At 42.8% G+C, this 72,089-nt stretch overlaps 1 protein-coding gene across 1 annotated transcript; it reads right to left on the bottom strand.

Annotated features, from left to right (window-relative positions):
- Positions 1-53,557: 53,557 nt before the first annotated feature.
- On the bottom strand, positions 53,558-71,324 carry LOC143882337 (Mitochondrial transcription termination factor family protein). The gene is made up of 3 exons (XM_077385882.1): positions 71,191-71,324; positions 54,763-54,838; positions 53,558-54,334 (listed from the first exon to the last, which is right to left on the bottom strand). Exons 2-3 carry the CDS (start codon positions 54,829-54,831, stop codon positions 53,735-53,737), a joined length of 669 nt encoding a protein of 222 aa, XP_077241997.1. The 5' UTR covers positions 54,832-54,838; positions 71,191-71,324; the 3' UTR covers positions 53,558-53,734.
- Between the last annotated feature and the right edge of the window lie 765 nt (positions 71,325-72,089).

Here is a 72,089-nt window from a genome sequence, read left to right as displayed (position 1 = left end):
GCTAATAAAAAAAAACATACCTGCTAGATGAACTTACTTGCTCTTCCTCTTGTGATTTTTTTTACTTCTTCCTTCACAGCTCTAATGCAAGCAAATCCAAATCTGTAGCTATAAATTCGAACTCGCTTCAACAGACCAAATCCAAGTAATGGAGCTGCCGATCTAGAATTTTTAAGGTACGATCCAAGATTTCACAGCTGAAAATAGGACAGATCAATGCTCTACTAAAACTAGACCAGAGATAGACCAGAGTTTGGTCGAGATCCGATCGGATTGCCGGAGAAGAGAAGGTAGAATAGAGCTAGGGTTTTGGTTTAGGATTTTTTGCAAAATACAAATAAAAAATGAAATTTGAAAAGGTAAAAGTGGTAATAACAGTAAAGTGAAGAAAAGCTTGAAAGCTTGGCTGGAAATCAATCGGAATTTTAGTCGGAGACAATCGGAGAAAAGTAAGATTGGGGATTTGAGGATTTTGCTCTCTCTCTCTCTCTCTCTACAGATTAGGTTAAGAAAACCCTGATTAATGAGAAAGGAAAGTTGATTTTGTATTCATAGATGATTTGGGTGTTGATATTGGCACTCCAAGTGATGAGGCGCGCGGTTTTTTTTATTAGCGCGCAAACATTTGATAGGCGCACACTCGATCGTGTCTTTTATGACCCAGCTCGGCCTTCTCCAGGATAGTTCACCCCCCTTCTGCAATTGCACTATGATTCCTTCCTGGCTCATTTGCTTAGGCAAACGTACTCGGATTTAGACGAAATTTTCCAGGGACCTTAATAGGACCCTAACCTAGCTTAGGGTATAATTTGGGGTGCTAAACCAATGATTTGATGAAGCTCTGCATAAACAATATGAACTTGGGTCAGGTCAAAATGGGGTGTCCACACATAGTAGTGTCAATATCAGTAGCTTAGAAATGCGCTATGATATGCTCTGTAATTCAGAGCTGTGAGCTTGAGTTCTCTACAGTAACAATCAGAGAAAAATGAGGAGAAGAAGAAGAAGAAGAAGTAGAAGAGAGAGAAAGAGATTGAGGAATATTTCTTTTTCATATCCTTTTCTGGCGATCCTCACTCCTATAAAATGATTTGCCTTAACTGTTTGTTACATCTGTTAGCTTTACAATTACTGAACTACCCTCCTCTCTATTTGATAATTTTTGACTTTCAGGAATGTTTAAGACACAATTACACACTAATTAAACCTGCTTGATGTAAACTAAGAATTGTGGTAATCATTCATCCAAACCGGTTTACGAATCAGTCTCCTCACTCTGGGCTGGTGATCTTGTTCCGTGAAACTCTGTTCCTCCATGGTTACCTGTTCCTCGGCATTGCTATCATTGCCTACCCCATCAAAATTAACCTTGTCCTCAAGGTTGATGTCAGGGTAGTCTGCCTGTAAGTCGTCCCAATTTTCCCACGAAGTGTCTTCAGGGAGTAAGCCCACCCATTGTACCAAAACTTGTTTAATGGGTTTGGTTTCTTGAATGACTGTTCGAGTACCAACAATGGCCAGAGGAGAAATAAGAGGACGATTATTAATGCTTTGAAATGGGAGTTCGCAAATCGCTGTAGGAAGTGGACCATGGAATGGTTTGAGTAGGGACACATGAAAAATGGGATGAATTTTGCTACCTTCAGGAAGTCGTAATTTATATGCCACCTTGCCTACTTTCGCTTGAATCTCATTAGGCCCATAGAATCTTTTGCTTAGTTTTGGAGAGGCTCTGTGAACCACCGTTAGCTGCCTGTAAGGTTGCAATTTGAGTAAAACCCAACTTCCAACTTCAAAATCTTTGTCAACTCTTTTCTGGTTTGCTAAACTTTTCATCCGGGATTGGGCTTGACCCAGATTGATTTTAAGTTTGGCCAAGATTTCATCCCTTTCCTGAAGTTCAGTATCAACTGCTTCCACACTTGAGGACCCAGAGATATATGATGGAATTGAAGGGGGTTTCCTTCCGTAAACAGCTTCGAAAGGAGTCATTTTTATAGCAGTGTGAAAAGAAGAATTATAGCAATATTCAGCCCACAGAAGATACGGATGCCAGTATTTTGGGTTCTCATGGGAGAAAGCTCTTAAATATTGCTCGACACATCTATTCAACACCTCAGATTGTCCGTCCGATTGAGGATGGTACGCCGATGACAGATTGAGGGAAGTACCACTGAGTTTGAAAAGCTGTGACCAAAATTTGCTGACAAAAATTGGGTCCTGTCTGATACAATCGATTTGGGTATCCCATGAAGCTTGACCACCATTTCTGCGAATAATTTTGCAACCTTAACTGCATTGTAATGTGTTGGTAAGGCTCCAAAATGTGCGTATTTAGTCAATCTATCAATAATGGTAGTGAATCTATTGGAAACTGGTAATCCTGTGATAAAATCCGTGGCAATTTCTTCCCAAATCAGTTGAGGCATGGGTAGCAGTTGCAACAATCCCATTGGAGGTGATGTACAATACTTAGTTTGCTGACAAATGAGGCATTCTTAGATGAATTTGTGGACATCCTTTCGCAGATTGAACCAGAAAAAACTCGCAGAAATGCGCAACAAGGTTCTGAGTATGCTGCCATGACCCCCTTGAGGCGTATTATGAAACTCATTCAGAATTTGATGTCTTAATGGAGAATTAGAACTGATGAAGAGCCTCTGCTTATGAAATAGGAGACCATTTCTTTCAGTGAATTCTGGCTCTGCCATGCCCCTCTGAACTCTATCATGTATCTCTACCAGCTCCGGATCACTGGTGTTATCCAACTGGAGTTGTTTCGATATATCAAAAACAGGTTTTGATACATTCATCGAGAAATGAGAAGGAAATTCGATGGAGGGAACCTCATATTCTTGGACTCGGGATAGGTGGCTGCAACTTGGTTATCCTTCCCCGCCTTGTACACAATTGTATAATTGTATCCCAATAACTTGTAAAGATACTGCTGCTGTTCTGGGGTTTGAATCGCCTGGTTCATCAGATTTTTTAAACTTCGGTGATCTGTGTAGATGGTAAAAGACCTCCCAAGCAGATATTACCTCCATTTTCAAACCCCCTCTGTGATTGCAAATAACTCTTTGATATACGCTGATGCCAATGACATTTTTGGGGACATCTTCTTACTAAAGTAAGCAAGGGAATGTTTTTGTTGCATTAAAACTGCCCCAATGGCAATGCTGGAAGCGTCAGTCTCTATGACAAACTCTTCTGAGAAATTTGGTAGAGCAAGCACCGGCACTTGAGTCATTAACAACTTAAGCGTATCAAATGCTAATTGAGCCTCAATAGACCAGTGAAAAGCATTTTTCTTTAAAAGAGTAGTAAGAGGAAATGCCACTGTTGCATATTGACAAACGAACCTCCTGTAGTATCCTGTCAGGCCTAAGAAACCCCTGAGTTGTTTCAAATTTGTTGGTGGAGGCCATGCCTGCATTGCCTGAACCTTCTCTGGGTTTGGTTGGACTCCATCTCCGGATATTATATGGCCCAAGTAATCGATTTTGTGTTGGCAAAATTGACACTTAGTCAATTTAGCATATAGCTGGTTGGAGGACAAGCAGTGTAAAACAGAGTCTAAGTGCTGAATGTGATCCTTGACAGATATGCTATAAACAAGGATGTCATCGAAGAAGACAATGACGAATTTCCTGAGAAATGGTTTGAAGAGCTTGTTCATAGTGTGTTGGAATGTGGATGGGGCGTTGGTGAGTCCAAATGGCATGACTAAGAATTCATAATGGCCATCATGGGTACGGAATGCTGTTTTGTCACAATCTGTTTGCTTCATTCTGATTTGATGATACCCTGAACGTAAATCGATCTTAGAAAAGACCATGGCCCCATGTAGTTCATCCATCAACTCATCGATTGTAGGGATTGGAAATTTGTCTTTGATGGTAATCGCATTCAAAGCTCTGTAATCAACGCAAAATCGCCAAGTATTGTCTTTCTTTTTTACCAACAAAACCGGAGAAGAATATGGGCTGTGACTGGGGGCGATGATGCCATTGTTTAACATTTCTTGGACCTGTTTTTCAATTTCATTTTTTTGAAAATGTGGGTATCGGTAAGGTTTTACATTAACTGGGGTTGATCCCAGCAAGAGGTGGATTTGATGATCTACTTCTCTTGGAGGTGGTAGAGTTGTTGGAACTTTGAAAACATTGGGAAATTTGTGTAAAAGAGTAGAAATTGCAGGTGGAAAATCCATCGGTGTATCAATTGAGAATAATGCAGAACAGGGGAATGTATCTAGGTTGTTATCAAGGCAAATAAGGGTGAAACAAGATGCAATGGAATCAGATTTGGTTAAACTCTTGAAATAAGTAGCTTTAAGAGGATGTGGGTTCAATTCGGACTCCCCTACTAACTTAACTGATGTTCCTTTCCAATCGAATTCCATGGTGGATATCTTGTAATTGGTAAGGATTGGACCCAATTCCGATAACCATTGAATTCCTAGTACCACATCAGCGCCTTGAATTGGCAAAATGAAGAGATCAACAGAAAATTCATGTTTTTGCAATGACAATTTAACATTGACACATTTTCGATTGCAGAGAAGATAATCCCCATTACCAATAAGGACTTTGAATGGAGGTGTAGGAATAATATCCCAATGTAGGTGATGGGGTCCGAACTCAGCACTGATGGGGTCCGAACTCAGCAACCAATTGGCTGTTGACATGTGGCCCTCACAGGGACCACTGCAAAGCCAACACCTGTCCCTGCTAGGTGTGACACCTGGACCAATCAGGGACTTCCACCTGCCCCTCCTAGGTATGAGACCTGGTCCATACAGGGGCCACCACCTGTCCTGGACAGGTGGCTCAGGATCACACTATAAATAGCCCTCATTTGTGCTAAGGTGAGGGATCTGAAATAAAAAACCCTAAGCTTTCTGCTCTGACATTGCTCTGCACTCCTGCTCATACTGACTTGAGTGTCGAAGCGCCCGTCCGGAGCAACACTCCGGGTTGGTCTTCTGACCCTTTGTCTTCTTGTCTGTGCCCTTGTGCAGCACAGGACTCCACTAGCCCTTCAGTTGTGGCTTGTCAGATCAGCCCTTCCGGCCCTACCATAACCTGTTACCAATTTTAGACCTAACAGATTTGGCGCCATCCGTGGGACCTCGCAACAAAAAGCTGTTCGGAACCTCACTTAAGCAATGGTAGGGAAAAACGGAAAGCATGTGCCAACCTCCCGGACGACCCGGGCTACAGCCCCCCGCGAAGGAAGAAGCAAGCGACTGGCCTCGCAGGTAGAGGTCGGGGCGGTAGGGGAGCGAAGTCCGACTCGCTCGGACCGTTCAGACCCTACCCCGACCCCGAGGGAGATGCGGGCCCTTTTCCAGGAAATGACTGCTGTGATTGCGCAGTTCAGGAATCCGGCCCCCGCACTCCAGCAGCACCCAGCCGAGGCCTCTCAGCCCACTCAGAGGAGGGGAAGCTCCCACAGAGAGCACACGCCCCCGCCCCGAGAGCAGACTCGTCACTCTACAAGACGAGATCACCTCTCCCGGGACAAGCATGTGCGCCCCGAGCCTCGCCTACATCACCGGTCACGATCTCCCTCCGTACAAAGGCATGGCAGCAAGAGAGACGCCACGCACGGAGAGGGATCGCGGCACCGGCGAAGGAGTCCGGCCAGTCAGTCTGGATTGGCTATGAGCCCGCCAGCAAGAAGAGAGAGGCCCGTCCACCGGGCTGAGGAAAGAGACGACCCGATGTTACGAAGGATCCAGCAGATCGACCACCGGATTGAAGAGCTCGCTAGAGAACAGGGCCGGCCTACCTCCCGGATCTTCACAAGCGCTCAACCATTTTCGGACAGAGTGCTCAGCGCGGAGGCCCCCGCGGGCTGGAAGATGCCGCAGATTTCGCAGTATGACGGGACCACCGACCCCGTGGACCACTTGGAGACTTTCAGGACCACAATGCTCCTCCACGGCGCGTCGGATGGATTCCTTTGCCGGGCATTCCCCACCACGTTGACTGGAGCAGCGAGGGACTGGTACTCGCGGCTCAAACCCAGGTCTGTGGACAATTTTGATGATTTTGGGGACGACCTGGCCCGTCATTTCATGAGCAGCAGAAGACCCAGGAAGACGACGGCTTCGCTGATGGCCCTCAGGCAGGGAGATGATGAGGCCTTGAAAGTGTTCATTGGTCGCTTTAACAGGGAAGCCCTTCAGGTTCCCAACCTGGATCCCTCCGCGGCCACGAATGCCCTTCTGGCCGGCGCCCGATCAACTGACTTCAGGCGAGCAGTGGCCCGGCGCAATCCGCAGTCCCTCGCAGACCTGATGACCGGGGCGGAGGAGTACATCTCGGTGGAGGAAACTCTCGCCGCCCTGGACTCTGCTAGCAAGAGAAGGCCTGAGGAGAAGAACCCTACCAAGCAGCGTAGGGATGATAAGTTTCAGAAGAAGGAGAGAAGCCCTTCCCACAGGGAGAGAAGCCCTTCTCGAAAGGGGAGAAGCCCCCACCCGAGAGAGCATTACACGCGGCTGACCGCGTCTAGAGCGCAGATCCTGGCAGCCATTCGGGAAGAGGACTTCATCCGGTGGCCGGAGAGGCAGACCTCGTCGGCAAAAAGAAACATGTCCCAGTACTGCAGGTTCCACAAGGACCACGGCCACGACACCAACGCGTGCCTTCATCTGAAGGAGGAGATCGAGCAGCTGATTAGCAGAGGGTACCTCGGAAGGTACTTGAAAAATGATGACAACAAAAGAGAGCGCAAGGACAAGCCGAGGCCCAGAGGCAGAAGCCCCCGGGGCGCTCAACCTCTAGGCGACCGCATTCAAGCTCCGACCCCGGCCAGCTCTCCTCCTCAGGTACCTCAACCTCAACCTCATGGTGTTATTGGTAGCATTTCAGGAGGGCCGACTGCAGGAGGAACCTCTTCATCAGCCCGCAGGACTTATGCCCGGCAGGTCAACGCCGTCCATATCTGCAGCAAGAAGGCCAGGCTAGAGAACGAGATATCCTTTTCAGATGCAGATCTCGACGGCCTGATCCTCCCGCATGATGATGCCCTGGTCATCACCATACTGGTGGCGAACTGGGAAATGAAGAAGATCTTGGTCGACAACGGGAGCTCCGTAGACATCCTCTATTATCACGCCTTCGAGCGGATGCTGATCAGAACCGACCGTCTGAAGCCGGCCAACTCTGATCTGTTCGGGTTCTCCGGAGAAGTTGTCAAAGTTGAAGGGCAGATCGAGCTTCCAGTTCTTATCGGGGAGCCGCCCTGCTAGTCTGTCGCCATGGTGAACTTCTTGGTGGTAAGGGCCAAGTCGGCCTACAATGCTATCCTGGGTCGCCCCGGCCAGAATCTCCTCCGAGCCGTTCCCTCCGCCTATCATCAGAAGATGAAGTTCAGTACACCAGGGGGCGTAGGGGAAGTCAGAGGGGATCAGCCCCAGTCGAGGCAGTGCTATGCAGCGGCACTAAAAGGGAAGAATGCGTCCGAGTCTCTGCCAATCGAGCTGTTTGATCTAAGGGATGAAGCCCAGATCATAGTAAACGAGCCGGCCGAGGACCTTATATCTATCCCCCTGTACAGCGATGACGACCAGAGGGTTGTCCAGATCGGCTCTGCCCTGCCAGAGGCCGTGCAGCAGGATCTTGCTCAGTTCCTCAGAGCCAATGCAGATGTCTTCGCCTGGGCTCCTTCAGACATGCCCGGCATCGACCCTGCAATCAACACCCATGAGCTCGGGGTTGATCAGACCTGCAAGCCCGTGAAACAGAAGAGGAGGCACTTTGCACCGGAGAGGCGAAGGGCCATTAGAGAGGAGGTGGAAAGGCTTCTGAAGGCCGAGTTCATCCGCGAGATCCAATACCCGGACTGGCTCGCGAATGTTGTGATGGTGAAGAAGTCTAATGGGAAGTGGAGGACCTGCATAGATTTTACAGATCTGAATAAGGCCTGCCCAAAGGACAGCTACCCGCTCTCAAAGATCGATCAGCTCATCGACATTACTGCAGGTCACGAGCTGCTAAGTTTCATGGACGCCTTCTCAGGATACAATCAGATCAGAATGCATGAGTCCGACATTCCGAAGACATCCTTTGTAACTGATCAGGGGACTTATTGCTATCGAGTTATGCCTTTTGGACTGAAGAACGCAGGGGCCACCTACCAGCGGCTCGTCAACAGGCTATTCAAAGAGCAGATCGGCCGCAATATGGAAGTATATGTGGACGATATGCTGGTCAAGAGCAGAGTTGCCTGCAATCATGTTGCCGACCTCAAAGAAGCGTTTCAAGTCTTGAGGGAGCACAACATGAAGCTCAATCCGACCAAGTGTACGTTCGGCGTCGGAGCAGGCAAGTTTCTGGGCTTCATGGTAAGCCAGAGAGGGATAGAGGCAAATCCTGAGAAAATCAAGGCGGTGATGGAGCTGACTCCGCCCAGAACTATCAGAGAAGTACAGCGCCTGACCGGATTAGTACAGCGCCTGACCGGATTAGTAGCTGCCCAAGGGTATAAAAACCGCGCCCTGGACTTCGGAGTGTCAAGCGACATTTGAAGAGCTGAAGCAGTACTTGTCCTCTCCACCGTTGCTGTCCAAGCCAGAGCCAGGAGAAGAGCTGATTCTGTATCTCTCAGCGGGACCTTTGGCAGTTGCAGCAGTACTGATCAGAGAGGAGTACCACCAGCAAAAGCCGATCTACTATGTCAGTAAGGTCCTTCATGATGCAGAGACGAGATATCAGCGAGTCGAGAAGCTCTTATACGCCCTCGTTATGGCAGCCAGAAAATTAAGGCCGTATTTCCAGGCGCATACGATCAAGGTCCTGACGGGAGAGCCCCTCAGGCAGATCCTCCACCGTCCAGACACTTCAGGCCGACTTGTGAAGTGGGCCGTGGAGCTCAGCGAGTTTGACATCAAATATCTGCCCAGGCCAGCAATCAAAGCTCAGGTTCTTGCAGACTTCATAGCTGAATGTACAATGCCAGATTCAGACCCCGGGTCAGAAGCAGCGCTTCCTTCAGAAGCAGAACCGGTTATATCCAAGCAGCAGACCGAAGCCGAAGCGGTTCCGCTTCCCGGGCTTGAGAGTGCAGCTCCACCAACCAACCCGCTTCCATGTTCTGAAGAGCCGCTCTGGGAGGTATATGTCGACGGATCTTCAAATAAAAGTGGCAGCGGTGCCGGACTAGTTCTCACAGGACCAGAGGACTTTGTCCTGAATTATGCCCTGAGGTTTGGATTCCGTGCGTCCAACAATGAGGCAGAGTACGAGGCGCTCATCGCCGGAATGAACCTCGCCATTCAGGCCCGCGCTCAGAGACTGAAGGCGTACTGTGGACCCCGATCCCGAGGACGAATGTGGCGAGGGACGCGAGGTCCCCCGTCGGTCCTCTAAGATCTCCACAATGTGAAGGAGAGCTCTACCAAGGAACTCTCGAAATGATGCCACTCACAGCATGGGTGGCGATACAAATGAGATACCTCTCGATTCAAGGACTGGCCCGGAACCAAGATGTACCTATAACAAAGAAGAGTCGCCATCCAGGGAAGTAGGCCCTGGATCCCATGAAATACTCTGTTGCAACGGATAACCAGAGATACAAAAGTCCGTGCCTGATGACAAATGGGGAAGGTGTTAAGCGCCCCCAATTCGCCCAAGTGCAAGCACATGGTCTCTTATGCTATTTTTAAATAATTTTGAAGAGTTTTGGGCTAAAATCATGTGAAATGGGAACGAGTATCCCCGAGGAAACGTCTATCTAAGCATGCATGACCCGGGGATGGGCAAAAGAAAATAACATCCAAATCCTAACTCACCGCATCTACTCCTAACCCATCACATCTAGGAAAGCAATAACATCCGCATGCACAGCTACATCTAAGCAAGTAATAGCAGATAAGATGAATAAATGCTACAACTAAGTAGGTGAGAGGACAGATAAGCACAGTAATAAACTACCAAAGCAATAGAATAAACACACTAGCATGCGAACCTATGTAAGAGATAATGCTAAGAAAATAATAATCAATCTCATGCTAGAAAAGTAAGCAAGCTAACAGTAGCACATAAGAAGTCAAAGATAAACACACAATGAGCTAAAAGATACAGGGAAATAAATGAATCAGAAAATCAACGGTACATGAGGACCAAGAATACCAGGGAAAAGAAAAGGGAACATACGATAGGCTCAGGGAGCGATTCTAATGAATCAAGCTCAGCGATCCTGATCCGCTGAAGATCGGATAAGTCTCACGATCGTCATAGCCTATCGTTGGGCTCAGCGAGGACAATCCCTGTGAAGGGGCCACGCTACGTTGTCGCCCGTCCCAAAACCCGATAAAACGTCGAAAAACCGATAAAACCGGCAAACCATGATCAAAATCGGAAATGAAATGAAAAGAAGGCTCCGAGTGACCTGGCAATCACCATCCTTGCCCATTTTGATTTTTGCATTTTTGAGAAAAGCTTGAAAGACATTTTTGGATGCTGAAATGATTTTTGTTTTTGAAGGGTTTAAATGATTTTATTGAAAAGTTTGAACGATTTTATTGAAAAGGTTTGACTGAACTTGGGATGACGATCCCAAGCTGCCTACGTACCCTGTGAAAAGGGATCAAGCCAACGTAGTTCGAAACAGCTTTTCGAAATACGCTTTTGTTGTTTTTTGATGTTTTTTGTTGTTTTTTTTGTTATTTGATTTTTATGAGTTTTTTTATCCCTTTTGATTGAAAGGGGCTATGGCTCAAGAGGTTGCCGTCCGTCATCACCTAAACCCGACAAAGCGTTCCCAAAATCGATGGGGATCCCGAAGCACAAAGAGTATCCCAGGAAAACAAAGAGGTTGCAGATTTGCAAGCCCAAGACATGCAACTAAATATTGAAGACCAGCTGAGATTATACACTAACCCAACATAGTTATACTGATAATATTCTCAAGAGAATGATGGAAAATAATAAAGGGTATCCCTAACCATGAAACACCTTAACACATAGCAATTCCACATACCTGTGCTGGACGAAATCGCAGTCACCAAAGGCCCATTGGAGTATCGGTGTCACCAAATGCTCATTGGAGTATCGGTGCCGGTACCGGAAATGCCGGAAGAGAAGCTGATGGTGAAGCTTGAATTAAGAGGCCGGAGATGAAAGCTGAAATAATAGGAATTGAAATGGGTTTTGATGGGGTATTTGACGTGGGTATTAACGAGGCCAAAATGGGACCAATTGGGATTAAGAAATTGAAATTGAAGAGGGGAATTAGTGGGATAGAGGTGATGGCCTGAAATGGTGGCGCGACACAGCCGGAAACAGTAGTGTTAGAAATGAGAAATGGTTTTGGGTTTTGGTAGATGAAGGGAGGAGTGGCTGTAAATGGAAGAAAACCCACGTGGGTTTAATGGATAAAAGAAAATGGTGGTGGGGGGAGTGGCCGGAGCAAACGGTCGGCAGGAATGAGGTTGGGGATGGTGATGATGAAGATGGAAGAGGGTTTTCGAAGGGTGGTGTTGGGGTGGAGATGGAGGTGGTGGATGATGGCCGTGGGTTGTGGAGGAGGATGGTGGAGAAAATGGGTTTCGGTTTTGGGTTTTGAAGAAGGGTTTGGGGTGGAGATGGGTTTCGATTTTGGAGGTGAGGGTTGGAGGAGATGAGGGTGGGAGAGGGTTTTCGAATGGGTGGTGGTGGTGGTGGTTCGGTGGAGGTGGGTTTCGGTTGTTGGAGTGGAGAAAATGGGTTTGGGTTTTGGGTTTTGAAGAAGGGTTTGGGGTGGAGATGGGTTTCGATTTTGGAGGTGAGGGTTGGAGGAGATGAGGGTGGGAGAGGGTTTTCGAATGGGTGGTGGTGGTGGTGGTTCGGTGGAGGTGGGTTTCGGCTGTTGGAGTGGAGGAAATGGGTTTGGGTTTTGGGGATTGAGGATGGGTTTGGGGTGGAGATGGGTTTCGATTTTGGAGGTGAGGGTTGGAGGAGATGAGGGTGGGAGAGGGTTTTCGAATGGGTGGTGGTGGTGGTGGTTCGGTGGAGGTGGGTTTCGGCTGTTGGAGTGGAGGAAATGGGTTTGGGTTTTGGGGATTGAGGATGGTGGCTGGTGCGGTGGAGATGGAGGTGGTGGACGATGGTGGTGGTGGTGGTGGTTCGGTGGAGGTTGGTTTCAATGGAGGTTTGGGTGGTCGGATTCCGGCAAGCTTGCCGGAATCAATGGAGGTGGGCTTGCAGAAGGGGATAACGAAGAGGGTTTTGATGATGGGAACGGTGGAGGAGATGGTGGTGGGTTCTGATGGTGGAGATTGGTGGTGGATGACGGTGGTGTTGTTGCCTTGGCTCCCTCTCTTCTCTCTTCTCTGCTCCTTTCTTTTTTTTAGAAAATGGGGCTCTCCCCTTTTAAGCCCTAATCGACCCTCTTTAAAGGGGAAATGGCATTTTTGCCCCTACTCGTTCCATGGACACCCCCCTTCAAGTGTATTTATGACTACTATTTTTAACTACGAGGGGTGGTCTGGGTAGAAAATGGGGGTGGAACATTTAGCTCTTATTTGCTCGGCTTCGAGGCTCGGATTTCGGGATTTATTCAAAACTTTTTGGGAAATTTGGGTCAGGTCAAAATGGGGTGTCTACACGTACTGCGATTCACAGTTAGTCGTATGTCAGATCCAAGGAGTATATGAGGCCCGAGAAGAGTGAATGATAAAATATCTGCAAAGGGTCCGTAGCCTGGCCAGTAAGTTCGGAAGTTTTGAGGTCATCAGAGTCCCCCGGACTGAAAATACAAAGGCTGATGTGATCTCAAAGCTAGCGGCATCAGGCTACACCGCTCTCAGAGAAATCCGTATGGAGTTCCTAAAGACCTCCAGTATTGATGGCCAGCCCGTCGTAGTAATGCAGATCGACGATGAACCGTGCTGGATGGATGAGATCATCAGATATTTGCGCAGCGGAGAGCTCCCCGGGGAGAAAAAAGAGGCCCGTAAAGTCGTACAGCGGGCAGCAAGGTTTTCACTTGACGGCGAGACTCTGTACAAGAGATCTTACACCCTCCCGTACTTGAAGTGTCTCCGGCCAACCGATGCCCTGTATGCCCTGCGAGAGACCCATGAAGGGATTTGTGGAGAACATCTTGGGGGCAAGGCCCTCGCCATCAAAGTCCTTCTAAGAGGCCTGTACTGGCCTACATTGAGACAAGATGCACTGAGCCTTGTGAAGAAGTGTCAGAAGTGTCAGAAATTTTCTCCCACCGTTCACCAGCCTGCCGTGCCAATGGCTCCGATCATCAGCCCTCTCCCTTTTGCTATCTGGGGAATGGACATCTTAGGTCCTTTTCCGCCGGCCTCCGGAGGCCGCGAGTTCGTCGTTGTCGCCATCGACTACTTTACTAAGTGGGTAGAAGCCGAACCTCTAGCCAAGATCACCGAGCAGAACGTCCAGAACTTTTTTTTGGAAATCAGTGGTGTGCAGATTCGGGATACCTCGGGTTCTCATAACAGACAATGGCAAACAGTTCGACTCAAGGAACTTCAGAAAGTTTTGTGCAGATCTGAAGATTGAGCAAAGGTTCACTTCCGTGGCACACCCTCAGATGAATGGACAGACCGAAGTGACGAACAGGACTCTGCTGCAGGGGATAAAGAAGAGACTGAATGATAAGGCCGGACGCTGGGCTGACGAGCTGTACCATATGCTCTGGGCGTATCGGACTACCCCACGCACTGCAACGGGTGAGTCGCCTTTCAATCTCTCCTTCGGAACAGAGGCTGTGATTCCGGTTGACATCAGCATTCCTTCCCCAAGAATTGTTAACTTCAATGAACAGCTTAATGGGGACGGGCTCCGTGTCAACCTCGACTTGCTTGAGGAAGTCCGTGAGGAGTCACAGATCAGAGCCGCAGCGTATAAGCAGAAGGTGTCTAGATACCATGACACGAAGATCCGACCAAGGGAGTTCCGAACAGGCGACCTAGTTTTGAGGAAAGCGGTCGTCTCCCAGCCAAGAAGGGTGGGCAAACTCTCCCCGACTTGGGAAGGGCCGTACCGAGTCAAAGAGGTCATCCGTCCAAGAAGCTACCGCCTAGAGACACTTGACGAGCAGCTGCTGCCGCATGCCTAGAATTCCAGAAATCTTCGAATATACTATCAATAGTCTTTTCTTTTGCCTTTGAAGGCCTGTAAAGAATCTCTGTAATTAAATTTCAAAGAGAAATAAAGTGGAGTTGTCTCTAAACTGTGTCCCTCACTTTCGAGTCACTAGTATATGCCAGCTCCCTCATCTAAAGACTCTAAGTGTTTGCAGACTTAGCTCTCATTCTAAGTGTTTGCAGACTTAGAGAACGGCCGTGGTGCACTCCGGCGCGTCCAATTTGGTGTGAAGATCAGTTCCAACCACATGGACCCGCCCTAGTGGAGAACCACCTCAAAGACCTGCCCGGCCTGGCCGTCCAGAGCCTTAGCCGGACAGGATATGGCGCAATCGCTAAACTCCAAAATACCTGCCCGGCCTGGCCGTCCACAGCCTAAGCCGGACAGGATATGGCGCAATCGCTAGACGCCAAAAGACTCTAAGTGTTTGCAGACTTAGAGAACGGCAGTGGTGCACTCCGGCGCGTCCAATTTGGTGTGAAGATCAGTTCCAACCACATGGACCCGCCCTAGTGGAGAACCACCTCAAAGACCTGCCCGGCCTGGCCGTCCAGAGCCTTAGCCGGACAGGATATGGCGCAATCGCTAAACTCCAAAATACCTGCCCGGCCTGGCCGTCCACAGCCTAAGCCGGACAGGATATGGCGCAATCGCTAGACGCCAAAAGACTCTAAGTGTTTGCAGACTTAGCTCTCAGCCTAAGTGTTTGCAGACTTAGAGAACGGCAGTGGTGCACTCCGGCGCGTCCAATTTGGTGTGAAGATCAGTTCCAACCACATGGACCCGCCCTAGTGGAGAACCACCTCAAAGACCTGCCCGGCCTGGCCGTCCAGAGCCTTAGCCGGACAGGATATGGCGCAATCGCTAAACGCCAAAAGACCTGCCCGGCCTGGCCGTCCACAGCCTAAGCAGGACAGGATATGGCGCAATCGCTAGACGCCAAAAGACTCTAAGTGTTTGCAGACTTAGCTCTCAGCCTAAGTGTTTGCAGACTTAAAGAACGGCAGTGGTGCACTCCGACGGGTCCAATTTGGTGTGAAGATCAGTTCCAACCACATGGACCCGCCCAAGTAAAAAACCACCTCAAATACTCTAAGTGTTTGCAAACTTGGAGACAGAGGTGGTTCACTCCGGCCAATGACATCCGGACAACCACTCCGGCTCGGCAGAAAGATAAGGAAGAAGCACAGACGTCAAGGCAGCCGTACAGACAGTTAGACAAAATTGAATTTGTATTCATATCACAAAAGTGCTCTTTTCGCCGAGCTGGCTTACAAAGAATGAGCCTCGTGGGCCATTACAAAAATTTACAAACAAAAATTAAAGATAGGAGCAAGAGGGCTGCCACTCAGGCCTCCTCGTCGGCCACCTCGTCGGTGACCGCCTCTGAAGTGGGGGCTGCAACCTGTCCGGCCTCCGTGGGTGGAGCGGTGACCTCAGAAGCCAGAACGGCTACCTGTTCCACCTCGATGGGTTGGGAGGAGTCCAGTTCGCCTTCCTCCTCCTCGTCCTCCTCCTCCTCTGGAGGTGCATACGGGACGGTCAGTCCGTCCAGAGAAATGTCGGGGTGAGCCTTCTTCACCTGCTCGGAGCAGAGAAGGAACCCCGCCTTATAGGCTTGGAGGCCCAGGTTGAAGAACTGTGTGTCCTTCCTCTCTTCGGTTTTCTTCACGGCCTCCCGCACTGCCGCTTTCACGGCCGCCTCGATAGCCGCTTTTTCCCTCTGGCCGGCTCTCTCCCTCGCAGTTAGGAGATCCTGCACGGCCTGGTTTTTTACCCTCTGCAGCTCGTCCTTCAAGCTGTTGCATTCGGCCTCTTTGATCTGGACGGCTTCGCTAAGTCCGTCCTTGTCCTTTTGGAGCTAGCCCTTCTCAGACTCTATCTGTGTGAGCGTCTCAGAGAAGAGATAACGCTTCTTCGCCATATCCCTAGAGTACACCTGGAGTTGATAGAGGGAGGAGGCGATCGCCTCTGCACAGGTCTCCGGCGCCTCTTTCTCGACGTCCCGTTGGTCGCGTGGGAGGACGCCCTGGTACATCAATTCTGTGGCCACCCGGCTATCCCCTAGGCCGGTGTCCGTTTTCTGCACCGCCCAGTTCGGGCGGAAGACGTTGTCGCCTCCCGCCGCCGATGCCCAAGACCGGCCCGCTGTGTTGGGGCTCTGTCACCCGTGCAGACCCGGAGCTCTGCCCGACGAGATTTGGCCGGCTCGACTTGACGGACAGCTTATGCGTCGCCCGGCTGCTTTTAAGTGGCTCGGCCAGTGCGGCCATTGCCGGAGTTGACTCGGGCACCTTTCTTTTCTTGCCCTTGGGTTGGGGCTGCTCCTGCGTTGGGGACGCTTGGGAGGTCTGCTTGATTTTGTCCAGCATGGACATCTGCTTCACCATTTCTGAACGTGAAAACAGAACAGAGTTAGAACTATAAAAAAAAGAAAAGAGAAAGGAACAGTTCAAAAAATAAAAGCTGGCCTAAAAGAGTCTACGTACGTGCCGGTGTCGCACGGCTGATTCCGAGCTCTACCAGGATGGCCTCCTCGGAGAACTCCGAGCAGTTTATTTGACCGCGCTTCAGCTCTTCTTTGATCAAAGCGAAGGTCATGTAGTCATAGCCCTTAAGGGCTGGCTTCTGACTAAGGTTCTGGGTGTCCGGCGTTCTCCATTCCAACGAGAACGGCCAGTGGGAGCCCTGCTCGGTGTCCCTAGCCTAGAAAAACCTGTTCTTCCATGTGTGAATGGAAGTAGGTATGCCAGTGATCATTTTTACTTCGGGCCGTTGGCTGATGTAGATCCAGCCGCCGTCCTTGTGCCTCTTCAGGTGCGCACACATCCTGAAAATGGGCAGGGTGGGGTTCCTACGGAGCCGAACTCCCAAAAGGTGCAGGAAGCCGACCAGCGTCCTCCAAGAGTTCGGTACGACCTGTGTAACCGCCAGCCCGTAATAATTCAGCACATCGACAAAAAATGGATACAAGGGAAGCCTGAGCCCGGCCCGTAAGGCTTCTTCGTATAGGCAGAGATCTGCACTATCGTTGCTGGCCCGGTCCCCTTCAACGGCCGCCCTCAAAATGTACCGATTAGGAATACAGTATTTGTCCCTGACGGCCTGAAGTTTGCCCGGCCCCAGATGATTCACCTCGTACAGGGCCCTGATGTTGTACTGTGGGTTGGCCTCCATCCGTGCCTCCGCTATCACCTCGACAGGCGCGCGCGGCAAGCGAGGAACTACCGCTTCAACGTCTTCTTCGTCGTCCCTGGTTTCTACCCGGTGCGGTCCGTCCCCACGGACCGGGATTGTGTCTAAGTCCACAATCACTTCCTCTCCGCTCTCCTCGTCTACTACGATTATTATCTCCTCGTCCTCAACACCGGCCTCCGTCGGCGAGGCCGGCCTCGTCCTCTCCGACGCCCCGGACCCCGTACTACTAGTCGAACCGGACTCCTTTGAGCCAGAGTCCGACTCGGAACTAGTGCTAGACATTAAAAGGGAAGAAAAGAAAAGCTAAAAGAAATTACCGAACTGAGGTGTTGACCGAAGATCTCCGGGCTCACTGATCCGAGGCGGGCAGAAATTTGACTAGCCGAGCAGCAGAGAAGGAGAGAAGAATGTGAAAAGTGAAAAATGAGGAGTAAAAACTCCGGTATATATAGGCTTGGAAGAGCGGGAAAAATCCCGCCCTTTTCCCACCAGCCGGAGTGCGCCACGTCACCTACCGCATTAAATGTGCCGCTCGCATTAAATGCACCGTCCGCATTAAATGCGAGGTACAAGTTCCAAAGTGATAACGCCAAAAGACCTGCCCGGCCTGGCCGTCCACAGGCTTAGCCGGACAGGATATGACGCGTTCGCTAGAAGACAAAATTCTGCCCGGCAGAGCCGCCCAGAAGGCTTAGCCGGACAGGATATGGCGCAATCGCTACGCGACAAAAGACCTGCCCGGCCAAGCCGCCCAGAAGGCTTAGCCGGACAGGATATGACGCGTTCGCTAGAAGACAAAATTCTGCCCGGCAGAGCCGCCCAGAAGGCTTAGCCGGACAGGATATGACGCAATCGCTACGCGACAAAAGACCTGCCCGGCCAAGCCGCCCAGAAGGCTTAGCCGGACAGGATATGACGCGTTCGCTAGAAGACAAAATTCTCCCCGGCAGAGCCGCCCAGAAGGCTTAGCCGGACAGGATATGGCGCAATCGCTACGCGACAAAAGACCTGCCCGGCCAAGCCGCCCAGAAGGCTTAGCCGGACAGGATATGACGCGTTCGCTAGAAGACAAAAGACCTGCCCGGCCAAGCCGCCCAGAAGGCTTAGCCGGACAGGATATGACGCGTTCGCTAGAAAACAAGATCTGCCCAGCCTGGCCGTCCAGCGCCTAAGCCGGACAGGATATGACGCGTTCGCTAGACGACAAAATTCTGTCCGGCCTAGCCGCCCAGAAGGCTTAGCCGGACAGGATATGACGCGTTCGCTAGACGACAAAATTCTGTCCGGCCTAGCCGCCCAGAAGGCTTAGCCGGACAGGATATGACGCGTTCGCTAGAAGACAAAGTTCTGCCCGGCCTCGCCGTCCAGCGGCTTAGCCGGACAGGATATGGCGCAATCGCTTGGCGCCCAGAAACAGATCTGCTCGGCCTGCTGCGACGTCCAAAAGATCTGCCCGGCCAGGACGCCCAGGAGATTTGGCCGGCCAGACTTCTGGTCCAAATTTTGACCGGACTAGGTCGCCCACAGACTCCTGTCCAGCCGTGCTCCTCAGGCCATGCTCCAAGGCCCGACCAGGCCACCCGGAGGCCCCTGTCCGGCCGCGGTTTCTTCTGGCCCAGTTTGAGGCCGGCCTCAGCTGCCCAGAGGCCTTAAGGCCAGCCAGATGCTGTTTTAACCCTCTTTTTGCTTCCCCTAGCCGCTATCACGACTCGGAGAACCAGGGGGCAACTGATGGGGTCCGAACTCAGCAACCAATTGGCTGTTGAAACGTGGCCCTCACAGGGACCACTGCAAAGCCAACACCTGTCCCTGCTAGGTGTGACACCTGGACCAATCAGGGACTTCCACCTACCCCTCCTAGGTATGAGACCTGGTCCATACAGGGGCCACCACCTGTCCTGGACAGGTGGCTCAGGATCAGACTATAAATAGCCCTCATTTGTGCTAAGGTGAGGGATCTGAAATAAAAAACCCTAAGCTTTCTGCTCTGACATTGCTCTGCACTCCTGTTCATACTGACTTGAGTGTCGAAGCGCCCGTCCGGAGCAACACTCCGGGTTGGTCTTCTGACCCTTTGTCTTCTTGTCTGTGCCCTTGTGCAGCACAGGACTCCACTAGCCCTTCAGCTGTGGCTTGTCAGATCAGCCCTTCCGGCCCTACCATAACCTGTTACCAATTTTAGACCTAACAGTAGGCTCTGAGCTATCTTTTCCTTCACAAAATTGTTTGTGGATCCGCTATCAATCAAAACATGAAGGGAATGTTGATTGCTCAACCCTGTGATACGAATGGTGCTGGGATTCTGCTGACCGACGATGGCGTAGTAACTAATTTTCGCCGGGTTCGCATCGGATGTTTCGTGAGTAGCCTCTTTCCCTGTTTCATCGCTGTCTTCGAAATCTCGGGGATCATCATCCTCATCCACAGCAGCTAGATGATACAAGCATCTTTGACAATCATGACCTGGGATGTATCGTTCATCACAAAAATAGCAAATCCCTTTTTCTCGCGTAGCTTTCATCTCCTCTTTTGTTAATTGTTTTGTGTGCACTGGAAATTGGCGGAGTTGTGGTGGAGCGATGGCTTTGAGTGGTGGGATTGACGGGGTGGGTAATAACCCCGATCCTCCGCCTGGTTTAGGCCAATTGTTCTTCCAGGATTTCATCAATCCGTCATATTTTTGTTCGTAAATTCTTGCCAGTGAAATCGCTTGCAATAGAGAGGTAGGTTGTAAAACCATTAACTCTCGTTTCAGGTCTGGTTTTAGACCAGAGATAAAGATGCTGATGAGAAATGATTCTGGAAGCCCACTAACCTTATTAGATAATGATTCAAACCTGGACTGGTAATCGTCCACAGATGAAATTTGATGGACCTTAGCAAGCTCGCCTTTCGGACCTTCATATAGAGAAGGGCCAAATTGTAATTGAATCGCATCTAATAATCCTTTCCATGAATGGATTAGGTTATTAGTCTTAGCCCATTGAAACCAAGAAAGGGCAGAGCCTTCAAAGTGGAAAGAACTGATGCTAATACGTTGATCCTCAGGGGTGTTGTAGTAAGTAAAAACCTGTTCTATCTTGAACTTGAATGACCAACCGATTGGGTCGGTTCCGTCGAATCTGGGAACATCCATACGAATAAATTTGTCGAAGGTTGGGGAAATAGCAACGATTCCTTCATCAGCATTACCCACAAAATGCTCATCGGATGAAGGTCGGGACGACGAAGTCGGTGGAGGACGGAGCTGAAGTTGTTGGATCATGTTCACTAACTCTTCATGTTGTTGTGTTTGGATCAAACGAATTTCATTTAGCTGTTGCTGATGATGTTTAAATTGCTCGTCTATTTTGGATTGAGCGCGTGTATTATCTGCCATGTTTAGCACCGAAAATCAATGAAAGCACCAATGATATGCTCTGTAATTCAGAGCTGTGATCTTGAGTTCTCTACAGTAACAATCAGAGAAAAATGAGGAGAAGAAGAAGAAGAAGAGAGAGAGAGAGAGAGAGACTGAGGAATGTTTCTTTGTCATATCATTTTCTGACGATCCTCACTCCTATAAAATGATTTGCCCTAACTGTTTGTTACATCTGTCAGCTTTACGATTACTGAACTACCCTCCTCTCTATTTGATAATTTCTGACTTTCAAGAATGTTTAAGACACAATTACACACTAATTAAACCTGCTTGATGTAAACTAAGAATTGTGGTAATCATTCATCCAAAACCGGTTTACGAATCGGTCTCCTCACTCTGGACTGGTGATCCTGTTCTGTGAAACTCTGTTCCTCCATGGTTACCTGTTCCTCGGCATTGCTATCAAGCTATTTTTGAATATTTATTTAATTCTTCAAAAAATTTCAGAAAATTTACAAACTATTGCATCCCTGGATTATTCCCGAATCTGAACTTTGTAACTATATACTCCTAAGTCCTAACCATTACTCTCCTATGTCACTGTGAGTTTGGCTCATGAATGGGGATTAAGGGCGCATTTGGCAACAATTCTAATTTTGTTTCTTGATTTTATTTTATTCTTTCTTAATTCTGTTTTTATCCTAATTCTGATTATTCCATATTAGATTGCCCGTTTGCATGTGCGAGGAGATGCAGGAAGGCATCGAGAAAGAACGTGTGCACGCGAGCATGCCGCACGTGTTGCATGAGGTGCCAGTGCGTCCCACCAGGAACTTACGGCAACAAAAATGCTTGTCCCTGCTACGCCAGTCTCCGGACTCATGGTCACAAGCCCAAATGCCTCTGAAGCTCGATCGTTGTTTCCCTTTTTTTTAATAAATTATCCATGAGCTACCATAATAAAGAAACCTAAAACACTTGTTATTAGCTAATTTTGTGCTAGTAGTTCGGACAATATTATTTAGGAAAAATTGTTAGAAAAATGCAAAGTTTTCATTATATTGTGAAGTAAGGGTAATCATTTCAAAATTATAAAAAAGGGGCTGTCAGGGTACGAAAATAGGCCTTTAGGACAAATATACCCCTTGGTTTTTCCCACCAATTTTAGAAGCTCGTTTCCCTATGCTATTTCACCTACCACCTTCTCTTTTTCTTTCTTCTTCCCCAACCAAGTTTCAACGTGAGAAACAACCATTGTTGGATACCTTAGTAGCTCATCCAACGTGAATAACAGCCATAGTCTTTTGGAAAAAAAACACCATCACTTGTTTCTTCTTGGTTGATAAACATAGTTCCAAGTATGGCCATTCTCCTCTACTTGAATAGGGTTTATATTTTTTTTTTCATGTTTTCATGTTTTCATGATTTCTTGGGTTTTCATGTTATTTGTGCGTTGTTTTCATGTTTTCATGGTGTAGCAGCCTATTTGTTTGGATATTATCATGTTTATCTTGACCTCTCTCTCTCTAACTCTCTCTCTCTCTCTCTCTGTAGAGAGAAGCCTGATTGGATTCGTATGTATACATGGACTCTTGGAACTAATAGTTAGGCTTCGGAACCACAATTTAGTGGTTCCTCGGAGGTTAAATAGTGGTTTCATTACTGTAAATTATGGTTCCCAAGTGGTTGGTATATTGTAATACTACTTTATTGGTTGCGAAAGGGATCATGACTGTATCATTAGTGTTTGGAACATATTGGAACCATTACGTAGGCCTTGGAACCACAATTTAGTGGTTTCGAGAGGTTACATAGTGGTTCCAAGACTCAAAATTGTAGTTCCAAGAGTCGAACTAGTGTTTGGTATATTATCACAATATTTTAGTGGTTTTAAAAGTCATCGTAGACGTATCATTGGTGTTTAAAACCTATTGGAACAATTACTTAGGCCATGGAAACACAATTTAGTGGTTCAAAGACATTTTTTACCGCTGAACATGTGGTTCCCTAGTGGTTCCGGGGTATAAAATGTGGTTCCGTAGTGGTTCTGAGGTATAAAATGTGGTTCCCTAGTGGGGTATAAAATGTGGTTCCTTACTGATTCAGGAGTATAAAATGTTGTTTCGTAGTGGTTCCGGAGTATAAAATGTGGTTCCCTAGTGGTTCCGGGGTATAAAATGTGGTTCGATAGTGGTTCCGAGGTATGAAATGTGGTTCCCTAGTGGTTCCGTGGCAGAAAATGTGGTTCCCTAGTGGTTCCGGGGTGAAAAATGTGGTTCCCTAATGGTTTCGAGCTATAAAATGTGGTTCCGTAATGGTTTCGCGGTAGAAAATGTAGTTCCGTAGTGGTTTCACCTTATAAAATGTGGTTCCCTAGTGGTTGCAGGCTAGAAAATATGGTTCCCTAGTGGTTCCGAGGTATGAACTGTGGTTCCGTAGTAGTTCTGGGTTATTAAATATCGTTCCCTAGTAGTTCCGTGGCAGAAAATGTGGTTCCCTAGTGGTTCTGGGGTGAAAAATGTGGTCCCCCAATGGTTTCGAGCTATAAAATGTTCCGTAATGGTTCCACGGTAGAAAATGTGGTTCCGTAGTGGTTTCGGCTTATAAAATGTGGTTTCCTAGTGGTTCTGGGCTAGAAAATATGGTTCCCTAGTGGTTCCGAGGTATAAAATGTGGTTCCCTAGTGGTTCTGGGGTATAAAATGTGGTTCCCTAGTGGTTCCGAGGTATCAAATGTGGTTCCTAATGGTTCCGGGGTTGAAAATGTGGTTCCCTAGTGGTTCCGGGGTGGAAATTGTGGTTCCGTAGTCGTTCCGTGCTATAAAATGTGGTTCTGTAGTGGTTCTCGGGTATAAAATGTGGTTCCGTAGTGGTTCCGGGGTATAAAATCTGGTTCCGTAGTGGTTCCGTAGTGGTTCCGAGGTATAAAATGTGCTTTCCTAGTGGTTTCGACTTATAAAATGTGGTTCCGTAGTGGTTCCGGGGTAGAAAATATGGTTCCCTAGTGGTTCCGAGGTATAAAATGTGATTCCGTAGTGGTTCCGGGGTATAAAATGTGGTTTCGTAGTGGTTCCGAGGTATAGAATGTTCTTCCCGAGTGGTTCCAGTGTATAGAATGTGGTTCCTTAGTGGTTCTGAGGTATAAAATGTGGTTCCCTAATGGTTCCAGAGTATAAAATTTTATTCCGTAGTGGTTTCGGGGTGGAAATTGTGGTATCGTAGTGGTTCCGGGGTGAAAATTGTGGTTCCCTAATAGTTTGGAGCTATAAAATGTGGTTCCGTAATGGTTCTGCGGTACAAAATGTGGTTCCCTAGTGGTTCCGGGGTATAAATGGTGGTTCCCTAGTGGTTCGGGGGTATAAAATGTGGTTCGTTAGTGGTTCCGAGGTATAAAATGTGGTTCCCTAGTGGTTCCGTTGCAGAAAATGATGTTCCCTAGTGGTTCCGGGGTGAAAAATGTGGTTCCCTAATGGTTTCGAGCTATAAAATGTGGTTCCGTAATGGTTGCGTGGTAGAAAATGTAGTTCCGTAGTGGTTTCGGCTTATAAAATGTGGTTCCGGGCTAGAAAATATGGTTCCCTAGTGGTTCCGAGGTATAAAATGTGGTTCTCCAGTGGTTCTTGGGTATAAAATGTGGTTCCCTAGTGGTTCTGTGGCAGAAAATTTGGTTCCCTAGTGGTTCCGGGGTGAAAAATGTGGTTCCCTAATGGTTTCAAGCTATAAAATGTGATTCCATAATGGTTCCGCGGTAGAAAATGTGGTTCCGTAGTGGTTTCGGCTTATAAAATGTGGTTCCCTAGTGGTTCCGGGCTAGAAAATATGGTTCCCTAGTGGTCCCTAGGTATAAAATGTGGTTCCCTAGTGTTTTCGGGGTATAAAATGTGGTTCCCTAGTGGTTCCAGGGTAGAAAATGTGGTTCGATAGTGGTTCCGAGGTATAAAATGTGGTTCCCTAGTGGTTCCGTGGCAGAAAATGATGTTCCCTAGTGGTTCCAGGGTGAAAAATGTGGTTCTCTAATGGTTGCGAGCTATAAAATGTGGTTCCGTAATGGTTCCGCGGTAGAAAATGTGGTTCTGTAGTGGTTTCGGCTTATAAAATGTGGTTCCGTAGTGGTTCTGGAAGAGCAAGTATGGTTCCTAGTGGTTCCGAGGTATAAAATGTGGTTCCGTAGTGGTTTCGAGGTATAAAATGTGGTTTCCTAATGGTTCCAGGGTAGAAAATGTGGTTCGATAGTGGTTCCGAGGTATAAAATGTGCTTCCCTAGTGGTTCTGTGGCAGAAAATGATGTTCCCTAGTGGTTCCGGGGTGAAAAATGTGGTTCCCTAATGGTTTCGAGCTATAAAATGTGGTTCCGTAATGGTTCCGTGGTACAAAATGTAGTTCCGTAGTGGTTTCGGCTTATAAAATGTGGTTCCCTAGTGGTTCCGGGTTAGAAAATATGGTTCCCTAGTGGTTCCGAGGTATAAAATGTGATTCTCTAGTGGTTCTGGGGTATAAAATGTGGTTCCCTAGAGGTTCCGTGGCAGAAAATGTGGTTCCCTAGTGGTTCCGGGGTGAAAAATGTGGTTCCCTAAAGGTTTCGAGCTATAAAATGTGGTTCGGTAATGGTTCCGCGGTAGAAAATGTGGTTCCGTAGTGGTTTCGGCTTATAAAATGTGGTTCCCTAGTGGTTCCGGGCTAGAAAATATGGTTCCCTAGTGGTTTCGAGGTATAAAATGTGGTTCTTTAGTGGTTCCGGGGTAGAAAATGTGGTTCCCTAGTGGTTCGAGGGTAGAAAATGTGGTTTGATAGTGGTTCCGAGGTATAAAATGTGGTTCCGTGGCAGAAAATGATGTTCTCTAGTGGTTCCGGGGTGAAAAATGTGGTTCCCTAATGGTTTCGAGCTATAAAATGTGGTTCCGTAATGGTTCCGTCGTAGAAAATGTAGTTCCGTAGTGGTTTCGGCTTATAAAATGTGGTTCCCTAGTGGTTCCGGGCTAGAAAATATGGTTCCCTAGTGGTTCCGAGGTATAAAATGTGGTTCTCTAGTGGTTCTGGGGTATAAAATGTGGTTCCCTAGTGGTTCCGTGGCAGAAAATGTGGTTCCCTAGTGGTTCCGGGGTGAAAAATGTGGTTCCCTAATGGTTTCGAGCTATAAAATGTGGTTCGGTAATGGTTCCGCGGTAGAAAATGTGGTTCCGTAGTGGTTTTGGCTTATAAAATGTGGTTCCCTAGTGGTTCCGGGCTAGAAAATATAGTTCCCTAGTGGTTCCGAGGTATAAAATGTGGTTCCCTAGTGGTTCTGGGGTATAAAATGTTGTTCCCTAGTGGTTACAGGGTAGAAAATGTGGTTCCCTAGTGGTTCCGGGCTATAAAATGTGGTTCGCTAGTGGTTTCGAGGTATAAAATGTGGTTCCCTAGTGGTTCCGGGGTATAAATGGTGGTTCCCTAATGGTTCCGAGGTATAAAATGTGGTTCCCTAGTGGTTCCGGAGTATAAAATGTGGTTCCCTAGTGGTTCCGGAGTATAAAATGTGGTTCCGTAGTGGTTCCGGGCTATAAAATGTGGTTCCGTAGTTGTTCCGAGGTATAAAATGTGGTTCCCTAGTGGTTACGGGGTATAAATGGTGGTTCCGGGGTATAAAATATGGTTCGATAGTGGTTTCGAGGTATAAAATGTGGTTCCGTAGTGGTTTCGGGGTGGAAATTGTGGTTCCCTAGTGGTTCCGGGGTGAAAATTGTGGTTCCCTAATGGTTTCGAGCTATAAAATGTGGTTCCGTAATGGTTCCGCGGTAGAAAATGTGGTTCCGTAGTGGTTTCGGCTTATAAAATATGGTTCCCTAGTGGTTCCGGGCTATAAAATATGTTTCCCTAGTGGTTCTGGGGTGAAAATTGTGGTTCCCTAATAGTTTGGAGCTATATAATGTGGTTCCGTAGTGGTTTCGACTTATAAAATGTGGTTCCAAAAGTGTAATAGTTATGTTTTGGTCCAAAAGTGATCATAAGTGTACTAATAATGGTTCTTATCGAAACAGGGTGTGCAAAAATGGTGGAAAAAAGGGCTTCTTTTATGTTACACGTTGATGGGTACTTGAAGGATGAACTATCATTCCAATATATTGGCGGGACAAAATTGTGTTTAACTGTGAATCGCCATATAAAAGTTTTGGAATTTCAGTCGCTAATTCACCAAAGGATTAGGACCACAGGAATCAGCGTGTCATTATCTATAAAATGTCGATATGTCATGGATCCATATCAAATCGTGTTATACGACATTCAAAATGATGATGAGCTAGGTATGGTGATGATGCTTTTTGAGAATAGCCTCTTTAATTCTATCAGCCTGTACATAACGAAAGAGTACAAAGTTGGAGAAATTATATCTGCACCCATCCCCATGAAGAGGTAAAATATTAACTCAGCTGGACTTTGGCTTTCTTTAAATTCTCATTCCATTAGAATATTATCTCATGTGGAAATTTTCATTGGTCAGAAATGTAGTTGATATAAATGAACATTATGAAGCTTCTACTCCAATCGAACCTGCTTTGAGTCCGAAAAATAATTCCGTTCGTGCAGCGTCAGCAACACCTATTCCAGCTGAAGCTCCCAGCAAACGAATACGACATGGCGAAGGACGTACCAACAATAGGTACTATCCATGTATGAAATTGTGATTCCATTGATGAATTTATCATTCCATTATTGTTACTCTAATGTTGATCGGGTTGTCAGATATTCAGTACACTTGGATGAAGATTATGAGGATCCAATTTTTAATGAGACAGAGGAAGATACAACTGAACATAAGACCACTTCCATGTAATAAATTATAGAAATTATATTTAGTTGGGAGGTTATATTTTTGTCTCATTGAATTTCATTCTAACCTAGTCCTTACCATACAGGCACGATGCACGGTTCAGTAGGGATTTTCATAGTGATATGCATGTTAATGATGCCATTTGCGAGGATGGTAATGAGGACTTTGATGAGGACAATGAGGACTTTGATGAGGACGATGACAGCCAAGGTGTAGAGCAGGATGGTGTAGATGATAAGGATAGTGTACATAACATTATCGGAGACCAGGATGGTGTACATAACATTATCGGCGACCCGTTCGGTAATACGTATACAAGGGAGCCGATGGAAGTAGATGAAATGGTTGTGGATGAATTAAATGTGGGGAGAATAGGACTTGAGGAGTTGAACGTGGGGGGAATCTTCCCGAATTTAAAAGTATTTAAGAACAAAGTTAGAGAGTATGCAATTGATAGGCGTTTTGTATTTGTCCCAGTAGACTCAAAACCTACAAAGTATGCTGTTAGATGCAAGAATGGAAGTTGTACTTTCCGAATCAGTGGGACAAATTACCTGGATTGTGTTAGGGTGAACAGGTTTGTGCCAGAGCATACATGCTCAAGTACGAGGAGTGGTAATGATCATCCCCTTGCCACAGCATCTTGAGCAGCTGAAACCTGCCTAGGGTTATTTCCCCGTCCAGGAGACGTGACCCCTAGTTTGATAAGAGCATACGTCAAGGATAAGTTTCGTATAACCTTAAGCTATACGAAGCCTTTCAATGCAAAGGTCATTATACACGAAATTATGTGTGGAAATGCGGAGGCTTCTTACCGCATCCTTCCTGCATATGCTCAGGAGATGGAGAGATGTAATCCTGGCACCATTATGCGTGTATATCGAACCCGGCAGCAATGGGGTAGTGGAGATGACACATTTGGTCATTTATTTTGGTCTTTCGGCCCCAGCATCCGTGCGTTTAGTCGAATAGTTAGACCCCTGATACTAATTGATGGGACACATTTGCGAGGGAAATATAAAGGAATCTTATTGGCTGCGACAACTCTAGATGGTGATGGTGGATTATTTTCGTTAGCTTTTGCTGTGGTTGAGAACGAGAACTTTGACAGTTGGCTATGGTTTCTTCTTTTACTCCGCCAGAGGGTGATGCCAGTAGACAAAAACAACAATGAATTTACGATTTCCTCCGATCGGATGAAGGGTCTGGTTAGAGCTGTTGCTGAAGCATTACCGGGATCATACCATAGCTACTGTATTCGTCACCTCAATGCCAATCTGTTGAAGACCTTTAAGAGTCAAAAACTTTGTAAACTATTTTCAAGAGCGGCATATGTCTTAAGGGAGAGTGAACATAAGGAGGCGATGGAACTCATAAAAGCAAAGAATGAAAAAGCAGAGAAATGGATATCTGAGATTCCTAAAGAAAATTGGGCTAATGTACATTTTAAAGGGGCCAGGTGGAATGTACTCACCACTAATGCAGCAGAGTGCTTCAACAACGTATTAAAGGGCGCAAGGGAGTTGCCGATTGCTGCTCTAGTCGATCACACTAGATGGAAAGTACAAGACTTCTTCCACTTTCGCCGGAAAGCTGGGGCTACATGGAAAACGCATTTAACTCATAGAGCAGAAAAGTGGTTGGACAGATCATGTTTGTTTGGCAGTAAGTTTCTACCCCGCACGTGTAGTTGGAATGAATATGAAGTGCTCTCATCCACTCATACAGATAGTGTGGATTTAGAGAAGAAAACATGTACGTGTGGTCTTTTCCAAATGATGGGATTGCTGTGTGGGCATGCCATAGCAGCTATGGGATTAAATAAGCTTGACCGATATAAGTACTGTCAGGATTGGTTTTTGGCTTCAACATATCGGAGTACGTATGAGGAGGTGATTCATCCAACTTTAGATCGAACACAATGGCCCGAGCCATCCTATGATTTACTACTACTATTGCCACCGCGAGTAAGACGACAGCCCAGACGACCCAAAAAAGTACGAATAGAGAGAGGGCTGCAATTTGGATAACACCACAACTGCAAATCATGTGGGGAACCTGGACATAACAAAAGAACGTGTAAAAATCCTCCCCTCTTAAATTGTCAGCTAAATATGACTCCCATCGGTCCATCCACACCTACACAGAACAGGTATGTTTCATTATCACGCACTCAATATGATTTTCATATTAAACCCATCATTTTATTGATTGTAGTAACTTTCTCTTGTAGGTCTGGAGTGTCCTTCGCACCTCCTTTCTTTACTTAGGGATGGAGTTGTTGGTTTTTCTGTACAAAGTGGCAATGATTTTAGGAACCTTGTTACTACACATGATACTTACTCACACGAAAATTGTAAAAATTAAACATTGTTGTACCCACTAGTTGTCCGGAACTGTACATTTTTTGGAACCACAATTTTGTAACAACTAGTTGAACAATTTTGTTTGGAACCACAATTTTAATTGCTATTGGATACACCCTGTTCATATTGGAACAACTGTTTGAACACCTTTGTTTCGTTATTGCATGTTTATCTTGACCTCTCTCTCTAACTCTCTCTATCTCTCTATCCTCTCTATCCTCTCTCTCTCTCTATGTGTATAGAGTTGGTCTCCAATCTGGGTTTATTAGGGAGTCCGAAAGAACCTTCGGAAGTCTTATCCGGAAGTCCGACGATTAATTCGGACTCCCGAATTAATGCGAGTAGAATTGGCATCCAATCTGGGCATCATCGGGAATCCAAAAGGCAATTCGGACTCCCGCTTCGGAATACTGAAGGTTCATTCGGACTCCCGATGGATGAGCAGTAGGAACCCAAAACTAATGGTAGTCCATCGGGAGTCCAAAGAAAGATTCGGAATCCCGATTCGGGCGTCCGAATCTTCCTTCGAACTCCCGACCCGGGATGCACAGCAATTTTGGGTTCCAACTGGCCATCCATCGGGAGTCCGAATGAATCTTCGGACATCCGAATCGGGCGTCGGAACGGTAATTCGGACTCCCGATGGATGGCCAGTAGTTTTGGGTTCTAACTGGCCATCCTTCGGGATTCCAAAGATTCCTTCGGACTTCCGAATCGGAATTCCGAATGTTCAATCGAACTCCCGAAGGATGTCCAGTAGTTTTGGGTTCCACCCTGCGGATCATTCGGGAGTCCGAATGAAACCTTCGGAATTCCGATGCGGGAGTCCGAATAATCATTCGGACTCCCGAAGGAATCTTCGGACTTCCTAATCGGAATTCCGAAGGTTCAATCGGACTCCCGAAGGATGTCCAGTAGTTTTGGGTTCCCCACTGCGGATCATTCGGGAGTCCGAATGAAACCTTCGGAATTCTGATTCGGGTATTCGGACTCCCGAAGGATGGCCAGTAGTTTAGGGTTCTTCCTTGTCAATATTCGGGGGTTCCCCTATGGGCATCATTCGGGAGTCGGAATGAGAAGTTCAGAAATCCGTTTCGGAACTCCGAAGATTCAATTGGCGGCTCGGGGGTACACCATATGATTCGACTGTGATTTTAAGCTTGTTGCATAGAAGGTCAGAATGAGGAGGCTATTTAGGTGTTTGTCAATTACCAAGCCCTGGTAAACAATTCATTTGTTTCCCCACAAAATGTCTTCTTGTTAATACTGTGTAAAATGTGTTATATAATGTTGGTTATATATAATTTTTCCAGCCATTTCCATTACATAACTCACAAATTAAACGTGCAGACATCGATATGCATCGCTATGTATGAAGCACAAAATAACTGAAACGACAATTACATTACAAATCATGCCCACGAAACAAAACAACAACTAGATTCCAAAGTTGGAACATCAATTCCTCCCAAAAGTTAAATGGATACTTTCCCATCCACCCCATTTAACATTTCAGAAAATAAAGAAGTTCGCATAGCTGTAATATCTTTCTGGGTAAAATCCAAACTAGCGTCACGGCTGAGGTATTCCATCTCTTTCAAAACGAACAGCCCACAATCGTGGCTGCAAAACATGAAGAATATGCAACAATAAGAATTAATCGTTTACGTAGGTTTCCCTAACTCAAGTAATTGAAAGTTACATCACCCGTTATTTTGTATGGGCCGAACAACCACTTCGTCAATGAGGAATGCACTTATATCAATGTCTTTCACCCTTTTGAACCATTGAACAAGGTAATCAACCTACAAATCAATAATTTAGTACGTTATGCCAGTAGTCAACACAAATTAATATTTGGCTTACGAAACAAGTTTAGGGTAGTACTCACAAGGGGTTGCACCCTTCTAGGATCCGTGCGAGCGACTAGAGAGTCGTAAAGAGCGAAGGTACACTGACCCATATCCAAGAGTAGAAGAACCCAATGAACCAAATCTATGTTGATTGGAATGAGTACTTTTCTTAGCTCTTTAAGTGAGATATTCTCTAGACGCTTTACGAATCGGGAACATGCTTCGGGATTTTCACATCTGTCGGTTATTATAAGTTGCTGCAACCACGAAAACAAATGTTAGAATTGCCAGCAGCTTCAAATACAGAAATCATTACTTGTAATGTAAGTCACTTTAATCTCACAGCTAGATGGGTAGTAAGGCAAATGCATGCTCCCTTTTGTTCTTTTCACAAACATTCGTCCCGCAAGTTCAAGTAGTCGGTATATACATTAACGATCTACAAAACAGACCATTGGTCAACGAGAAGGAACTTAATAAGAAATGTGTGCTCACTCTTTACGTTACTCAATGAACCATATCTAACAAATAACATAAAATCTTACCGAAGATGATAACCACCCTCTACGATCGCTTAGTAGAAGCAAGTCTTCTTTACACATGTAGTACCCATCACTTTGAATGACTTTGTCACTGCAAATTCAGTAAAAAGTCATCTCCCTCTATGGACCTTAGCTCAGATGATTCTACTGAAACAACCTATCTATGAATTTAATCGGACAAGATAGAGTTCGAAAAAATGAAACGGGCTTTCCAACACAATCTAAGTTATAAGGAATTTACCAAGGTTGTAGCGCTGCCAATGCATCCACCTTGGTCGCTGCAGGCCCGGTGACTTTGGCAAGAGCATCCTTGAATTCCCGCTGGCCTATGTAATATCGTGATCTCATTGCTCTACTAGGTCTTGTTCGCCTTCGACGTTGCTTTACATTGTTTTCAATGCTCCATTGTTTACTCTTCATTTCGGGAGTGTCAAGCAAGATAGCAACTATATTAGCTGCAGCCTCCCGGCCATCCTCTGTAATTTGACTATTAATATAGATCTGGTCTATTGGATCAACAACCACATCTTTCCCAACATCATACCCAAACTCTACAATATCCATCGTCTTCGGATCTTCTACTAATCCACCCTCTCAACTTCCCTTATCACTCCCTATCCCAACGTCCCCATCTTTCTTTTCAATATGTCCTGTTTTATCCATTTGTTCATCTTCATTTGTTTGCTTCTTCTTTGTTCGAGCATCTTTCTTTTTATCCTTCACTACCTTCTCCTCCTCACCCTATAACTGTACACCTTTCTTCTTCAATGAATCTGTCCCTTTCAACTGACTTTTTAGCTCCCTCACTTCACGTTCAAGTTTCACTATCCTCTCCAACAAAGAACTATGAGATGCGGATTCCTCTACTTCTTTCAGAAGTCCCTCTCTTACTTTCATCCATCTCCTTCTTCGTTCTCTCCCCTTACATGCCACAATTGGCCCGATTGCATCCCCCACTGTAGGCACAATTGCCCCAATCGAATCCCCCACTGAATCCTCTACAACACCAACAACGTCATCCTCAACCTGGGCGAGCAGTAGGGCTTTCTCTCTCGCCATAGTTTGAACCATCAGAACCACCTGAAATAAATGTCATATTTATTTATTACAAATACGAATGTAAGAAAACAACACGCAAGACATACATACAACAACCAATTAACATTAATCTCTCACCTCTGTTGGTTTTACCATCCCATCACCAACACGGTCAATCAACTTTCTATGCTCCGTCTTCTTCTTATCCTCACCGATCCACTTAAATAGACGTGGATAAGCATCAGGGTAATCAGGTACCCAGATTGTGGTATGCTCAAATAGCCATACCTGAAATCACGCAACACTATTTACGCACTCCTATAATTTAGAAACAAGTAACTATAAGGCATGAATGGAAAACTACCTGTAAAATGATAGAGCAACCCAATATATGCCCCTTCCCACCAAGTGCAGCATGTGAATTTAAGGACTGGACCAAGAATTCATGAACGAGATAAGCCCACGCAACATCTCCTATAGTCCCCAAATCAATATAAGGGAACAGGCAAGAACATGCCTTGTGATCCCTCTGTGCGAACAAGACAATACTGCAGAATAACAAGATCATATGTTTCACTGTCGACTTTATCGACTCTTCTTCATTTGAATCCATTTCCGCATGAATAACATTTACGACCTCTTCGAAGATGGCTGTTGGAAGCCCAAACCTCCAACCATCCACCGTTCTGATGCTATCCCAATCTAGTTGCACCCTCTCCCCTCTCATAGTTAAGCCTAATATTTTGGCTACATCACTAACTAGAAAAGGAACTACAATGCTCTCCAATCTAAATGCTTTCCACTTCGGATCCCACTTTCTCACCAATGTCGTCAAAATCCTCTTGCACAACTCGACATCCTCGAGGTTCTTGTGTAGTAGCAAATCTCTGAATGGGGTGTCATTTATCAAATTTTTGTGCGCATCATGTAACCGAAACGTTTTTAAGGACTCCTGGAAGCGGGAAGGACAGCATCTAGATAAGACATATTTGGCCTGCAAAAAAAGCTATTAGGAAACAGTTGAGGTAGAAACTTAAGGAGATGCAAATGGAAATGGAGAAGTTAATCACCATGACGAAGCCGCAACGAAGGAAATGGGAACCTTTGTATCCTTAAGTTAAACACAATCTGTAGAAAGCAGCGACAACCACTTGAAACACAGTGTTAGTCCCATGCACAGGTAAAGAGAATCAAAATTATCCATAAAGGCCTCACAAATATCCCCAACTCACTTTAGAGTTGTACCATTCATTGGATTAGTAGGACCATTGCTATTCATAACAACCATGAAAACATACCATCCATCCAAGACAGAGAAATAGAACAACCATAATAACATATCATCCATCCATCCATCCATAATAACATATCAAACCCAAATATAACATACCATCCATCCATCCATAATATCAACCATAGTAACATATCACCTCATAACAACCATAATAACATACCATCCATATACATGCCAGAAACACTAAACCAAAAAGTAAATAACTACATAGGGATCATGTACAGCTCTCATCGGCAGCAACAACCTAATGATCTGGGGGCAGCAGGCGGCGAACCAACTCGCTGAGTGAAGAAACCTGCTCAGTGAGGGAGGTGAATGACGTCCCATACTCCTGCCGGAGGGTGAAGACCTCGGTGCGTAGGGCGCTCACAGCCTGCTGTGTCGCAACATGGTCCTCATGATGAGATGCAAGGAGCTGAGAAAGCGCAGTAAACTTCTCGTCAAAGTACTGACGATGTGCAACGATCTCCTCTGCCGATACATGCTGAGCCTGCGGACGAGGTGGTGGAGCGGGCCTCTGCTCATCAAGTCGCATTGCCTTTATAGTTGTACAATTCATTGGATTAGAAGGACGACGCGTTCTTCGCTACCTTGGATCAGCTTCTCATGTTGGAAGATACGTGTCAGAAGCATCCCAAATGGTAGACTAGCCAAGGCCTTTGTCCTCGTGTCCTCCATGAAGCTAAGTATGATATAGCCAAGGTGAAGGGGCTAGCCCTTTAGAAGTCGATACATAATAAACGCCTCAAAAGGCCGGACCATGTCACTATTACCTCCGCGAGGCGTGATATTGCTTATCAGAATCTTGTGTAGGACTTTGCACCTACGGCTAAGAGAATTGTAGGACACGTTGGTTGACCCGTCATTAGGTGGGGGTCTGCAACCAAGGTCCCCATAAGCAGTGACAAGATCAACCATATAACGATCAAAGTCATCCATGGTACCGGGCCAGAAGAAAATCTTGTCGCCTGTGATGGGAAGAGAGGCGACTTCACAAAACTTCTCCATGGTCATGCGAAAGGTTTTATTATTGACTGTGAAGTGGAAGAACTTATAATCTTCGTCGACTCTATAATTGGCATAGAATTGTTTGACAAGAGTCAGGTATGAATCGCATTGTACTCCGAGAAAATTAACCCATCCAAAGGCCACAAAAAGGGATCGAACATCATATGCGGCAAGATCTTCAAAGATGATTTTCCTACCTCGCAATATGCCCTTCCTTTCTATACGGCGGACGGAGGATGCCGCCTTTACGGAGCCGACCTCGACATCCTCCTCTCCTTCGCCCATATATTCGGCTTCCTCGGAGGGAGGTGTGGGAGGGGAGGGCTCACGGATAGCCTTCCCATTCCGTTTCCGGCTGGAAGAGCCTTCGGGCACAGTGGCAGTCTTCTTCGCGTTCTTCGTGCACGGCATGATCTCTATATGGGTTTTTGGGTGAGGTTTTTAGGGGGTTGCAAATACGAAAAAGGGAACCACTTCCACTTCTTCTCTGCAGAAACCAAGACAAGATACTTGAACGAAAAGAAACTTCAAACACACTATTATTCCATTCACAAAACTACGATGCAGTATAACACACTTCAAACCACATTTAATTACTATTAGACACATGGAACACTATATAGATACTTGAATTTAAAAACATTTACAGACTTCAAACAAAACCACTCTTCACAGACTCCGAACCACTTCAAACCACTGTCACATGATCCTCAGAACCACTAAAACAACATTTGGAATCACATATTACGAGATTGGAATTAGTATTTACCGCAGAGAGGATCCATTCATACCATTGAAACCACTCAAAACCATTGAAACCCCAACTGAAAGCCTTCAACACATTGAATGAAACCCTTTCACACCGAAAATGAAAAATGCTGAAATACCAAGTCAAATGAAACCCTTTGGAACAACAATTTCGACAGTTGGAACCACATATTAGACTGTTGTAACAGATTACTGATTAGAGGATCCAAGGAACCTTAAATTACACAGTTGGAACCAATATTACTAGATAGAGGATCCATCGAATACTGCTTCCAACTTTCTAATATTTGGTTCCATGGATCCAACTTCCATGGAATACTAGTTCCAATTTTGTAAGCCCTAAATGAAACCCTTTCAAACCTTAACAAACCAATGCAACCATTGAAACCCTAAATGAATCCTTCAAACCATTAAATCCATTAAAACCCTATATGAAACACTAAATGAAACCATAAATGCAACCATAAACCATTGAAACCTTTTGAAACCTTAAATGAAACCCTATAAACTAGAGTGAAATCCAACATCAAATATGCCGAAACCATTGAAAACCTAAATGAAACCTTTTGAAACCATTGAAACCCATTGAAATCCTAACTGAAACCCCTTAAACCATTGCAACCATTGAAACCCTAAATGAAAGAATTGAAACCCCAACTAAAACCCTAACTGAAACCATTGAGAACTATTGAAATCCTAAATAAACCCTAAATTAAACCCTAAACCATTGAAATACTTTGAAACCCTAAATGAAAATATTGAAACCCTACATGAAACCCTTTCAATCCCAAAATGTTGTTTCAAACCCTAAATAAAACTATTGAAACCCTAAATGAAACCCTGTGAAACCATTCAAACCATTGAAAACCAAACCCTAAATTAACCCATTCAAACCACTGAAACCATTGAAACCCTAAATTAAAGCATTGAAAAACCCTACATCAAACCCTAAATGAGATCATTGAAACCATTTAAAGCCCTAAATGAAACCCTTTCAAACCAAAAATCAAAGCCCAACCATTGAAAACCTAGAAACCCTATATCAAAATATTTTGTTTCTAACAATTAATGGTTCCAGCCCATTGAAACCCTAAAAATTCGAAAACCATCAAAATGAAACCCCTTTGAAAGCATTTCAAAGCCTTAAAAAATACATACTAAAGCAAATCTATTTCACACACTAGTCAAGAGGCACTTAAAAGAGGTTCAGAGAGCAACAGACATTGTTGGAAGTGTGTGAGATCCAACCCCTCAAGAAAAAAACCCAAAATAAACAAAACCCAAGATGAAATCTTTGAAAATTACCTTCGTATAGGGGAGGAAACTGATTTCCGACGAGAGGGGGAGGTTTCCGCCGACTAGGTCGTGCTTCCGGCGAGTAGAACGGGCTTCGGGAGCGACGTACGAGGTCGACGGCGAGTTTCTCCGGCGAGATGAAACCCTCATTTGGGAAGAGAGAATGGTAGAAGTGAGAAACGTTGAAAAATAATGGTTGCCGTGCTTCCGGCGAGTAGAACGGGCTTCGGGAGCGACGTACGAGACGAGGTCGACGGCGAGTTTCTCCGGCGAGATGAAACTCTCGTTTGGGAAGAGAGAATGGTAGAGGTGAGAAACGGTGAAAATTAATGGGTTAAAAGTTAAAAGTAAAAGTAAAAACTAAAGAGGGGTATTTTCGTCAATTTCAATGTCTGACCGTACCTGACAACCCCTCTTTTACAATTTCTCCAACTCTACCCTTACTTCACAATATAATGAAAACTTTGCATTTTTCTAACAATTTTCCCTATTATTTATATTTTGGAGAAATAATGAGTAGCCCATTTCATTTGTTGTTTTCGTTGAACCACCATTCTCAGATAATAAGAAGCAAGGTGGAGTTTTCTTTGCTTGATTTTGTTCAATTTGCATATCATGTGTAGTCTTATCTGTGTATAATCTTATACAAAAATAATGGATATAAGATGTGGATTGGGTCTTAATGAGACATTGGGGTAGGATACGTAGATCGGAACATAGGCATGGAACGGCAAGTTTTATGTCCATTCTTTCTACCGTTGTTTGGTGTTGAAAGCTTCTCCTTTGCCAGCTCGAAGAATTTGTAAGACTCTTGCTCATTCTCACAATACCCTTGGTTCGCGATTCTTCGTAGCTTTGGGGGCCGTTTGGATACGCAGATTTTAGAATCTAATTTTTTAGTTTGAAAACAGTGTACCCGAGGGTTCATGATCAAGCTGTTGTCTCAGTCCTCGCAGCGTTTCTTGGATTTGAAGTGAGAAATTCAGGTTTTAAAAATCTCTCCTGCAACCTGAGATTTCTAAAACTTGGAAATATGGGAGGATTTGCTACTCTCTTGCTGACGGAAAGAAGGGCGAGAAGTCAAAAACGAGTCAAAAATGACGGTTGGTCCGCTTCTTCTCTTGTCTCTTAGCTACAATTTTGAGGAAACCCCGGATTATAAAACCCTCGTATCCAAACGGCCCCTTGGAGTTCCATGGATTGTTTTCCATTATCAATAAAGGAGATTATCCTTAATTCCTATAAAAAAAAGAGATTATCCTTAATTTGGGTGGAATTTTTTTTTAAAAATTGCTGGAAATCTCCTCTGGGGACTTATAGCCTTCATTGTGCTTTGACAAATTCGGGAGAGGAAAACATTGTATTTTCTAGGAAAAGAATAAGACTTGAGAAGAATATTAACAGATACAAAGAAAGATCTCATTAAACTCAATTTTTATGGCAGCTTTAAAGGAAAACCAGGTCAAGCTGGTGACAGAGTTTTCTGTTATTCAAACGCAAATGTACTAATGATTTATTCATGAACAGCCAGAGTTTCTTATAATGAAATTAAACAAAGGCACTACTTCATAAATTAGATACCTTTATCTTATCTTTTAGTAAGGAGATTCAACAAATGTGATTGCACGGGTAAGTATCAAAGGGGCTATGGAGATTAGCTAATATCATTGAAAAAAAATATTGACCTTTACATGAAGATTAACATGTTAAGGGCGGCCCCGTGCATGAGGCTCCCGCCATTGTGGGGTCTGGGGAGGGCTAGTTGTATGCAGCCTTAGCCCTGCATTGCAGAGAGGTTGTTTCCTTGACTCGAACCCATGACCACCAGGTCACAATGGAGCAACCTTACTGCTGAGAGAAAGATTTAGAGAAGAGAAAAGTGAGTTAGGGAAAACTCCCCCTCACTAATGTATTTATATAGAGAGAAAGATAAGTACAATGACAACTATGCCCTCAGGCTTATTACATAGATCCAACACTCCCCCTCAAGCTGGAATGTAGATATTATACATTCCCAGCTTGCTACAAATATCATTTAACTTCGACTTAGGCAAGGGTTTGGTGAAAATATGTAAGCCCAATGGTTTTTACCTTGGCATTCCCATCTTGTTTTGATGATTCCAATACACAAGTGATCTTTTATCACTAATGTGTTTGATTGTCTAAGTTGTAGATTATGATAAAGTAAGATCAAGGATGCTTGGATTGAAGGCCAAGAAGCTCACATTGGACCACCAATTGGAAGGCCAAAGTCATCAAGCAAGAAGTCATGAAGACTTGAAGACATGAAGAAATTCATATTGAAGACCAATTTTTTGTCTTTTAGAATGTAATTGATCCAAACCTAGATTAGGCTTTTAGAGGCATAATTAAGTTAATCTCACACACCCTAAAAATATATGTGATTGTATTTGTGGTAGTTCCAACACCTTAGAACCCTCATAAGCAATCCCAACTTGGTGTTAAGTTGGAAGCCCAAAAACATAAATGAAAATCTGCTCAGACATAGGCTTCTCGGAACTCCGAGAGTTTTTCTCGGAACTCCGAGAATTCTCGGAACTCCGAGAGTTATTCTCGGAACTCCGAGAAATGGTCCAGTAGATCATTTTCCAACTTCTGTGTGTATTCTCGGAACTCCGAGATTTCTTCTCGGAACTCCGAGAATTTGCTCGGAACTCTGAGAAATATTCTCGGAACTCCGAGAACACTACAACGGTCGGATTTTGAGCCGTTGGGAATTTTCCAGAAATTACCGTAATGCCACTGAACGGTCATATTTTGTTTTTCCTATAAATATGGGTGTTCCAAACATTACCATCATCAATTCTAACACTCTAAAACTTCATTTGAATATCCAAGAGTGAATCAAACTTCAATTGTGCCTCTCATCACCATCTTTAGGATTTGGATCATAGGCTCAAATTTGTACATCCATTTTGTAACCCTTGTGAGGGATTTTTCATTTCTTTCTTTCAACCTTCGAGTGTTGTATTCGGGCGAGTATTCGGAGAAGCGAAGCCCATTCTCCGTGGTGAGGATAGCCACCAAGGTTAAAGCTATTGGGGTGAGGATAGCCACCAAAGTTAAAGCTATTGTAATTGGCATTCGATCTTCGCCAAGGTTAAGAAGATCAAATAGTGAAGCCATCAACGGGTTTGGTTGGTGGAGTGGAGTAGGCCTCGGACTTGAGGACCGAACCACTTTAAATCTCGGGTGCACTCTTTCTATCTCTTTGCTCTTTTATTTGCATTGCACCATTAGATTTAACTTGTATGCTTGAATATTGATTCTTGATCTCTTAATCTTAAAATCGGTTTAAAAGTTTAAAATTGGTAGATTCTATTTCTTAAACAACCATATTCTCCCTCCTCATTGTGTTGCCAATCAAGTATAACTTGGGACCCCCCTACATCGTATTTTCACTTGGTATCAGAGCCTTGGCTCTTAAAAGATTTTAAATTTTTTGTCAAAGTTATTCCAAAATCTAACTAGGGAAAGATTTTATTTGGCAACTTCTAATTGTGAAATGGCACACCAAATTGGAACCGGACTTCCGGAAGGCCATTCCACAACTAGACCTTCTTTCTTCAATGGGTCAAACTATGGACATTGGAAAACAAGGATGCGCATCTATCTTCTTTCGATAGATGTGGAACTTTGGTACATTGTTGAAAATGGATACAATGTACGTTCCAAACCATTTGAAGAATGGAATGTGGTAGAGAAAAGGCAAGCTAATTTGAACTACAAAGCAATAAATTCTTTGTTTTGTGCCTTAGCTACCGAGGAGTTCAATCGAGTTGCTCTTTTTGATTCCGCCAAGACTATTTGGGATACCCTTGCGACTACCCATGAGGGAACATCACAAGTCAAGGATTCCAAAATAAACTTGTTAAAGAGCAAGTATGAAATGTTTAGAATGAGTCCAAACGAGAGTATTTCGGAAATGTATACTCGTTTTTCTATTATTTCTAACGAACTGGCTAATCTTGGTAAATCTTATCCTACTGATGAGCTTGTACGTAAGTTGCTTAGGTCTCTTCCTCCACATTGGGATCCAAAGGTCACCGCGATTCAAGAATCAAAGAATCTCAAAATGCTAACCATGGAGGAGCTTGTAGGATCTCTCATCACCCATGAGATGCTCCTTACTAGCCGACAAGAGGAAAAGAAGCCAAAAGAGAAGGAGAGGGAATTTAGATCCCTAGCACTCAAGGCTTCCAAGGAAGACTCATCAAGTGAAGCGGATAGTGACGAAGAAGAAGCTTTACGAAGATTCAAGAGCTTGTGGAGAAAGAAGTATAAGAAAGATAAGAAGAAGAAAGTGATGTTGATAGAGCCTTAAGATGCTTCAATTGCAAGAAGATTGGACACAAAAGACCGGATTGTCCACTTCTAAAATCAACTTCCTCTAAGTACAAGGGTAAGAAGGATTGGAAGAAGCATAAGGCTCTTGCCGCCGGTTGGGATGCGTTAAGCACATCGGGCAAAAGCTCAAGTGAAGGGGAAGAAAATAAAAAAGATGATCTTTGCTTCATGACATTCACCCATGAAGATGAGGTAAACTCTCACCCATCTTGTAAATCATCAAGTAGCGATAATGAAAAAATATCTTATGATGAATTGTGTAACACTTTGCACTCCCAAATTTCCAAAAACAAAGTTCTTAAAAAATCCATTTTAAAGTTAGAAAAAGAACTTGAATTTTTGAAAATTGATTTATCTTCTTCCATATCTCAAGAACAAGTGACACTTGAAAATCATAAACTTGAGATTAATACCCTTAAGGGTAGTTTGGATGAGAAATCTTGCCAACTTTTAAAACTTCAAAATATGGCAAGCTCCTCCAATTCTTATGAAGATGAAAGAAATGAGCTTTTAGTTCAAACATCCCATCTTCATAATGAAAATGAGAGACTTAGATTATGTTTACATGGATTTCTAAATGGAAATAAAATTATTGACATAATCCTAAGTAAAACTAGTCTTAGACCTCAACATGCTTATCATGATAGGACTAGTGTATCTAACCCTCTTGTTAGATGCCATTTTTGTGGAATGAATGGTCATTACCAATTCCAATGTGCATCCAAGAGTAGGGCTAGATGTGGGACCAAGAAATCTTGGGTTCCCAAAACCCCCATATAATTTTATTCATATTGTGTAGATTAGGGGTTTTTGAACTTAAAATTGAATATATTTCATTTGTATGGTTTGTGATAACCCCTCTTGTATTGTAAAATTATTTTAACTAGGGGGAGTTAAAATTGAATTTTTCTTTGAAAAAGGGGGAGCTTTAAAATTGTAAATTTCAAACCCCTTTGTTTTTCTTACCCCTTCTTTTTGTTGATGACAAAGGGGGAGAAGAATCTAGAGTAAAGTCTCTAGAGTAAGAAAAATGTGAAAAGAGTATATGCTTTGATTTGTAAATCTCTTGTGCTTGTCATCATCAAAAAGGGGGAGATTGTAAGCCCAATGGTTTTTACCTTGGCATTCCCATCTTGTTTTGATGATTCCAATACACAAGTGATCTTTTATCACTAATGTGTTTGATTGTCTAAGTTGTAGATTATGATAAAGTAAGATCAAGGATGCTTGGATTGAAGGCCAAGAAGCTCACATTGGACCACCAATTGGAAGGCCAAAGTCATCAAGCAAGAAGTCATGAAGACTTGAAGACATGAAGAAATTCATATTGAAGACCATTTTTTGTCTTTTAGAATGTAATTGATCCAAACCTAGATTAGGCTTTTAGAGGCATAATTAAGTTAATCTCACACACCCTAAAAATATATGTGATTGTATTTGTGGTAGTTCCAACACCTTGGAACCCTCATAAGCAATCCCAACTTGGTGTTAAGTTGGAAGCCCAAAAACAGAAATGAAAATCTGCTCAGACATAGGCTTCTCGGAACTCCGAGAGTTTTTCTCGGAACTCCGAGAATTCTCGGAACTCCGAGAGTTATTCTCGGAACTCCGAGAAATGGTCCAGTAGATCATTTTCCAACTTTTGTGTGTATTCTCGGAACTCCGAGATTTCTTCTCGGAACTCCGAAAATTTGCTCGGAACTCCGAGAAATATTCTCGGAACTCCGAGAACACTACAACGGTCGGATTTTGAGCCGTTGGGAATTTTCCAGAAATTACCGTAATGCCACTGAACGGTCATATTTTATTTTTCCTATAAATATGGGTGTTCCAAACATTACCATCATCAATTCTAACACTCTAAAACTTCATTTGAATATCCTCTAACACTCTAAAACTTCATTTGAATATCCAAGAGTGAATCAAACTTCAATTGTGCCTCTCATCACCATCTTTAGGATTTGGATCATAGGCTCAAATTTGTACATCCATTTTGTAACCCTTGTGAGGGATTTTTCATTTCTTTCTTTCAACCTTCGAGTGTTGTATTCGGGCGAGTATTCGGAGAAGCGAAGACCATTCTCTGTGGTGAGGATAGCCACCAAGGTTAAAGCTATTGGGGTGAGGATAGCCACCAAAGTTAAAGCTATTGTAATTGGCATTCGATCTTCGCCAAGGTTAAGAAGATCAAATAGTGAAGCCATCAACGGGTTTGGTTGGTGGAGTGGAGTAGGCCTCGGATTTGAGGACCGAACCACTTTAAATCTCGGGTGCACTCTTTCTATCTCTTTGCTCTTTTATTTGCATTGCACCATTAGATTTAACTTGTATGCTTGAATATTGATTCTTGATCTCTTAATCTTAAAATCGGTTTAAAAGTTTAAAATTGGTAGATTCTATTTCTTAAACAACCATATTCTCCCTCCTCATTGTGTTGCCAATCAAGTATAACTTGGGACCCCCCTACATCGTATTTTCAAAATATCTGCTAACTGGTCCACAGATCGAGTAAAGGAAACATGTATCTCGTCCCTATAGATTCTCTGGCGAATAAAATGGCAATCAACCTCTATATGCTTGGTCCTCTCATGGAAGACAGGATTGGTGACTATATGAATCGCAGCCTTATTATCACAATAAAGCTGAGCTGGAGAAGAAGAAGAAAAACCAATCTCTGTCAAGAGGGAACGTAACCAAAGAAGCTCCCCACTCGTATGGGACATAGCTTGGTATTCTGCCTCGGCGCTGGACTTGGAAATTACCTCTTGTTTCTTACTTTTCCATGACATTAGATTGCCACCAACAAATGTGCAGTAACCCGTGGTTGATCTCCTATATGCTGGAGATCCTGCCCAGTCTGCATCACAATATCCTTCCACCCTGACATGTCCATTTTACTTGAATAGCAATCCTTTCCCTGGTGCCCCTTTCCAATAGCGGAGAATCTGAACTACTGTTCCCCGGTGAGAGGTACGAGGAGCACTCATAGACTGGCTAACTACTCCAACTGCATAAGAGATATCTGGACGAGTAACAGTGAGATGTATGAGCTTACCAACCAGTCTTCTATACTTGTCAGGGTCTTCCAAAAGATCCCCTTTCTCTGGAATAAACTTTACAATGGGATTCATAGGCATAGATACAGGTTTTACTCCAAGATTCCTTGTTTCTTTCAGTAAGTCCAACACATACTTTCTCTGTGATAGAGATATCCCATGAGAGGAATATGCCACCTCTATCCCAAGAAAGTATCTGAGGCGGCCTAAGTCCTTTGTAGCAAACTCTTTTTGCAAGAAAGTCTTCAATCTCTGAATTTCCCGTGAGTTACTACCTGTAATGATGATGTCATCAACATACACAATCAACAGAATGCACCCTGCAGAAGATTGATGATTGAACACTGAATGGTCTACTGCACATTGTTTAAGTCCAAAGCGTATGACGGCCTAACTGAATCTACCAAACCATGCTTGTGGAGATTTTTTCAAGCCATATAGTGATTTCTTAAGGCGACAAACAGAGGAGGACATCCCCCCTGAGTAGCATACTCTGAAGGCTGCTCCATATAAACTTCCTCCTAGAGGTCGCCATGTAAAAAAACATTATTGACGTCTAACTGATGTAGGACCCAACCATTATTAATTGCCATGGAGATGTGGACCCCGATCCCGAGGACAGACGGCGAGGATACGAGATCCCCGTCAATCATCTGAGATCTCCACACGTGAAGGAGAGCTCTACCAAAGAACTCTCGAAAAAGTGCCCCTCACTACATGAGTGGTGATATAAAATAAGATACCTCTTGATCCGGAGACCAAAGCCTCAAAACCAAGACGTACCTGAAGCAAAGAAAGAGTCGTCATCCAGGGAAGTCGGCCCTAGAACCCATACAATACTCTGTCGCAACGGATAACTAGAGATATAGAAGATCCGTGCCTGATGACGAATGGGGAAAGAGTTAGGCGCCCCCAATTTGCTCAAGTGCAAGCGCCTGGTCTCTTATGTCATTTATTGTTAACCTTGAAAAGTTTTGGGCGAAAATCATGTGAAATGAGAACAGATATCCCCGAGATAACGTCTACCTAAGCATGCATGTCCCAGGGATGGGAATAATAAGCACACTCAAAAGAAATGAAAGAAGTGTCTCCTAAGTATGACTAGGTTATGAGTGTCATGCCTAATTGGTGTCTAAGTTCTGATGGGCAAACACATGCATACTACAGCTAAAGGTATAAAGTATGTACAGGAAAATAAGAAAACACAACAAAACACACAGCACGACTTGACTCCACACACGACATAACATGACAAACCCTAAGACTCTAATGTGATACTTGACTCGGACCAGGAGGGCCATCCCGGCTGCTCTACGTATCCCGGCCTCGTGAAGAATCAGAGTCAACATAGTTTGGTGGCCTAATCTAAGCCACAATGCCTAACCATCTAGGACCGTTATCCTAGACTCGACTAGTTTTTAAAGCTTCTTATGTGATTGCTTAAGTTCAAGTGAATTGTGATTTTTAGGACTCCCTATATGCCCTAACTAATACAAGTTTTTAGCCTTAATTTAATGCAGGTGAGCCCTAAATCCTATGTGTGACTAGGCTGTGTGTCCTAAGGAAGACAATGGGCTATCTAAGTGCATCATAATCTAGCCATCGGCTCGACTAAGAGTCTAAGCGGCCATGACTCGAGGCCTCCTAACTCTAAAGACACTCACACGACAAGACACAACAAATCAACACATCCATGAAAAACTCCTAATTCTAAGACACCCAAACGTCTAGGACAGACTCATAACTTTATGGGAAGATCTTCTAAAAATGGTTTGCACGGTTATTTTGAAGAATTTTGGTATTTGTAAATTATGAAGAAGGTTTTGAAGTTATGGAAGTTTTTGAAGTTGTTACTAGACTCAGGATGCCGGCGGCAAGCCTGAGCTACCTACGTACCCCTCAGGTAGGGATCAAGCCATCCGTAGTTCAGAAACTTTTCTAAACTACGAAGCCTAGGAACATGCAAAGACTGAATCTGAAAGATGGAAGGACGGAATCCTAAACTCTATGAAGGTTGGACAGACTCCTAAACTCTATAAGGGTAGGATAGACTCCTAAACTCTATTGTGGTAGGACAGACTCCTAAACTCTATTGTGGTAGGACAGACTCCTAAACTCTATAGGGGATAGGACAGACTCCTAAACTCTATGGGGGTAGGACAGACTCCTAAACTTTATAGGGGGAGGACAGACTCCTAAACTCTATGGCGGTAGGACAGACTCCTAAACTCTATGATGGAGTAGGACAGACTCCTAAACTCTACGATGGTAGGACAGACTCCTAAACTCTATAGGGGTAGGACAGACTTCTAAACTCTATAGAGGTAGGACAGACTCCTAAACTCTATAGGGGACCCTAAAGAGGAAGAAATCCCTTAACCTGCGAAAACTCTAAGGCAGGAAGAGAAGGGGTTGGCTCAAGAAACATTCCATCATAGCCAAACCCGAGGGAGAACCTCTAAAATTGATAAATGATCCGGAAACCCCATAAGAATCCTGAAAACCTATAAGAGACTTAAGCTGAGTCTAATGGATGCTTTTAGCAAGGAGAAAAAATGAACTGAGCCGAACAAGATGAGGGACCTGGAGACCAAAATACATGTATTCATCGGCATCAATTTTCAACATCCATTAATAATTCATCCCATCTTTGTGTTCAAACAACTCTAGAGAAGTTCATTTCCTAGTTAGCAGATCATACAAAGTAGGAAAATTAATTCTATTGACATCAGATTAGGGTAGCATTCCAAGGAACAAATCCAAATAACCGACCCTATATACTTCGATGTGAAACCATTTCAAAATAGCGACAGTGAAGTATAAGAAGAATTATATGAGCATTACTCAACCACAAGAAAATCATCATTCAAGAAATACTTAAGCGATCTCAGGATATTTCAATTAATCTGCAATCATGGCACATCTTCAGACACTTTTAAAATCGTCAAACACAAAGATTAAAACCAATGATTACAAGTCATTGATTTATCTGATTGTAATCATAAGCAACTCAGGTATGAACCAAGGCTAAGAATAGAACAAGGATCAACCACAATACAATTACGCTAAGATTGGAAACATTTCAACAATATAAATCCGATCGAAGCTAATACAAAGATCTTCTTATAGGTTTTTAATCAAACAGATTATGGACCTAGGTAAGCATAAATCAGTTACTACGACCACAACTGCATATAATGATATTGAGATCACAAGAAAATGTGGTGAACAGAGTATTGAAAATGAATAAAAAGAAGAGAGTGAGAAAATTACTTTTGATTGCAGACCTGTGTGTTCAAACTCTTGTTTCTTCTTCCTTTCTTTTCCTTGGGTTGATATGACCGAGCAAAATCTTTGGATTAAAAGGATTCGCCGGAAATAGTAGAGGAGCAAGTTGGATTGCCGGATTCCATGGCTGTTGCCGGAATCAATTGCCGAAAATGGGATCAGGTCAAAGCAAAAGGGGGGTTTGAGGGAAGAGATGAGGTGGGTTTGGGGTTAAGGAAATGGGTTTGCTATTGGTAGAAGGAAGTATTGGGGTTTGATTTGCTTGATTTGCAAAGGAAAGGGTGGCCGAATTCCGGTGGGTTTTCCGGAATTTATGGGTTTGGGCTTTGCTAGATGTGGGTTTTGATGGCTGAAATTAAGGGAAAATAGGAGGGATGGGGGTTTTGGGAAAGATATGAAGTGGGTTTGATTGTGGGGCGGTGGCTGCCATGGTGTTGGATGGTGGAGATGGGTTTGGGCTAAATCTGGTCGAAGGTTTCAAAGAAGGAGATGAGGGAAGGTGATGATGGTCGGAGAGGGTTGACGGATTTAATGGAGTTCTTGGTCGGAGTCATGCCGGAACGGGGGTGAGGGCCAGAGATGGTGAAGAAGATGGTAGGTTTGCAAAGATGATAAATGGAGTGGGTTTGGATGGAGGTTAATAGAGAGGGGTTTCCATGGGGATTAAGATAACACAGGTTTGAGAGTGAGGGTAATGATAGAATGAGTTGGTCTGTCGGATTGGGGTTTAAAGGGGTTCGCCGGATCCCGGCAAGGACGACCGGAGAAGATGACTCCTCAAAACCCCCTTTTCCTCTCTTGTCTGTTGCTCTCTCTCTCTCTCTCTCTCTCTCTCACCCTCTATTGCTCTATCCTCTGCTCTCCTTGTGCGTGTGTGGCTACCCCCTCCCAAAAAAAAAAATCCAGAAGCTCCCCCTCTCACGAGCTCTTTTTGGAGCTAAATCGCTAGGTCTTCTTCCCCAATCTAATCTCCACCCTCCATTTGCCCCATTTCATTTTCTTTTTTTTGTTGGGTGATTTCAGCCATTGATCTATTATCCTTATCCCTAATTCTATCTTAGAAACCCTAAAAACCTAGAATGTTCTAGCTAATCTAAGCCTTATATCTCACTTTTTTTATCCAACAGCCCATGTTCATTGCTTGTAAAAAAAGCAATACAAGTTTCCAAGAATGCCCTTTTGGAGAGGGGGTTTTACTCTTTTATCCACATCCTAATTGTTGCCCATTTGATGAGAAATGATAAACTCACACCCCCCATTCATTCCTTGGACAGCCCATTTTATAGAAAAATTAACATTTTTGCAACCCCATTCTTATCTGGACAGCCCCCTTCTAGTGGGATTATGACTACTCTTTTTGGCAAAGGGGTGGGCTGTCCAGGGTAATAAGAGGGACAAATATATCATTTTCCTTCATCTTGGTTAGATAACTCATACCCCTTTTCACAAATGACATCAATGTAGCTGTGCTTGATAATTGCACTAACTCAGCCTGTCTTTTCTTCCATTTCTTGTCCGATTTTTTCTGAAAAATTGCATGGACACTCTCGGGGATATTAACAACCTGTGGGGAAATTTGTACCAATTAGTGAACACTGAGGGTCAGTAAAATTTTGGGGTTTCTTCACATTTGGGTTCGATTCCTCGGGAATTTATTCAATTTCAAGATTTTATTCGAATTTGGGGGAATTGGGGTTAGGTCAAAACGGAGTGTCTACAGGAGAGTATCACTCGAACTGAAGGAATCTTCGCAACTGGTAAGAATGTCTCATGGTAGTCAACCCCGAAGTTTGAGTATAACCCTTGGCAAGCAGACGGGCCTTCAACCTTTCAATTGTCCCATCAGGTAAATACTTGATGGAGAATACCCAACGACAACCCACTGGTCGAGCACCATCAGGAAGAGGAACAAGATCCCATGTCTGGTTCGATCGGAGTGCACCCATTTCTAGATCAATAGCAGCGCGCCAGGCTGGATGTTGGAGAGCCTCCTATAATGGTTGTGGTAACACAATAGAAGACAAGGACGAAACAAAGGCTTGCAGAGGGGGGCGGAGCCTGGAGTGGGGCTGAAGAAGGGCGCGGGGGGGGGGGGGGGGGGGTGGGGGGGGGTGGCTGCTAGGGTTAGGGCACGGGAGAGAGGGAGAGATGGAGAAGATGGAGGCTAAAAGGTTTCCCTAGGGATCAGAAACCCTTGGGATCTGATACCTTGTTGATAGAAAGATTTAGAGATGAGAAAAGTGAGTTAGGGAAAACTCCCCCTCACTAATGTATTTATATAGAGAGGAGGATAAGTACAATGATAACTATGCCCTCAGGCTTATTACATATATCCAACACTTACCATTGTGCCAAGGCTTGCCCTCTTAAGATTAACATGTTACAATATAAAATTAGATCGGCTAATGTAATGGTAGGCAAACTAGCAAAGGTCTAGACAAGAGTTGGTCAGTGATGGTGAACAAACTAGTAAAGGTTTAGACAAAGAAAGGGTTGCTCATCATCATTTCACTTCAATTACAGAAGCGGCCCACCAAATGTTTTCGCGGCCTGTTTTGTGCATTTTGATTGACTGAAATGTTACACAAGGGTACATATGGTATTAGAGACTTCGAGATAGCCCGTCCAAGGGTCAGTTTGGTTGCAGTAGTTGCCTTGTGAGGGAGTGGTGAATAAGAACCGAAGTGATTAACAGGAGTAATAGCAGTGAAGTAGTCTCCTAGTAGCAGTACAGTAGTACTTGGTTGTCAACTAAAGTAGTTTATTGGCATTAATAAGGGGAAAATATGGGTGAAATTACCAAAATAGGGAGAGGATAGAGAAGAGAGTTAAATCCCAAGACTGCTAGCAAAAGAAACCTTATTTTCTCATGTAGTTTGGTGGGTGACAAAAGTCATGCCACATGGGCAGACAAGGGACAGACAATGTAGTCCCCTAGTAGTTTGAATTAAAACATACAACCAAACATCACAAGTAGATGACTTCGTACCCCAAAACCAGCCAAAACACCTAGTAAACCCCACAAATTGTGCAACCATATTGACCCTTGAGTTTTTATTTCTATATGTTTTCTAATTCTGATTTCTGCTCTAATTACGGTCATTATCTGAAATTTTCACTGAAACAGCTAAACGTTAAAGATCCAACTAACCGGGGGATATACCTGTTTGCAAGTTCTAATATTGTATCGCTGCCATCACTTCAAAGTGTTCGATTAATCATGAGGCCAGTACCTTCAATCTGTCTCGACAAAATAGTCACATTCTCCCCCAATTGCTCATATTTGAGAGGCTTTGATCCATGAACCCTGCTCAATTCATCAAGATGTCAGTAACTTTAATCTGTCCCAACAAATCTCAATCACATTCTCACAATTATCTCCATAAAATGATGGATTTGTGAATGAGAAATAAATGTTTCCTATATTTATAGGAATCAACGGGAGAATGGCAAATTGCTTAAGTGTGTTGTACGGCATACTCGTAAAAACATTTTCAAGTTATTTCTTCAAGTTGAATGGTATGAAATCGGCAAGCATCACTTACTAGTAGGGAAAATAGAACATGGAAAAGACAGACAAAGAAACAACCCCCATATTAGTAAGGGAAAGGCGCCATCCTTACGGAGTACCAATCTCTCCCAGGAAACATCTGCATGTAGCTGACCTATGCATAGAAAGAAGATGAAAGAAAAATGAAATAATGTAAACGTGAGAAACACAGACGGGAGTATGCAGCTGAGCAACCGTCGGGGATTCCAACAGTGATAGCTGAACTAACCAGATGGGCCGCAGAAAACCTGGTGCTGACATTGAACTCAGAAATCAATGTCAGAACCCGGCTATCATGACATCTGAAGTCATATGGCCTTGATCGAGTGGTTACAATCATCCATTCACTGTGGGGCCTGCAAGCATTATATATATATTATATTTATATATATATATATATATATTATATATATATAATAGAAGAGAAAAGAAGAGAATTTTTTGAATTTTTGAAAATTCTATGAGAATTACACATCACTTTTTTTGACTTTTTTTAACAAATGCACCCATTCAACCCACATATTTTCAATCCTACCCCCTCCTTTATGCTTTTTAACAAAGGCACCCATTAAAGCCACATAATTTCAATCTTACCCCCCTCCTTTATGCTTTTTAATAAAAAATCTATAGGGTGATCTTAACCATCCGATTGAAGAGGAATTATGGGAACCTCTATAGATTGGAGGGCTAGGATCAGCCTATGCAAATGATTTTTGGGGCACAACCTATTTATGTTGTGTTCCATCACATGGACGGTTTAGATCATCCTATGATGTGGTCTATACAATTCTTTGTCGGCCCGTGCATCGCACGGGGTTTTTGCTAGTGTGTATGTGTGTGTGTATATATATATATATATATATATATATATATATATATATATATATATATATATATATATATATAGTTATAGTTATAGTTATAGTTATAGTTATAGTCTTGTAGTCATCCAACATAGCAATGACCTTGATCACCAAACATACTCTTTGATTGCAATTCTGGAACAATTCTCATCCAAGCAGTGTTAGATCATTAGTCCATTGACATCCTGATAACTTTGAAAACAATAAAAATTTTCCAACCGACTTTAAAATTCTATTCCATCCAGGATTTAACCCAAAAAAAAGCAAAGTATGAGAATAATAAAAACAAATCCAAAGCCTATTCTAATCTGTTTGTATCTATGCCTGCCATTGCCAAGCATCAAAGAAATTCCATACTTACTGTAACCACAGTCAAGGATATTCCTAAGCTCTCTCAGAAATGAAGCAAGAACACAGACACATTGCACCAACTTTGAGCCAGTGGATCACCTCAAATATACCTGACATGCAACATGACAAGGAGTCCATCGTGAGATCTATGGATGCTCGTAGTGATATTCAGCATGACACTCCAACCTTGTTTTCATTGCTGTGGCTTTCCTGGGTGCACCATTCCAAAGTCGTAGACCTCCTCCTTAGATGTGATGAGAACTCTTTTCCAAGATACTGGAAGAAATCTTCTTTTGCCTAGTGGATCTCAATAAAATGGACAACAAGGTTAGTAATGGTTTTTGCAGACGTCTTCAAAATTGCAGGTGCAAAGGCCCCAGGAAAAAAAAAACACACAGCGACAATCGCTATAGTTTCCTAGAATTACTGCAGGAACAGGTTAAATTTTAAGGGTGCAGGTCCATATAACCTGGATATGCTATAAAAAGAAACTATGATATTACAAATATAATATAAAAGAAAACAATGATATTACACATTGAATGAATCTCAGCTTTATATATGAGATAATGGACAGATAAGAATGATGCCCATCCAAGCAAAACATAAGAGTTGGCTAAAACCGAACCCAGCATCGGGTGCATTGAGCCATACAGTCTCCTTTACAGTCCACATTATAACCCAAAACTTTGGGATTGCGGAGAAGCAAACTCCGAAGAGATGTTCCTTTGATTCCCCACTCCTTCTCTAGAGTAGCCACGTTCATCTTCAACTCATCATTAAGAGAGCATCCGCACACCTCAGGGAACTTCTTGAGTAACTTGTACAGATCATCATCGGAAAGACCTAAATTCCTCAGATAATCCAATGTTCCATTCACCATTTCACCTTTTGGAACTTCTTTCACTCTCTCTTCGCCCCAATATGGAGAATGGGCCCACCCAAATGCTTTACTCAGTATCACATCTGCCTCCTCAACACTGAATTTGAGCGTGGACAGAGCTTGTCTGCATGAATCCCACATCTTCCTCTCTTCATTTTCCAAGAGGGCAACAGATTGTGTTTGTGAAACTGAGTGCAATCCCCAATTTCTGGAAGCACCAACAAATTTGCAAGATCTCTGTCTGAACACATTACTTTGGGCATTTGGTGTTATCCGATGTGATATGTTCAATTTCAGTGGAGCACAGTTTGGTGCAAAAGCCGAAAGATCTGACTGGAAGAAAATAAAATAGAGGCTACAGTTAGAAGATAAGTAAGGTGGATTTAAGATGAACACTCAGCATGAACTACATAGCACATGTAAATTGAATTTGAATGTGTCAACCATGTAGATGTATTTTTTTTATTTATTTTTTAATGGTAACCATGTAGGTGTATGAGCATATAGGTTTCACTCAAGATGGGTGGAAAGCATTGGCCATGACCATAGCATTCAACCCCATCTATTGTATGCAAAACAAGCCAGCATATAGGTCAAAGATGAGAGTTTTTAGTATCCTCTCTGAAAACCAAGGGTGAGCGATCAACATCATGACAACGGCATTCTGGAAACTGTTAGGCAGCCTTTTCTTGTCTTTTGCGGATACTAGACAAGCAAAAGAGACACAAAGCATGACGATGAAAGACACAAAAGATACTTACAAAATAAGTGGAACAAAGTGTTGCAGATTCATAGGTCAGAAAAGATGAAGCCAATGAATTTCCCAGCATCCCTACACTATAAAGCACAACAGAAATATTAAAGAAAGCATATTTAAAAACAAAGCACACGTCACTGGAACTAAAAACATTCCACCAATTGAAGAAGAACAGCTTGATGATTTAGTAAAATAATAGCAGCACGGTTGTTGTTGACTACGAATAAAAGAGAACAGTTATAAGGTAATTGTTCAAAAGGAAAAATGAGAGGATCCTCTTTTGCAAAATACAGAAGACAGTTTGTGACTAAGAATTAAAAGAATTCCATTCAAATGGTCCAAAAGAGTGAATCAAATACATCGAATTATTAAGAAGTAACCCAATGGAATGTTCCAAAAGTTTCTAATTACTGCCTGAAACAGACGAACACTAGACCAAGCAGATTCTGATCAATACAGCTGAAAAGCTTGTATTTGGTCAGTCAGTCATTAAATCCTTGATTTCTGAAGTTCAATTTGCATATCATTTTATATGATTTGTCCACAAATCAGTCAGTATACCAGGCAATGTCCATTCAATGTGTTAAAAGTATAAAAGATTAAATACCATCTCCAACAGCTTAAGCTTTTGAAGTAACTGGTTGTTTCACATGGTATCAGAGCAAAGGTCCTGAGTTTAAACCTACTTGATGTTAAAAATCAACATTTAATGGCCAGGCCAATCCAAAAGAGGGGCCACATGTGCCACGTATAGGCCAGCCCTAAAAAGAGGGGCCACACGTGAGGAGTTTTAAGAATTACTCGAGTTCTCAATGGGAACTTGAGTAATTCTTAAATGCAGGAATCGAGGGTATTAAACTTGTAAATGCTCTCAAGTTGATCACTAGGTTTGGTACTTTGGTGTGGCTATTTTTTTAGCTTTAAAATTACTATTATTTATTCAGGAAATTTGTATGGGCTTTTTCGTCTTTAAATGAACAGACAATATAATAGAAAAGTAATTGGTTGTTTCACATACTGTTTCATTGCGGTTTCATTCTGACAACACTGACCAACTTATGCAGCGAAAGAGATGTTGAACGGATGCACTTCTTTCAGTAGACCATAATGTATATTCCAGATACGATATATTCCAGATACGATTACACATGGGAAAAGTGGTAATAATGGAAAAAAAGATGGTTGCAAAGAAAACCCCAAAGTGGATTCCACCTCCGACCAGATGGTACAAACTTAACTTCGACATAAGCGCAATAGGTAACCCCGGAAAGGCCGGCATTGGCGGAGTTGTACGGGATTCGTACGGTTATGTATGGATGACATATTCAGGCCCGGTAGGAATTTGTGATTCTAACGAAGCAGAAATCAGAGGACTCCTATTTGGGCTAAAATGGTTTCATTCAAAAACCCTGGGTTCGCTCATTATTGAAGGTGATTCTACAAACGCAATTGCTGGGGCAAATGGTGACTCGAAAGGACCTTGGAAGTTGCAATCCTACATCGCGGAAATCATGGATCTAGTCTGTACTATCCACCCGGAAATTCAGCATTGTAGGAGATCAGCAAACGAATTGGCTAATGGACTGGCCAAAGAGGGGGTATTGCGGAGTATGCAATCAATGCTGATACTTGGGCCAGATAACTCATTGGGCTTTTATTTCTGTTTCTCTCTGTTTTGTATGTATTTTCTGTGGTCCTATGTGGCCCTCTCTTTAGGGACCCCTTGTCTCCTATATAATCTTGCTCCGCAGTAATAAATCCGTCATCTTTAAAAAAAAGATACGATTACACATGAATTTGAAAACGCCTATAAACAATAATAAGTAAAGAAATGGGCATTAAAAAATTAGGCAGGTAGAAAAACTAACTGCAAGCTTAATTACTTCAACCAAATATTCAATTAATAACAAAGGAAATCTATAAAAGTCCTCAAAAATAACATAATTGATGTTATGAAGCAGGCCTCTTTGTTGAGAGCCGAGACAAAAACAAATCAAATGCTTATATTAGCTCAAAATTGGATAAAGTGAATACTATACAAATGTATAGGGAAAGATGGAAACCGGCAAAGCTCCAAAATACCGGACGATAATATAAATGGTCTGCTAGAAAACAACAACAACAAGAAGAGGAAGAAGAACCAGTAGCTACTGCAGACATAGATGACCTCAAGAATCAAAGACTAGATTGGGATCATCATGCTTTGAAACTCATTAATTCAAGGCCCAAAAACAAAACTGAATAGTTAAAAAGCAATAGTTACATACTGGTTGATAGCAAAAAGCACCTGTGGAACCAAAGTAGGCCTTACCAAAATCAGCCACCAAAACACTAACATGGTTTAAATTTCCATCGAAACGGACACGAAATGACTAAAATGTTTCTGTTTCCATCCCCACCAAAACGAAATCTCAAAGGATTCGTTCCACTTCATTATTTCCTTCGAAATTTTGAAATTTGACCGAAATGCCACCGGAATGGTTGACCCGACAAAAAAATGGAAAAGGTATAATGATTTACAGCGTATAAGGTTATTTTTCTTCAAAACCATAAAAAATCCTGCCCAAATCTGCTGTAAATTGAAAAGGCACTGCAAATCAAAGAAACAAATTTTTCCTACTTTTCCATGGAATTTTTCTAGAAAACCCTGTTGAAAAAAATTTAAGATTTTTAACATTTGTCAAGATGCATTGTGGGCCAATCTTAGTTGAATCAAAGGTGGACCCATTTTTCATTTCAATGTGAAGAGTCATGGGAATTTCAAATTACAAAACCTAAGCATCATATAAATGATGAATCTCTGATTAAGCACAGAAAGAGGAAATGTTTTTTTTATTTTTGTAAGCAATTTTTCTTTGCATTTCATTTCATTTTATTAATGTACAAAATGATATTTGCTACGCAGCATCATTGAACTGCACAACAAAGTAACCGTATCTTATGCATGTGATGTCAAATCAGAATAAGACCAATAATACCTCATAATTCAATGAGGTATTAACATAGAGCAGGGGTCCTTGGAGGGGAAACTGGTCATTGCACTCTCTTACACTTCATTACATTATACTTCTTTATTGACTTCCAAACACCTGCGACAACGCATGTCACTAGGTGTTTGATGTGATTAAGCCATTAATGTTGGCTTTCTTGCTGTATTTTTGCTTATTCTAGCATTTCCCAAAGCTTAATCTTAAAATTTCATCATTTGCATATGTTCCCATACGTTTCCCTGAGTTTATAAGATTTTCACCAAAATTTATCCGTTTCCATGCCAACCGAAACCGAAATAAAAAATTTAAAACCTTGAGCACTAGTAAATTTTCTACATCACCCTTCTTATCTCTCCGCTTTTATTTCCTATTTTCTTTACAAATAGTGAAAACTAAGGGATTGTTCTGAAATTCCGCTCATAGAAAACAAGGGATCAACAAAAACAAGTAAAAATTGAAATAATTGGTCGAAAAAAGCAAATGAGACAAGTAAGACCATTAAATAGCCGCGGGCTATATAATGTAGAATACAAAAACCCAAGATTCAAAATAGGCAACCAACTATCAGTGTTAAATTTTAGTGTATTTTTTAGGTGTTTATTTTATTTTTATTTTGAGAGATGTAATGAGGATAATATTGTAATTTTGTGTCCATGGGCATTTGGTCATTTTGCCTAGCTTGCACGTGTGAGCCACACATTTTTGCTCCATCTTTTCCCACTATCCACCATTTAAAATTCAAACTCCACTTGGAACTCTAAACCAACCACCACTTCCCTAAGCATTAAAGACTCCACTTTCCCATACCCACTACCACTTACCTAAGCCATTTGCTCTCGACTTTATATTCACCAAACCAATATCATTAACTCCATTTTGTAGAGATTCTCCACCATCAAGCAAGACCTCCATTGAAGCTCTATTGAAGCTTTCTTGTGTGCAAGCTAGTGTTTGAAGGAAAGTGTCAATTTGCCCCATATTTTCTCTATGTTTCGAAGCTTTCTTCTTGAAGCTTTCTTCTTTTATTGGTTCTTATCTCGTATCATGTTCTTCTATCATATATTAAAGCACGTCTTGTTTGGGCATTGTTCTTCTTCTCTTTTGGTTGTGGATCTTGGGCTAGTGTAAACCTCAGTTTCACTATTTGAGAAGCGGATATTCGGGTGTTGTGAAATCCGTCTTTCTCTTTATGGTAATAGAGCTACAAGGGTGGTAGTTGGTGCTTGTCAAGATTTCCTTGGTGAAGAAGTTCAATCATCGTTTTAGAGATGGAGTGGAAGGGTTAGTGGACTCGGCATTGAGTTACTTAATCAATCGAATTATATGGAGAAAATGTATGGAGTCTTATTTAGTAGGGGAAGATTTATGGGAGGTTGTTTGTCGCAATGCCAATGTGGCTACGGAAGATACACAAGAAAATCTTAACGTGTTGAAGGCGTGGAAGATGGTAAATGCCAACGCTAAATTTCTTTTGAAGAGGTCTATTTCACATGACTTGTTTGAGCACATCATTGGGTGTAAATTGGCGAGCGAGATTTGGAGTACCCTTGATGGATTGCTAAATAAGAAAAATATGGCGCGTCTACAACTATTAGAAAATGAGTTGGCAAATACTACACAAGGTAATCTCTCTATTTCTCAATTCTTTTTTAAGATAAAAAAATCTTTGGTCGGAGATTTCTCTATTGGATCCGGAAAAGCCTATTTCGGAGGCACTAATGAAGCGGCATATTATTCATGGGTTGAAAAAATAGTACATTCCTTATGTTATGTCGATTCAAGGATGGGATCGGCAACCTTCTTTGGTGTAGTTTGAGAATCTTCTTGCTTCACAAGAGTCTTTAGCTAGACAAATGGCGGATTGTTCAATGTCTGGTAGTGAAGGAGAAGCATTGTTTACAAGCAATAAGAAGCCTTCCAACAAATATAAAGAAAAGAATAGTGTTCCAAGTAAAGGTGAAGATGAAGAAGGTTCTGCTGGATTTATTAATCCATGTTGGTTTTATTAATCCAAATTAAAGTTTCAGAATCAAGATTGGGCGGAGGCTTTAAGGTGGCTTTTCATATTCCTTTGTACTCCAAGAGTCGTACACAAAAGGACAAAAGAGTTGGCCTTTCTTGGTGACTCTTTGTATTCCATTAATGGTGACTCTTTGGTTTTCTCATTTTAGTTGAATGCCTTGAGTTCTCTCATTAAGGGTGATTCCATAATAATGAAGAGACTCTTGGCTAGCTTCTATTAAGAGAGAAAAAGTATAGCTTTTCTATTAGAGAAAAGAGAGAAGGAAAAGGTTCTACACCATTGTTGTGGTGTGTGAAAGGAAAGCCAACTAAGGGTGTCCCATATTTTGGCATGAAATTAAGATCTACACAAGAAGCCTCAAATTGTTATGTAGAGCCTGATTTGCTTAATTAGAGAGACTCGAAGCTTTGCCTTTACAGTGTTTGGTAGGTGCACACCAACACTTAGTTGTTGTTCCTGGAGACGGTTCGATCGTTAGATCCTTGCACCGGAATAGGGCCGAATAACGTCTTAAGCGAAGCGTTCGAGGACGTACAGCAGCTCTACGGTTATTGAGGATTATCTATTCACTGTTTGGTATTTCCATCTTTCTCTAAGATCATATTATTGCAGTTTTCATTTTATAATTTCCCCTATCTGCACCAACAATCTTAAGACGTTATTCGTATAAGATGGATACTGCAAGAGCTATGGGTATTGATGGTCTAAAGCTTGAGAACTTTGACGGTTCTGATTTTAACGATTGGCGTCGAAAAGTGATTTTTGGAATGCAACTTCTAAAAATCTATTACACTATTCAAGAGGAGAAACCCGATTTTGAAGAGGAGAATACCAAGGAAGAGGCTGATTGAGATAGAGATAATGACTTTTGTAGAAGTTATTTGCTCAACTGTGTGTCGGACCATCTTGCAGATGTTTATGGTCAAAACAAAACAGCTAAGGCAGTTTGGGATAATCTGGAGCAGCAATACAAAGATGAAGAGAATTTTTCAAAGACTCATCTTATCGACAAGTTTCTAGATATGAAATTTGAAGACCGAAAAGAAGTTTTGCCCCAAGTTGAAGAACTTGAAAAATTGGTATTAAAGCTTGAACAGAAAGCGATAAAGCTCAACAATGTTTTCATTGTTGGAGCTATTGTAAACAAGCTCCCTCCTTCCTGATTATCTTTCTCTACGGAGATGCGTAGAAGAAAGAAACAAGTTTCTCTTGATGATTTGAAGCGATTCATTCGTATTGAAGATGAAGCCTGAACCCGTTCGCACATTGAGTTGTTTGAGAAGCAGAAGGCTACTGCCAACATGATAGAAGGAAAGTCAGAAAATAACAAGGGAAGATATGATGTGAAAAAGAAGAAGTACAATCCCAAGAAGAAGTGGAACAAGAAGAACCTTAATGTGCAGAAAAAGGATTTTAAGAAGAAAGGTCAATGTTTCAATTGTGGAAAGTATGGCCACTTCACTAAGGATTGTAGGGTACCACTAAAGGACAAAGAACTAAAGGAGACAGTTAATGTTGTCACTGGAAATGAAGAGATTTCAGATTTTGTGGCAATAATCTCTCATGTGGAGGGTACTTCAGATTCTACTGATTGGTGGCTAGACACCGGTGCTACTTGTCATGTGTGTACCAACAAGTCATTATTTTCTTCTTATGTGGCTTCAAAGGAGAAAATGGCTATGGCGGATCGTTCTACTACTGATGTGCTCGGTTCTGGGACTGTTGTGTTGACACTCATGTTTGGGAAGACTCTTACTCTGAAGAATGTCAAGCATGTTCCATCCATAGCTAAGAATTTGGTGTCTGGCAGTCTTCTATGTGATGCTGATATGCGTCTTGATTTCCAAGGTGGTAAGGTTGTTCTTTCTTATAACAATGTGTACTTTGGAAATGCCTACCACACTGATGGAATTTACAAAATGAGCATTGTATCTTCTGTTAATGAAATTACTGGTTCTGATTATTCTTCTGAGTTGTGGCACAATAAACTTGGTCATGTTAACTATAGGAAGTTGCAAGACATGAAGAGTTTTGGATTATTAGCCAAATGTGGGGATGATAAACCTGGAAAGTGTGAAGTGTGTGCTCAAGCCAAAATTATCAGAAAGCCCTTTCCTAAAGTTACTAAGAGTTCAGAGTGTCTTGATTTGATTCACTCTGATACGTGTGATTTCATAAGCTTCACTACAAGGGGAGGTATGAAGTATTTCGTCACCTTCATCGATGATCGTACTCGATTCTGTCATGTGTACTTGTTGAAGTCGAAAGATGAAGCTTTTGGGAAGTTTGTAGAATTCCGAGTCAGGGTTGAGAAGCAACAGAGTCGACCTGTAAAGAAGCTCAGAAATGACAGATGTGGTGAATACCGGTCCAATGAGGCAAAGGCGTATTTCAAGGAGCATGGTATTGTGGCAAAAACCACTGCCCCTTACTCACCTCAATCAAATGGAATTGTTGAAAGGAAGTATTGCACGCTCACTGAGATGATGAACTCGATGCTCATCACTGCTGAACTTCCTTCATGTTATTAGGGTGAAGCTCTCTTGACTACAAATTTTATCCTGAACAGGGTTCCGTATTCAAAGACAAAGATCACGCCACATGAAATTTGGTATGGTTATCCACCTAGTTTGGATATCCTTAAAGTGTGCGGGTGTCTTTCATATATCAGAATACCAGATATCAGGAGACCAAAGATTGGACCAAGAGCTAATATGTGTGTATTTTTTGGGTTCGTTGCAGACAGTGATGCTCGAAGGTTTCTAGATCTTGGCACTAACTCAATCATTGAGGCCAGAGATGCTGAGTTCTTTGAAGACAAGTTCATCAAAGACAAGAATGTTACACTTAGTGATCTGCCGGAAAACTCTCATGCAGGAGAGTCTACTGAACCAGAGGAACTTGTCTCCCTACCAACTTCTCAGGAGGTTATCAATGGAGATTCAACCATGTCTAAGGAAGTTGATGTGAATGATGATTCCATCATTCCTGAATCACATAAGCCTCGTTCAAAGGGAATCAAGAAAGCTAAGTCTTTTGCGGAAGACTTTATGACATACAATGTTGAAGCAGATCCACAGACATTCAAAGAAGCGATGAGTTCTAGAGATGCTCTACCCTGGAAAGAAGTTGTTAATGATGAGATGGACTCACTGATCCAGAACAATACTTGGGAGCTAATAGATCTTCCTGAAGGTGCTAAGCCCATTGGTTGCAAGTGGGTCTTCAAGAAGAAGTTGCGTGCAGATGGTTCCATAGAGAAGTATAAAGCCAGATTGGTGGCTAAAGGCTTCACTCGGAAAGAAGGTATAGACTTTTTTTACACTTATGCACCAGTTTGTCGGATTACAACAATTCGTGTTCTTATTGCTTTAGCAACAATAGAAGGAATGATTGTGCATCGATGGATGTGAAAACGGCATTCCTGAATGGTGATCTGACTGAGGAACTGTACATGCAACAACCAAAGGGATTCAGTGTTAAAGGTCAACAGAACAAAGTGCGCAAGTTGATTAGATCTCAACCAAAGGGATTCAGTGTTAAAGGTCAACAGAACAAAGTGCGCAAGTTGATTAGATCTTTCTACGGTCTAAAACAAGCTCCAAACCTATGGCACGAGAAGTTTGACAAAGTCCTCAGAAGTGATGGATTTTGTGTCAGTGACTCTGATAAACGCCGGTACAGCAAGGTTGATGGGGATAAGGCAGTAATCATCTGTCTATATGTAGATGACATACTGATCATTGGGACAGATATACAGATTATTACTTCTGTGAAATGTTTTCTTCATCACATTTTAGTTTGGAAGACCTTAGAGCTGCCAATACTATCCTAGGAATCAGAGTTATGAGGACAGAGTCTGGGATTGGTTTGTCTCAATCTCATTACATCAAAGGCATGCTGAAGAAATATGGATATTTTGATCTGGCCGAGTTATCAGTTCCATATAATTACAACCAGAAGCTCCATAACAATATTGGAAGAACTGTAAAGTAATTGGAGTACTCAAAGGTAATTGGTAGTCTAATGTATGCAATGAGTTCCACCAGGCCAGATATCGCATTTGTAGTGGGGTGCTCAGTCGGTTTACGAGTAATCCAAATAAGGAACACTAGAATGCAATCCAGAGACTGAAGAGGTACTTGAAGGGTACTCTCAACTATTGTTTGTTCTTCTCTGGCTATCCATCAGTTGCAGAAGGTTTCTCTTATGCCAATTGGTGTTCAGAGTCAGACGAGTCTAGATCAACTGGACGCTTTGTTTTCACCTTGGGAGGTGCTGCGATTTCATGAAAATCCAAGAAGCAAACCATAATAGCTAAGTCTTCTATGGAGTCAGAGTTTTTTGCTTTGGAAAGTGCTGGAGATGAGGCTGAGTAGCTCAAAGATCTTCTGCTAGATCTTCCGTTAAGAAAATTGCATTTGTCAGCAATTACTATCTTTTGTGATAATCAAGCGGCCAGCACTGTTGTAGAAAACAAAATCTTCAATGAAAGAAAGAGGACTCTACGTCTGAAGCACAACTATCTATCTGATCTGATAAGTCGAGGAATCATTGCAGTGATCGATGTTCGATCATCAGAGAATGTTGCTGATCTTATGGCAAAAGGTCTGAAAAGGGCATTGGTCTTGCAGACATCCTCCAGAATGGGACTTATGTCCAATTGAGGTATGACAATTCGCATTTGAATTATGGTCATTTACATTTGGGAATGGTCATTTGTGTTTATATCTACCATTGTAATGTCATTTATGGTTCAAAGACTTGTCTACCTAATTATGTCATTCATGGTTCAAAGATTAAAACACAAGTAGAGTGATTCATGATTGCTTGCATTTGTTGCATAAAGGATTAAGTGCATGTGTTGCATAAGGGTCTAATTGCATGTGTTGCAAAAAAAAGAATTTGCATTGTTGCAGAGATAGTCTCTTTCCTGTCATGTGTGAAGGATGGTTTTTAAACCTTAATGAGTTTGAAGCAATAGGGGTGCGGGGTGCCTGACAGGAACACACTAAAAGACTCACCTATGTTTGGGTAGAGGCATATCACCTCTTATGCGGTCTGAGTAGTCAGGACTGCTAGAGCCCATACAGAGATATCTGAGTTGAGGTTGGCCTTAGTGCCTTAATGAGTCATGTGTATTGTGTATACTCCGAGGAGCTCACCTATGTGCGGGTAGAGATTTGCTATCTCTTATGTAATCTGAATGATTGCTAGAGCCCACACAAAAACCTACCATGGTAAAGAGGTTCGCTTTTAAGCCTTAATGTTGTCCAAAGTACTTCGGGTACGGGGTGTTTGACAGGAACACACTAAAGGACACACCTATGTTAGGGTGGAGACTGTGTGTCTTCTATGGAGCTAGCATAGTCCTAGAGCCCTCACAGAACCAGGACGAGCACTGTGTGCTATTTGTTTCAGGGAAGCTCGTGAGTAGTGTCGTAGTTCAAGGCTTGGTCCACAACGCACTCGTATTCTGAATCTAGTCATGTGTGATTTCTGAAAAGTAGAAAGGTGCTGGTTCAAGGCTAAGTCCACCATGTACTTACACTACAATTCAAATAATTTATTTGGAAATTCAAGTCTTCGGACATTTTCATTATGCACAATGTGACTAGAGCTCTCTGAGTTTATGATGATTTGAAACTTGTGGGGGATTGTTGGATTTATTAATCCATGTTGGATTTATTAATCCAAATTAAAGTTTCAGAATCAAGATTGGGTTGAGGCTTTAAGGTGGCTTTTCATATTCCTTTGTACTCCAAGAGTCATACACAAAAGGACAAAAGAGTTAGCCTTTCTTGGTGACTCTTTGTATTCCATTAATGGTGATGCTTTGGTTTTCTCATTTTAGTTGAATGCCTTGAGTTCTCTCATTAAGGGTGATTCCATAATAATGAAGAGACTCTTGGCTAGCTTCTATTAAAAGAGAAAAAGTACAGCTTTTCTATTAGAGAAAAGAGAGAAGGAAAAGGTTCTACACCATTGTTGTGGTGTGTGAAAGGAAAGCCAACCAAGAGTGTGTCCCATATTTTGGTGTGAGATTAAGATCTACACAAGAAGACTCAAATTGTTTTGTAGAGCCTGATTTGCTTAACTAGAGAGACTCGAAGCTTTGCCTTTACAGTGTTTGGTAGGTGCACACCAACACTTAGTTGTTGTTTCTAGAGACGGTTCGGTCGTCAAATCCTTGGACCGGAATAGGGCCGAATAACGTCTTAAGCGAAGCTTTCGAGGACGTACAGCAGCTCTACGATTATTGAGGATTATCTATTCATTGTTTGGTATTTCCATCTTTCTCTAAGATCATATTATTGCAGTTTTCATTTTATAATTTTCCCTATTTGCACCAACAGGTTCTTACGGTATAGGTGACGGAAACCGAAAGGGTATCAAGAGTTACCGATGTGGTAAACTTAGGCATATAAAAAAGAATTTCCGTGTGAAATTGAAGGATAGCAATTTAGCCGAAAAAAGTTGAAAATCCCAAAAATTGAAGAAGATTGGGGAAGATGTTTTGTGGCGGAAAATACTTCGGTGGGAACTTTGGCATCAATCAATTTTGAGAATGATTAGATTGTCGATTCTAGTTGTGGACATCATCTAGCCGGTGATGAATCCAAGTTCTCAAAGTTCCGAAAAGACGAAGGCAGTGATGCTATCATCACGGCGGACAACACCATACATCCTGTAGAAAAAGAAGGGGTCCATTAGTGGAGTAAATGAGGATGCTATTACACTTAAGAGTGTGTTTCATGTTCCCGCATAAAGAATAATCTTTTCTCGGTGGCAAATGTGGTGGAAGCGGGAAATTATATTTTGTTCGAGCCTAAGGAGGTGAAATTTCTTCAGAATATTTCAAGTTTGAAGGCGGATGTTGTCTATACCGGTAAGAGAGTTAAAGAATTGTTTGTTTTATCGGCTTTAACCTTATATGTTGATAAAATGAGTAAAAGTGATGGCGCTTCAATTTGGCATTCTAGATTGGGTCATATTAGCATGGATAAATTGAAGGTCATGGTGATTAAGAATCTAGTATATAGACTATTAAATTCAAATTCTTTTGATGGTGGAAAGGTGTGTGAGGATTGTCAATATGGTAAGGTACATTGTCTTCCATTTGATAAGTCTCTTTCAAGGTGCAAGGCCCCATTGGAGCTTATCCATAGTGATGTAATGGGACCTTGTAGAACAGCTTCATTTTTCGGCTTCCGCTATATGTTGTTATTTGTTGATGATTTTACTAGATTCACATGGGTATATTTTATAAGGGAGAAATCCGATGCATTGTCAAAGTTTATAGAGTGCAAGAAGACCTTTGAAGGTTCACTTCACAAAAGGATCAAGCGGTTAAGAACCGATAATAGTGGGGAGTACTTCCGATGAATTTTCTACATTTTGTCGTGAGCATGGTATACAAAAGGATCTCACTTGTGCCTATGCGCCTCAACAAAATGGAGTGGCGGAGAGAAAGATTAGACATCTTGTGGAGATTTGTAAAAGTTGGTTGTATGCAAAGAATTTACCTAAGGTATGGCATGTACAACATATATGATTAATCGGGTGCCTCTTAGTTTGATTAATATGAAATCTCCTTATTAATTGATGTTTGGGGTGAAGCCTAGTGTCAAGCACTTCAAGGTATTTGGTTCAATCTGCTATGTGCATGTGCCGGATAAAAGGAGAACCAAGTTGGATCCTAAGGCAAATAAGTATATTTTCATTGGGTATGATGAAAAGCAGAAAGGTTGGGAATGCAAGGATCCTACAACTCACAAGTCTATTGTTTCAAGAGATGTTGTGTTTGATGAAGTCTCTTCCTATTATGATTTGGATGGTGGCTCGACTAAGGGTATGGGTGTAGGTGAGCACATCCTTGTTGAGTTTGAGCCTCAAGCAACAATGAACTTGCCGATCACACCAAATGCTCTAATGGCATCCGAGTCTTCTTCGTTGCCAATGGAGGAACAAGGTGATAGGGGGAGTGATGCTACTTGTCATGAACAAGAAAATCAAATTGAAGAAAATAATGAGGGAGAGTGTAGCACATCACATCTTAGAAGATCGAAAAGAAAGAATGTCAAGCAGGCACGGTATCGGGATGAAAACATGGTGACCACTTATTCTTGTTTATTTTCTTGTCCGTTTGATGATAACGAGCCTTCTTGCTTTGACGAAGCAAAAGGGGTAAGAAAATGGAAGGATGACATGGATGAATAGATGAATGCACTTGTGAAAAATGAAACCTGGGATCTTGTTCCTAAGCCTAAGGATGTGAACCGGTTACATGTAAATGGGTGTACAAATTGAAGCAAAAAGCGGATGGGAGTGTGGATAGATTCAAAGCAAGGTTGGTGGCTAAAGGGTTTTCTCAAAAGTATGGAGAGGATTATGAGGAGACATTTAGTCCTGTTGCAAAGATGACTTCTGTTCGAGTTGTAATCTCATTAGCTGCTTGTCATGGTTGGAGATTATTTCAACTTGATGTTAAAAATGCCTTCTTGTATGGTGAGATTAACAAAGACATCTATATAGAGCAACCGCCGAGTTCCAATTCAAGTGATCACCCAACCTATGTTTGCAAGCTCAAGAATGCTCTCTATGGGGATTAAAGCAAGCTCCAAGGGCGTGGTATGGTAAGATTGCCCTTTACAATTTTGTGGTTATTTTGCTTGTAACTCCGATTCTAGTTTATTTGTGAAGAAAGATAAAGGCTTGCTTGTCATTTTGCTCCTTCATGTCGACGATATGATAGCTACCGGCAACAATGATGTTGAGGTTGCAAAGCCAAGTAAGGAGATATCTATCCATTTTGAAATGAAACACTTGGGAGAGCTAAGTCCCTTTCTTGGCTTAGAGGTGGAAACCTTGAAGGATGGCGTATTTATTACCCAAAAAGGCTATGCGGAGAAAATAATTGGAAGATTTGGGATGAAACAAAGTAAGAGATCCTCTACTCCTCTTGATCACAACATAAAGATAAGTTGTGAAGAATGCAAGCTTCTTCCGGATCCTCGGTCATATCGTGCTCTTGTGGGTAGTCTCATCTACTTGACTATCACAAGACCGGGCATTTCTTTTTCCGTTGTGCTTGTTAGTTGTTATATACAAGTGCCACGGAAACCACACTTGGAAGCGGCAAAGAGAATTTTAAAGCATGTGAATTCTACCCTTCACTTGGGATTGCTCTACAAGAGTTAATTTTGTGAATTTACCGACGCCGATTATGGAGGGGACTTGGATGATCAAAGATCTACTTCCGGTTATGTATTTTTGAGTGGATCGGCGAGATAACATTCAATGAATCAGACAAATGATGAAGACCATCAACTATAAGACTTTAGGCATCTAGGAGTGCTTATCTAAGCTCTGTTATTTCCGATTCGACCGAAAGGCACAATCCTGGGTTTGTCAATAGGATGTAGATAATACCGGTGGCGAACCGGGGGGGGTCCGAGTTCAGGCAGAAGGGTTTGTGGTACGGCCCTCCTAGCCCCACATTGATTGCTACACGGAATGTAGGATCAACTCCTTTATTATTATGAGTAAGGTCGAGAGATGAACGAACTGAACCAAGACTCAAAGTCAGAGAACGAGAGTTCAGGTCCTTTTTCTCGTTGACTGGCCCTTGTTGAACTTCATCCTTATGTTTACTTCACTCATGCTTAAGTTTGTTTACCGCCTGCTTCTTCCCTTGCGGATCTGATTGAACTGAACTACTCGAGACCACTGCTCGCCTGACAACTTTGGCTGCTCAATCTGATACCATAGTTTCTCGCACCTTACTACCCCTATCTATAAAGCTGCTCTACTTGACACTCACTGCTCATTGCCTTCTTTCTTATAGACTGGTAAGATGAAAGAGAGCCTTTGGCTTTTCGAATTTCTCGGCATGATCTTGCAACTTTTGGAGCCTACCTTTGAGCGCCTGAATCAATTCAACAAAAAGATCCAGTGTCTCTTTCAACAACAGAAGCAAAATATAAGGCCGCCGCTCTTACGTCTCAAGAATGTGCTTCGTTGCAGCGGTTGATTGAAGATGTTCACTTACCTATTCACAAGCGACTACTATTCTTTGTGTCAACCAGAGTGCACTCAAACATACCAAAAATCTAGTTTGTCGTGCAAGAACAAAGCATATTGGGATCGAGCATCATTTCGTTCGTGAAAAGGTGCTAGATGATACAATTGGTGTAGCGGAAGTGAAGAGCAAGGAGAACGTTGCCGATATTTTCACCAACTCACTTTCCAAAGGACCATTTGGGCTACTTAAGGGTAAGCTTGAACTAGTTTCTAAAAAATCACTTTAAGGGGGATTGTTAAATTTTAAAGTGTATTTTTGGGTGTTTATTTTGTTTTTATTTTGAGAGATGTAGCGAGGATAATATTGTAATTTTGTATCCATGAGCATGTTGGTCATTTTGCCTAACTTGCACATGAGTGAGCCACACATGTTTGCTCCATCTTTTCCAACTACCCACCATTTCAAATTTAAACTCCACTAAGAACTCTAAACCACCACTTCCCTAAGCAATAAAGACTCCACTTTCCCATACTCACTACCACTTAACTAAGCCAGTTACTCTCTAGTTCTACTCTCTATTCACCAAACCAATCTCATGAACTCCATTTTGTAGAGATTCTCCACCATCAAGCAAGACCTCTATTGAAGCTCTATTGAAGCTTTCTTGTGCAAGCTAGTGTTTGAAGGGAAGTGCCAATTTGCCCCATATTTTCTCTACGTTTTGAAGCTTTCTTCTTGAAGCTTTCTTCTTTTATTGGTTCTTATCTTGTATTGTGTTCTTCTATCATATACTGAAGCCACATCTTGTTTGGGCATTGTTTTTCTTCTCTTTTGGTTGTGGATCTTGGGTTAGTGTAAACCTCGGTTTCACTATTTGATTAGCAGATATTCCGGTGTTGTGAAATCTGTCTTTCTCTGTAATAAGTCAACTCGGGCTCAAGCCTACATGAGTTACCAACATTTGTTTCTCACATGTTAGGATCCCAATTGTTTTAAGTACTTCAAATCAAAAGATATGTGAAAATAACTCATCAACAGAAATACCGTCAAGAAATCTATAGCAAAAAAGAAAACACAGAAACAAAGAAACGTTGAGTATTAAATAAAATACAGATGCTATTTCTCTCGTCCGCCGATGTCTTTAGCTAGAACCCAAAATGTCAGGGTATAGAGCACTGATTCGGAGTAAAAAAAAAAAAAGCTTTCAATTTTGCAAATGAGGATGAAAATACGATAGATAAGGAAATTGATGGGTACCCAGATCTATTGCACACAACAGAAAGCAAAGCAATCTCTGTTTAATTTCAAGATAAGAACACAAAGTGATGATAATAAATTTCTCGCACTGTAATTGTGAGATAAGAACTAGGATAAAAAGAGGAGGTGGAATAATACCAGAGAAGAGATTGTGATTGCCTCCAAATCGACTTCTCCAAATACAATGGAAGAGGGATAGGAATTGAAAGTAGTTTTTCGCTCTTTTGCTCTTTTGAAATAAGGGGGTGAGGAGTTGTTTTGTATGTATCATGAACATTTTCAAAGAAGATAATATAAGATGGAATTTGCTAGCCTCCAGAGCAGAAGGCATTTTGCGGATGGGCTGTCGCATGTGAGTGCAGCCACAGAGATACTGCTGTTTTCACTACCATGTTTTGTGCCGTTCCCACAAAGCCCTCTAAATAGGGTGCAACTCGGGTCGGGCGGGTCGGGTTTCCAAAACCCAACCCTACCCGAGAATTATCTAAGTCAAGTCAAGTCGGGTCGTGTGGTGTCGGGTCGGGTCGTGTGGTGTCGGGTCTAATTTTTTACTGGAAACCATGAGATTCGTAAACCCGAACCTTGCCCAAATAGTTTCTCGGGTCGGGTTGGGTCGGGTCGGGTTTTCATTTTTGTTAGCATAGGATAGTAACTAATTTTAAAGAATGTAGAAAAAAAAAAAAATCTTCACACCAAAAATCTCTAAATTTATTTCAAGTGTATAAATTTAAGAACACTATATTTTCACATAACAGACATGATCACCTCAATGGAAATAATTGTATCAATATATTGGAAAGGGAGATGATTTTTTCGCCCCTGTAGGATTATGCACCTCCCTTTTCACGTGAATTATGGCAAACTTTTACTTCGCCCATTAGAAAATAATTTGCTATGTTATTCAAGAGATATTTAAGAAAGTCAAGGTACCCAATATGAGTCAGGTCAAGTTTCCGGTTTATGGTTTTTTTTTTCTTTAAACCCAGCTCTACGCAAGATTGAGTCAGATTTTCCAATTTAAAACCCGACCCTACCCA

Source organism: Tasmannia lanceolata, unplaced genomic scaffold, assembly GCF_043159265.1.
Source record: "Tasmannia lanceolata isolate RefF3 unplaced genomic scaffold, GAP_Taslan_0.1 ptg000002l, whole genome shotgun sequence".
Classification (NCBI taxonomy): domain Eukaryota; kingdom Viridiplantae; phylum Streptophyta; class Magnoliopsida; order Canellales; family Winteraceae; genus Tasmannia; species Tasmannia lanceolata.
Note: the sequence above shows the minus strand (reverse complement) of the source record. Positions and strands in the feature narration are given on the sequence as shown.

Coding starts and splice junctions, on each gene's coding strand:
- LOC143882337 (XM_077385882.1), bottom strand. CDS start 54,831: ATGCTGGGAAATTCATTGGCTTCATCTTTTCTGACCTATGAATCTGCA. Junction 54,335..54,762: donor CACTTTGTTCCACTTATTTT/GTAAGTATCTTT, acceptor ATTTTCTTCCAG/TCAGATCTTTCGGCTTTTGC.